This window comes from Macrobrachium rosenbergii, chromosome 37, assembly GCF_040412425.1.
Source record: "Macrobrachium rosenbergii isolate ZJJX-2024 chromosome 37, ASM4041242v1, whole genome shotgun sequence".
Classification (NCBI taxonomy): Eukaryota; Metazoa; Arthropoda; class Malacostraca; order Decapoda; family Palaemonidae; genus Macrobrachium; species Macrobrachium rosenbergii.
The window spans coordinates 33000247-33072335 of NC_089777.1; the positions used below are offsets into that span (position 1 = coordinate 33000247).

Sequence of the window (72089 nt, forward strand, 5' to 3'; positions counted from 1 at the left end):
CTTAAGCAATAAAAAAAACATTCATTTTGACAGGCTAGTTCTTACATCAAATTATAACATTTAATGCACATTTATGCTTTATGGCCATGTAATAAGAGAGGAGGTAGAACCAATCAAGAGCGCTAAGAACATGCCAGTGATGGGGGGGAGGAGCGTGGGGCGTCAACGGATCAGATGGATGGATGTGGTGCGGAGGGATATGGGTGAGGTGGGACTGGGGGAGGAGGATGCAAAGAATAGAAATACATGGAGAAAGTTGACTCAAGGAATAGAAATAGATGGAGAAAGTTGACTCAAGGAATAGAAATAGATGGAGAAAGTTGACTCAAGGAATAGAAATAGATGGAGAAAGTTGACTCAAGGAATAGAAATAGATGGAGAAAGTTGACTCAAGGAATAGAAATAGATGGAGAAAGTTGACTCAAGTTAGATGGAGAAAGTTGACTCAAGGAATAGAAATAGATGGAGAAAGTTGACTCAAGGAATAGAAATAGATGGAGAAAGTTGACTCAAGGAATAGAAATAGATGGAGAAAGTTGACTCAAGGAATAGAAATAGACGGAGAAAGTTGACTCGAGCGGCCGACCCTGCTATACGGTGGGATTAATAAGGTCGAAAGAAGAAGAAGAAGAAAAAAGAAGAAGAAGAAGAAGAAGAAGAAGAAGAAGAAGAAGAAGAAGAAGAAGAAGAAGAAGAAGCATATTTATGCTTGATGAAAAATCACCTGATGACAACTATTTCCATCGAATGAAAACATACGGGTGATTTTAAAGAAACTAATCAAATATCCATAAATAAATATTTATTCGTAATCCTGTGCCACTGAAGACACCAAATTTAAGGAGAGCAAAATTCCCAATACAAGTTGATGTAATACTTAATAATAGTTTATTTTAACATATGTATCGGAAGAGTTCCAACCCCGGCAAAGTTATGCAATGAAGAAAAAGGTTCTAAGAAAAAAAAAAAAGAAACTACTGTGCCATACTATTAGTGAACATGACGTCGAAGAAAAGAAAATCAGATATTTATATGAGAGAGAAAGTATCTATACAAAAAATTCAAAATAACTTACGTGGTACGCTGATAATAAATTAATACATGAAATAAAAACTAGAAAAGGCAACAGCTGTCTTCGATATATTCTACAATTTGCACATGTACTAGACGCAATATAAATATAAAGGTACCGTTCATACACATATACAAATTCCGCATGGAAACATTCGAACACAGTACTCGGCCACACATACAGAGTACTGTATACTATGGTAAACAGCATTCAGTTCTTTATGTAGTGTGCTGAAATTGTATGTCCAATGTAACAGTAAAACAATACACACACACACACACATATATATATATATAAAACAATACACACACACATTGTATATATATATATATAATTATAATATATTTATTTATTATTTAAAAGCCATTTATAAATATATTACACATACATATTGTAAACATATAGATATGCATAATTGTAATTAATTTATTTCTTATTTAAAATATATATTTTAAACAGATTGCAATGGAACTGAAACAAGGATATATATATATATATATATATATATATATATATATATATATATATATATATATATATATATATATATATATATATATATATATATATATATATATATATATATATATATATATATATATATATATATATATATCTATATATCACTTTCAGAGGCAGCAATAATTGCAAGCTGTTTGAAGTGACTGTCAAACAAGACACAATCAAAAGACAGGCGTGTTTGTATGCATGCGTGTATACCCTGTATATATGAAAGATAAGGAAGTTATGTCTAAAAAAAAAAAAACTCATAATCAATTTCTTGACCTTACAGGGGGAAAAATTCTCCCTTTTTTTCCCAGAAAATTCTAGATTTTAGAACGTCTGAATTCCGTATACCAAAAAAACTCATATGAATAGATGAGTGTGCATGCTCATGTACGTATTCTTTGTAGGTATGCCTTGTATGAATACATGTGTATGTATGAGAGAGACTCACAGGAATTCACTCGGTAAATTCACTCAGCGCCTTACATTCTGCGAAGAGCCTGCGAAGACGCAGGTCACTGGGAGAGGGAAGTCGAAGATGAAAGGGCGTGGCTGTGGATCTTGCGGGTGGAAGGCGATCAACGGGCGGGGCTGCAGGAGTGGGCGGCATCCTTTCACGCGGGCTAGTGGGCTATGGGAGAAAATAATAATAATAATAATAATAATAATAATAATAATAATAATAATAATAATAATAAGAAGAAGAAGAAGAAGAACAAGAAGAAGAAGAATTTAAAATAAATAAATACTCGAAGGAATCTTCATTAAGTTCCATCTGGATGTTTGAAGAATGTGGTGATAATCTTTTACTATATTCAAAATATTTATATAAACATATATTTTAAACATACAATATATACTGTATATATATATATACATACATATATATATATATATATATATATATATATATATATATATATATATATATATATATATATATATATATATATATATAATATATTATATATATATATATATATATATACTATACTGAGAGAAAGAGAGAGTATCAATCAAATCAGTACAGAACAAAAATCGAAAAGATTTTACTATGACGTTCTCGTCATAATAAAAGTCATTCTATATCCTTTGAGATATTTTCTTAAATTAGCGACTTCCTTTAGTTAGGAAGGCAACGACCGAAAGTCATGAGAGAGAGAGAGAGAGAGAGAGAGAGAGAGAGAGAGAGAGAGAGAGAGAGAGAGAGAGAGCATTGTATGATTGAGTTACTGATTCCTACATCTTATTACTAGAAAAAAAATTCTATACACAAGTCACGGGGACAGAGAAACTCTTGTAATTTTGCCGGGAGAGGTCACACCGAGTTACCAATATTGGAAGCAACTAAGTGGGACTTGAACTTCTCCACAAACATTATCTGCTCCGTGCAAAGTCTGTAGGTAAAATGCTAAGATATGCCTCGAAGCGTCTCGCGTAGGATCATATTCGGGACTGGGCATGCCGAAGCATCGCAATAAGCCCTTACGTAAGTGAAGACAACTGATGAAGATGTAATGCCATCGCTAAGTAAGTCAAGCGCGGGAGTTTCTGTACTAAGAGAATTAAACCTACATCTTTCAGGGTTTATAGCCGAAATATGTCAAAGGGCTACCAATAACAAGAAGGATTTATCAGTCTGGTGTTTTCATATCGTTTTGGAGCAAGCAGAAAATGGCCTTTGTCTCAAATGAACACAAAACTCGCAACTGAAAAGCTGAATCATTTAAACTATTAAATCCGACCATCTCTGTTTAGTACTAAGACTCCTTAAACTACTAAGACTGTCTTGTATTTTTGCAATGAAGGGAAAAATTTTTGAAACTGGGCGGTAAGATTTGGCAACGAAAGTGAATTAAATTGTTAAACAAATAAGCAAGAACTAACTCATAAACCCAGGTACTAAAGATTTCAGGGAAAAGTTGTCAAGATTATCAGAATTCAGGACTCTTGGTTGAATTTGCTAAATACTACAAGAGAGAGAGAGAGAGAGAGAGAGAGAGAGAGAGAGAGAGAGAGAGAGAGAGAGAGGACAAAAATCTTACAATCTAACATTTTGAACAATAAAGACACCATTATTAAAACTTCAAAATACAACAGGTTGGCTGAATCACAAAAGAGACTTTCAGTACAGAAATGCTTGACAATGTTGAAAACATGGGCTTTAAAAGCAGAAAAAACAGAAGAAAATAAAGTAAAAAAGGAAAGCTATGACTTTCACAAATAAAATTTACAACTGTTGGTATGAAATCAGGATGTCTGATGTTCTGAAAATGCGAACGAGCATTTGCCTGATATATGAAATAAGTAAGCATCTTTGATATAGTGTTTGCATCTAGAGACACTGGATCCTCAATAAATTCTCGACTTACGAAGAAATGCATACGACACTTCAAAAGCAAGTTAGCTAATACGGAAGGGATATAAAGAAAAAAGAAAAATTACAGGAGAAAAAAGCCATGAATATTTCTTTGATTTATCTAAAGGCAAAAGGAAAATGAAGGATCAAAATTAAGAACTTCCTGGCAGGTTTCCAAATCACTGAATGTTTCTTTGCAAACTTCATTCCCGAAAGTAAAAGGATCAACTCACTTTTTCCTCTTCTTTTATGTTCTTTCAAGTCTGTGACAGACACTGACCTTTGAATGCCATGCCAGCCAAACTTCGTTCAATTTTCTAAATTTTGAATTTTGATAAACACCCTAATTGCTCGTACAATACAGAAAGTCATCACCTTGATAATAAAAAACTCAGTTTTCCATACAGCAAATACCATTTACAGATAAGTAAATAAATGTTTGATTTTAAATCACGGAAAAGGTAAAAACGTGATGATTATACGAACAAAGTTACAGCCACGAAGGAAAAGCGAAACAACTGAGGTGCTAAGTACTTTCGTCTTATTACCAAGACGTGGTCTTGGTAATAAGACGAAAGTACTTAGCACCTCAATTGTTTCTCTTGGTAATAAGACGAAAGTACTTGGCATCTCAACTGTTTCACTCTTCCTTCGTGGCTGTAACTTTTTAAGTACATAAATAACTAAATAAATAAAAATAAAAATAAATAATTAAATATAGATATATAAGTAAATAAATATAATAAAAATCTCGTTGTCCAATACATGTTATTCTTTGAAGCGCACCGCATCATGTAAATTACTTCCGCGAATGTTGAAAGCCGGTGAAATGCAACGGAGGCTATTTGAAAATTGCACGATTAGTTTGACGTCAGGTAAAAATTTTTAATAATTGGTAATGACTGACAAGTCAAAACAACTCGGCAGGTCGATGCAGTCGGGAGCTCATTCTGATGACATTAATTTTGAAGGATTGTATTACTAACACTATTCTTTTACTAACACTATTCTTCTTGCATTTTAATACTTTTTTTCATCTATTTATTAATTTTTTTCCTTTTTGATAGGTGGGATCTCTTCTTTTTGTATTTCACTTTACTTCCTCGTAATTCTTCCTAATGAACGCCATATTCTTTGGAAACTTGAATTTCAGGTCAATGGCCCCTGTTGGCTTGTTCCATAGGAAAGGGTTTCATCTGCTGAATAATAATAATAATAATAATAATAATAATAATAATAATAATAATACTGTAGCCCGTTAGAAGCCTGGTGTGGACCTCTGGACTTTTCCCAAGAAAGAGAGATGCACAAGCTAGGTGCTGTTCAAGTGTTTATTTGTAAATTCTTTTATTTTTATTTTTATTTACTTATCTATTTGTTAGTTTTTCATTTATAGTTTATTCAAATCACAATTTCTTTGTTCAGTTTCCTTTTTTCATGCATGCTATTATTACCTATAATAATAAAATCCGAGTGAATCTTTCTTGTTTGTCCGCCCCGGGTTTGGGGCGGGGTAGGTAGGGGATCGGGAGGGTAGGGGAGACATGGCGCGTCCACCCTTCTCCTGCAGACCTGTTTGTCCACCCCGGGGGGAGGCGGGGTAGGTAGGGGATCAGGAGGTTAGGGGAGACATGACACATCCACCCTCCTCCAGCAAACCTGTTTGTCCACCCAAGGCGGAGGTGAGGTAAGTAGGGGATCGGGAGGGTAGGGGAGACATGACGGCCAGCACCGCGTTCCAGGGCAGTGTAGCGTGCGCTATCCAGCTCGTAACAATAATAATGGACAAAGAGTCTAATTTTATGGAAGTTTTACTGCACGGATGATCCATCCATGATGCAGTAGTTAAGGTATGAATATGGTAGTGACCGTTGTGTTGGTGTTTCTCAGGAGCCACCAACAGTTAGGGGAAACGCTTTATTGTTGACTAAGAACAATAATTATTATAAGATTTTATTCTGCCTCGAAAGAAACTCGAAATTACCGCATCTAAGCTGAATGACAGATAATTCTAATCTTTCCCCTATCACATTTCTTTCCTGCCAGTGTGAAAGGCGAAGTTATAAGCGTCATGAGAAGGAGCACATCGATATGACTTCTTTTTTCCTCCAACTAAATTACTCTCATTTCGCTTCCGATATTCCTGAATGTTTTGCCAATATTTCACCTTCTTAATGATCACCCGAAAAATACGTGAAACAAGTTTAAATAACAAAACCGAGGGAGAACAGTTACATAATGAGAGAGAGAGAGAGAGAGAGAGAGAGAGAGAGAGAGAGAGAGAGAGAGAGAGAGAGAGAGAGAAAATGAAGCTTCAGGGATAAATTAAGAAAACCAACGTTATAAAGGATAAATACTGAATAAACACGTACAACCAATAGATTGATACACAGAGTTGGCGATGCTTTTGTCTAAGTGATGTCCGTAAAGATATTAGTTCATTATTATCTGCTGGAACCCAGCAACACCTGGATTTTAATTAATAAGGGCTTACAAACATGTTCCATTTTTTATTTATGTCAATTCCAATATTTAATCATGTGAGAGAGAGAGAGAGAGAGAGAGAGAGAGAGAGAGAGAGAGAGAGAGAGAGAGAGAGAGAGATGTCCCGGACTTACAAACTGCCCATATTTTTGCTTTATGTCAAATCTAATGTTTGATTATGAGAGAGAGAGAGAGAGAGAGAGAGAGAGAGAGTTCCGGGCTTGTAAACACAGTCCATTTTTTCTTTATGTCAAATGTAATATTTAACCATCAGAGAGAGAGAGAGAGAGAGAGAGAGAGAGAGAGAGAGAGAGAGAGAGAGAGAGAGATAAAGAGAGTCCATTTTCTTTTGCTTACAATCACGGGTCATTTTTCACTACTTTATTTCAAATTCAAATCCAGTATTTGCTTATGTGTATATATGTATGTACATATATATGTGTGTGTGAGAGAGAGAGAGAGAGAGAGAGAGAGAGAGAGAGAGAGAGAGAGAGAGAGAGATTTCCGAAAGCGACTAAAGCAGAGTTTTACATCCTTCGATGAGTACCAGCACGAAGCAAGCGCCTGAGAGACAATAAATCTGATGAATTAGCGGAGCCATTCCAAGTCACGACCATTAACTCCACACCATCCTCTTTAACTCTCGATGATAGTACAGCTCTTCTCTCCGACAGAAACAGGATGCGACATTCTCTTTAACCTTCGACGAAAGAGCTTTTTTTTTTTGACCCACAAAACTTCCTCCATAGAAGTAAGGTAACGCATGAGTGCAACTGTTTAATGCAATTGCGTCTTTCGCCAGAACGCACTTGCTGCGAACGTGTTCTCTTTCACTCTCTTTCTCCCTCTCTGGGATATATATATAGATATATATTATATACATACATACATACATATATATATATATATATATATATATATATATATATATATATAATATATATATATATATATATATATATATATATATATATATATATATATATATATATATATATATATATATTCAATATATAATCTTATATTCTCTCTCTCTCTCTCTCTCTCTCTCTCTCTCTCTCTCTCTCTCTCTGGCTTTCTCTTTCATCATAATGGCTTTCTACCATTTGGCATCTTACCAGTTAAGTCATTGGTTCTTTGCCAAGTTCCATAAGAACGTGTGCACAAAAGACATAACAGTAATAAGGATATTAATAAAAACAAAAATATTTTATGACAACCGAACTGAAGCGTACTGTAAAACTATGAATCACGAAAAAACACTGACAAATTCAGTAATGATTACGTCATAATATAATGTCAAACGGAGAAAATTCAATTATTAAAAAATACATGAACGCTTAACGATAAATATTCATTATCAACAGCGATTATGCCATGCGTTAAATGTACAGTATTTTACCTTTTGTCTGCAGTTTAAGAAATAAGCAAAAGAACTTTGAACAGTAATGGGCTATATTGTTAGTATTATCATCACAGTACTAACAAGACAACAGTACTAACAATATAGTCAGTACCATTATCATTATCAACATCCACACCTTGAACATCCAGCTCCACTAAAATTCAAACATCTCGACTCGTAACATCCAAAATTTGAGACTCAACATCTAACCCCTTGCAAAACCACGATTCGAGAATCGACAAAAAATAAAAACGAAAGAAATAGATTTTCCCTGCGCGAGAGTAACCTACCTGCAGGTGGTGACAGTGATGGGCTGGGCGAAGGGAGGTGTCTGCATAATGACGAACCAACTGCCTAGGACATCGATTGCCCAGCTGAGTTCTACTGTCCGTTCCTCGCTCTCGCAATCGAAACTGAAAAGCCAGAGAATTTTTATGGTAATTACGAAAGCTTTCATAATTATTTTTTCTACTTCTGCTGCTTCTATCATTCTTGTTGATATCATTATTTACAGACTGACTCAGTTCCTCGTTGGACGGGTCGGTATAGTTCTCGGCCAGCACTTTGCTGGGCCCGCGTTCGAGTCTCCAGCCGGCCAATGAAGAATTAGAGGAATTTATTTCTGGTGACAGAAAATCATTTCTCGCTATAATGTGGTTCGGATTCCACAATAAGCTGTAGGTCCCGTTGCTAGGTAACCAGTTGGTTCTTAGCCACGTAAAATAAGTCTAATCATTCGGGCCAGCCCTAGGAGAGCTGTTAATCAGCTCAGCGGTCTGGTTAAACTACGGTATACTTAACTTACAGACTGAATCATGATATTTTGATATTCCGAAAAAGAGGAAAATCAACACTTTATTGAACCTTGTAAAGATCTCACAAGGAAGGATTATACAGAACATGTATTTTTGGCAGAAACAGGGCTGAACTATGCGTATTTTATTCAGCGCTGCTGAAAACGCCAGACGCCTGCCAGCTTAATTTTGCAAAAGCCGAAATACGGAATACGTTAAGTATACCTTAGTTTTACCAGACCACTGAGCTGATTAACAGCTCTCCTAGGGGTGGCCCGAAGGATTAGACTTATTTTACGTGGCTAAGAACCAACTTGTTACCTAGCAACGGGACCTACAGCTTATTGTGGGTTCCGAACCACATTACAGCGAGAAATGAATTTCTATCACCAGAAATAAATTCCTCTTATTCTTCATTGGCCGGTCGGAGATTCGAACTCGCGGCCAGCGGAGTGCTAGCTAAGAACGGAACCCACTCGCCCAACGAGGAACTCGAAATACGGAATAAGAGACGGTGGCGCCACCTTGCAGCAGAGAGAGAAAGCGGATCTAGATGAGGGCTCTCACTAATAAAAAAAAGATTTCCCTCTAATTCGCTTTTGTCAAGAAGGGAAACTAAAGAAGAAACACTCTGAATACGTTATCTGTATCTCCAGAAGGGGATGGGAACAGACAGTTTAAGGTCAAAGTATAACTGAGACGAAGCAAAGAATTCACAGCAGCGAAAGAAAAAGCTGGCTTCATTGTAGATTAATCAGTTTAGAGTATGTGATCTCCCCGAGGCAAGTTTGTGATCTGAATATCAAAGATGTTTAAAGAGGAGAGGCTGAGTTCAGTTCCATCAAATAAAAATAAAATTTGATAGAAGAATACACAAAGGCAGGTAAAAACTGTTCTGGAAACAATTAACTTGAATAAACCATGGAATCTTCATTTAGATATATTCATTAGATTAGAGTTGATCGATGGAGAAATGCCATTTAGGATTAAGTACGAATAATGACACTGGCCATAAGGCGAGGGGAATTAGGTACACAACGATGAATCGCCACCAAAAACATGAAAACGGTACATTCAGAGCGAAGGTCAAAGATGAGAGTAAACTTGTGAGAAGACAGAATCATCTCTTTCTATAAGTTTGAAAGAGTCCAGAGGTCCATATCAGGCCGCTTCTCTCCTTTAATATCATAATACAACCAAGGGCAACCTTTTGGCAATGGCCAGTGCTGGCACAAAGCCTGCTGATACTGAACTAACCAACCGTCAGAACAATTAAGGACGCCTTTAGAAACTGAAACAGTTGAAGATATACTGTACCATCAAAAGAAGCCAACACAGAGTTTAAATAAAATGCCAAAGATGACTCTTGAAAGGTAAAGGAAATACATTATCAAAGAGTTTAAACGTCAGAGCATCCTAACAGTCTCTGAAATGTTCCGGAGTTATTTGGAGTAATGACAAAAGACTCTCCAAGGTCCTTCAGAAAAGACAATAAATCAAAGGTAAGGCACTTAAATAGTTTTCTAGTGGTTCTTAACTGGTGAAAGAAGAAAACTAGACTGTACGAATTTTATACAGTGAGAGATGAGTTTCTGAAATACTTTAGCAACTTGTGACATTAAAGTAAAAGGATTGTTGTTTGATGGATGACAGCAATCGTCTCTTTTTGAAAGTGCAGGGACATAAATTAGTAATCAAACAACATCACAGCTAACGAACCACTGCGGCTGCAGATCTATTTGTGGATTGTGTATCAGGTATTAAAATTCTATTATTTTGATGATAAGTGAAACCAATCACAATCCTTGAAAATTTATAATCAATTTTTTACTCTTCTGCTAAGAAGTACTCCCGGTGAATTCCAGCCACAGAGTACACCAGAGGCTCCTGGAAATTAGTTATCGATAGAAAATGCCTCAGCTCTTTAAATACGTAAGTGAACTCTAATCAGACGTTTGTAGTATATAAGAATAAATTACGTTTAACCTAATGTAATTTTTTTATACAAAAACATGAACGTTTTAAATCTAGTGCTTGAGTGAATTAAAATGAATACAGAATTTAGGACAAAGGCCAAGCACTGGGACCTATGAGGTCATTCAGCGCTGAAACGGAAATTGACAGTAAGGTTCGAAAGGTGTAACAGGAAGAAAATCGCAGTTGCACTATGAATCAACTGCTAGGAGAGGGTGGAAAGTAAGATGGAAGAAAGAGAATATGAAAGGAGGTACAGTAAAATTAAAAGGAACGAAAGGGGTTGCAGCTTGGGGCCGAAGGCACGCTGCAAAGAACCTTAAGTAACGCCCACAGTGCACCGCATGAAGTTACTGACGGCGCTACCCCACTACGGGGTCTAGCATTCGAGGAGAGTAGGTATTACAGCAATAATCTGCAATACTCTTTTGTTGAACGTGTAAGAGCAAGTGTTTATAAGAAATCTGCATATTGTGTGTGCTGCTCCTTGCTGCCATTCCTAGAAGTAACAACGATGTGTTCAATTTCATTTTATCTTATCAGTAATTAATTATGAGACCCACCTCGTGTCGATAGATGGCAACTGATCCTGTGCTTCAGAGATGTCTGCCGATGGAGCAGGCAACGTCTTCAAGGCGTTCTTAATCTCCTCTATTTCACTACTGTACGTCAGAACTAAAGATTCCGCGAGTTCACTGGAAAGAAATCACGATTCAGCAATTAGTACGCGTCTTCTTAATATCCTAAATCCTCACGAAATTTCTAAAAGGTTTTGATAATTTTAAAGTTTAGTTTACTAAGTACTCAGAGAGTCCTTACTGGAAATCTTTACCTTGATGAAACTAGCGCAAAATTTCCCATTACCTTGGGTAATCCTGGGGCATCAGGCAGAAGGATCTGTTGGTGGGCACGGTCGCACATGGGGGTGCCTCCTTTAGGTAGGCAGGCAATTTTTCAAGCATCTCCGGAGTGATTTGCAAACTGCCTTGAGAACCTGCAAACCCATTTGGACCCGGAGAAGAAAACAAAAAATTTAATACATTTAAAATCTGGAACTGGATTGATTGACTATATGAAAACTACAAAAGTCATTAGAATCAGTGTAACAGTATTTCCTCATCATCCGGAAAGCACTCGAAATCATGAATGCTTTAAAGCTTAAATCAAATCGAGAAATGTTCGCGTCAACAAACCTTGGGATCCAGACACTGGAAGGCCGTCCCCACCGACCAACTGCGGGACTGGAAGGTTCTTGTTTCCTGACGCATCCTTCACAAGGAATGGATTTGGTGAGTTGTGGAAAGGCGATAGCTGCCGAAAGAAAGTGAATTTGTTTATACATATATATTTTTGAATGTGGTTTTCAAATATCTTACTACAGTCAGCATATTTCATTTTGAAACAGCATTTGCCTTCGTCAAAGGGACTAATGTTAAGAAAATAAAAAATAAAAAAATATAGACGTAATGTTTTGGAGAATTTTTATTTCGCACGAGTCAGTTCCTGATATTTATTCGGTTTAATTCTTCGCTTTTATTACGCCGACTTTGCTATTTTCGGCTTTTATGAAGTTCATTTTTCAAATCAAGTTCATTGCACACTAAGCCGTAACTGGCTACAATAATGAGAGTCACTGGCAAAAAGCGAGAATCTACATTACCAAGATACTGAGCTACCCATCATTGGGAAGAACATCACATTCATACCATGGAAGATTGAGCGTCTCGTAAAAAAAACATCTGAATGGGATTCACTTGACTCAGTCACCGGACTAATTAACTCTAATGTGTTTACAGTTTTTGCTGGAGTGCTCATTAAAGATGCTACAACTGTATCAAAAGAACAGCGGGAATCATTTCGTTAGATATGCATAAACAACTACGGGTTCACGTTTAATGGGAAATGTTATCAACAGATTTTTGGGATGGCCATTGGGAATCTATTGTGGACGCTATATCAGGATCCTGTTAAAAAAAAAAAACTCTTTAAATCCTGTATAACAAACACCGTGTTATTCAGGGTCACAGACGTTAATAATATTCCGTGCGTCATCCCGGCTAACCTTGATAAGATTCACAACAAAAATGGAGAATATGAAAACATGATTATTTTCATCAATTCCTCGAGACGACTATCCATTTGAACAAGTTCTAAAGAAAGTTGACCCGTGATTTTTTGTTTTCCTTATTATTCGTAAACCGGTTTTCAAGTAAGAAAAATTTATATGCAGATATTTTCAGTTTCTATTGTCTCGGTAGTGAATTTGATAGCATTAAAGAGAGGAGATTTGTGTTATTTTTTCCACACCAGAGGTAAATGCCTTGAAGTAAGTTCAAACAGTTTTTTGACGAGGTCATCAGTCGAATGGAGACCAAATCAGATTTTAGTCTTCATTATTTTTCTATCTTCGATACCATTCACATTATGCTAAATATTTTCGATGGAAAGATAGACATTTCATGTTTTAAAAAACAGCGAAAAACCGATGGATTAGAACTGCCTAACAAGTTACCTGTAGAGTGATTTATGAATCACCTTATTTTCCTAAACAGAAACTGATATTGCAATAAAATGAGAAATGCAAAAATATTCTGCACAAGCGCAGAATACACAACTGACTCAGCCTTTCATAACTGTAAAAGACTTTTACCCTAAACCAGCTTCGTCAAACAAACAACTGAGACCTCTTTTGATGAATGCAAAAGAATTTTGCCATAAAACAGATTTATAAAATACCTTGTATTGTCTGTCCTTTGTCAATATTCCCAGTAGAACGACTGCACATACATCCGACGATGCTCGCTAAATTTTATGAATGAACCTGGGGTCAGCATGACTCTTTGTTTACGTTCTTTGGGCCTTACTATCATATCAAAAGGACCAATACAAGTTATGGCGTTGCAAGTGTCTGCACTCAGCGTGATATATATATATATATATATATATATATATATATATATATATATATATATATATATATATATATATATATATATATATACATATATACATATATACATATACATACATACATACATACATACATACATACATACACACACATATATATATACATACACACATATATATATATATATATATATATATATATATATATATATATAATAATAAACAGTATTATAGAAAAATGGAAATAAAATTAATATCATAAAAGATGCGTCTGATGAATTCTCTACAGATTACGAGACAACAAGGAATGTATCAGTAGAAAAGGCCTGAAAAATAAGAAAGAAATGTCGTGCAAAGACGCAGGTACACATTGATAACGAAAACGGACATTAATCTTCATGATCCTCTAAAGAAAACGGAGTACAGTAATCTTGCGCCATGCAAGTCTCGCGCCACCTGGGGCATTAGGTGGGTTGACCCAGCTTCCAAGGACATTCTCCCCACTGCCATCTTTAAAAAGAAATCTAACGTCGTGTTTCTCCTCTAAAATAATCATTCAATGGACTATACCCTGAGTTAGATGCTGAGTGCAGACGCACATACGCCCAAATGCTTATATGAATCAAATGCGTCCATTCCTCCACCCGCCACAATCGCTTAACTGAGCCTCATAGCATTGGTCCTGACCACACTTACTCTCAACTTTCTCCTCTTGCAAACACTTCCAAACGCTTTCATTATTTCACTACATGGCGAAGTTTTTTTTTTCACCATCCCCAATTAATATTGCATCATCTGCAAACATCAGGCTTTCCACACTCTGGCCCTATAGATAATTAAACAGTCCTGGAGATATAACACCCTCTTGACTCAAGAACTTACTTATCTTATGCATATACCCACAAACGCTTCATGAATATCATGAAATCTTTACACACATACACACGTGTACACTTTCACTCACACACAACATATATAAATTATATATATATATATATATATATATATATATATATATATATATATATATATATCTGTGTGTGTGTGTGTGTGTGTGTGTGTGTGTGTGTGTGTGTGTCCACGTACACACATATATATATACATGTATATATTACTAACAGGACCTCATTAAAACTGGATGCTATCTAACGGAGATATTTATTCAGGGAATAAATATCCAGTTTTAATGACGTCCTGTTAGTAATTGTATTGATGCACAGAACAATTGTGTAAGTGATAAAGTATATAATATCTACTCCTTGTGAAATAACGCAAGAACCCCAACCCTGAATAGCTGTATTTATATTTTAAGCAGAAGTCTCTGCGTAGTTACGAGATCGTAATCGGCGCAGGCTCGTGAACTGGAGATTAATTTAGCAACGTTGGAACGGGGTTAGCAATGGCGAAATAGAGTTGCGACATTAGCCACACTTTTAAAGTAATCTTATGATACAAATCTAGACATATTTGAAGAAAAATATTACCGCAACATTAATATATAATGTGTTCTGTACTTTTTAAATTTAGCAATGCTGATGGCGCCATTATTTCCTGTTTTATGATTCTGCAAGATGCTGAATTCATAGTCACACATACGTAAGCAATCCTCACGGTTGAGCTTTAATTCTTCATTATTAAAGTGAAAAACACTCTCATTCATATAACCAAGTTCGGTGGTACTTTGGCTTGTTATCTAGGCGTCACCAACTTCGAGGTGCTAGTACTAAACATGGAGGAAGCTTCTTGGAACGCCGTGTTTAGTACTAGATACCGTTAATTGATATAATGTGTCGACCACACAATATAAAAATGGGTGCATATAATACTTTGATCCCCGAGGGCCTAGTACTAAACACGGCGTCTCAAGGAGCTTCCGCCACGTTTAGTGCTAGTACCTCGGAGTAGATGACGCGTAGATAAGCCAAATTAGCATCATCAAATTCTCTTTTCAAATACATCAGTTATTCATTATCCATCCTTCCTGTACAGTCTGGCATTCATCTCATGTCCGTACCCAGTTAATCCTAATCATTCATGAGAGGAAAAACAAGGCTGCTCTGTGCCGGATATCGCTGTCCAAGAGCCAGATGAGTTGCCGAATCTGCATTCGAAAATGAAAGAAGTTATCTGCTGCCAACCCCCTTCTTTTGTTCCAGCAAACCCCATTGTTTTCAACGACAAAATTTGAGGGAAAATCGTAACTACGTCGAAGTTAAAGCATATTGATATATGTATGTCTCTGTTTTATTCACAAACACATTCAAATGTAATGGCAAGATGCTACATTTGATAACAGGAGGGCCAGAGTTCCAGTAATCAAATAGTAGCAGTGGGATAACAGAATGTTTTAGTAAACCTAATGTGTAGATTATATTATATATATATATATATATATATATATATATATATATATATATATATATATATATATATATATATATATATATATATATATATATATATATATATATATATATATATATATATATATATATGTGTGTGTGTGTGTGTGTATAATTTTGGACCATTTATCTTTTTCTTTTTTATTAGGCTGCATAACCGGTAACAAAATTAACATAAAGCAAAACAATTCCAAGTCTTTACAACCGCAAATGCGTGCCCGTAAAATTGACATTTAGGCTGTACACAACTGAATCACCGTAGGTTGGGATAAAAACTGTTCTGGGAATTAGAAATATAAAAGATAAAACCGTGGAGAGAAAGTGGATAACAAGTAAGAAATTTGTAGCCAGAGAAAGGTGGAGAATTAGAATAAAATGCAAAAATAAGAATAAAAAGGAAAAATGGAGAACAATTAACAGGAAAAATGTAAGGGGAACTGTAGAGAATGAGACCGATTTAGGTCACAAAGCATCAATTGTGATGTCGTCTTTAAAGGGTTCTTCCCCCAAAAGCCTCCTCCCCTCCCCTTTCATACCCCACCCTCCTTCACTGCTAACCCCCCTCCTCCTCCCCCTCCTCTCTCTCTCTCTTAATCACCCTGCTGAATAAACAAGATTCTCTTGCTTCATACTACTTGAAACAATCAACGGTTACCCCTACGCAACAGGTAAGCTTCCCCACAGGTAAGCGACACGTGTTCGGATAAACGCTTCTGAATAGCAGTGCAGACGCTGACCTCGAAACTACTTATGAGATTCTAATCAGGGTGATATTAATTCAACTCTGGAATATACTTGCTGAAATGGCCTTCGACAAGAACGATTTTACGTTCGGTTTTACGATAAGATTCGTAATGTCAGCTTTAAATTTTCTCTCTCTCTCTCTTTATGTCTTTTACGGTTTGCTGGTTGATGTATACAGGAGAGAAAGTAAAAAAAAGCTGAATTAAATGTTCTCTCTCTCTTTTACGTTTTGGTGGGTGATGTACACAGGAAAGAAATGATAAAAAAATCTGAATTAGATAACTCTCTGTTACGGTTTGGATGCTAATGTACACAGGAGAGAAACTATAAAAATCTGAATTTGATATCATCTCTCTCTCTATCTATCTGTCTATCGCCCTCTCTCTTTGAATTAGATACCGGGCGGGCTGACCTTTACTATTTCAGAGATGAGGCATATCGCCCCCGAGAGCATTGCTGGCTCCGTCACAACTCGTAAATGACGAAATTAACATTCACTGAAACACGTTTATTTATGTCCCCTGGAACTCTAATTGCGCTGGGCTTTGATAAAATCGCTTGCCCGAATACGGCGGGTAATCGCTAGTTCTGAGCGTATGTCGGTCTGTATCTATCGTTTATTTTGTAATATATAAGCGAGCACACACACACATACACACACGCACATATATACATATATGCTATATATATATATATATATATATATATATATATATATATATATATATATATATATATATATATATATATATATATATATATATACATATATATATATATATATATATATATATATATATATATATATATATATGTAGAATCTGCTGGTCACTTTTTACCTGATACATGTATAACTGTAATAGCCAAATTGCCCTCTTAACTCCTCGAATTCAGCATTGTGGCATAAAACGATATATATATATATATATATATATATATATATATATATATATATATATATATACATATACATATATACATATACATATACAGTGTGTATGTAGAGAGAGAGAGAGAGAGAGAGAGAGAGAGAGAGAGAGAGAGAGAGAGAGAGAGAGAGGTTTCCATCGTGACTTACCCACGTTGGACTGAAAGCCTAAAAAATCTTTATCGTTTTGCTGTGAGCTAATCCTGCCCCTTGGCCGTAGTTCCTTTCAAGGTAAAGTACCGTTAAAGATGGGGGAAGGAAGTGATGGCACCATTTTCTTACTTCGTACCGGTCCCTATTTTTAAAATAAAATTGCTTTCTTACTTTTTTTTTGTTCCATCTATATTTCTTTCTAATGGTTTGTATCGACTTGCAGGGATGGGCCACTCCGGCATTCGTAATGGTTATTTTTGTTGTGGTGGTAGTTTTTATTATTTATATTTTTATAATCCATGGCTTGAATACAACCTCATGGAACACACGAAAGAATATATATGAATATATATATATATATACATACATACTCATGGAACATATATATATATAATATATATATGTATGTATATATATATATATATATATATATATATATATATATATATATATATATATATATATATATATATATATATATCGATAAAAGTATGGCAGTAATCCCACCAAGTTATATACTTATACTAAACTGTATTTTTCTAACCTGTGGATGTTGCCACTAAACAGAAACTTGAATATGTTAGATGTTGATCTAAATGCATATTATAACGTCAGAGTTCACCACGAAATGATTTGAGGAAGACAAAGGGAGTGTGTCCAGATAGGCCACAGGAATTTAGCGAAAGATAATTAAGAGAAGAAGAAATTGTCACGCCTGGATAAGTAATGATGTATGTCTCGCAGTCGGTCCTAAACCATAACTATAACTAAATGCAAAGACTGGGAAATGAAAAGCTAATGAGGAAGTATTTGAATGACATAAAATGACAGATAAATGATACGAAAAGCGATAAGATGGTGGGTCACAGCTTTACGCATAAGTATTGGAGTGATAGAAAACAGATGAATGACGACGCAAGGGAAAGGAGAAGGATCGAAATGTTTCTTATTTTCGTTTACGAGCAGGACATAATCATTCGAGAAGCTTTATGGTGTTACGAAGGACATCACCAGTACGTACATTTTTCGCTTTATAGCTCCATACGCAGCGCGCGCGCGCGTCTGTATAGGAAGTTATGAAGCGGAAAATAGACTGTGGCCACCTGACTGATCGCCCGAAGTGGTCTCGCCAGCAGAGAGCTCTTGTTGAGTGTTTCCCTTTAAATATAAATCACCACTTGACCCGCGTCTCCTGCGGGAGAGAGTGGGCAAAGGCGCCATCATCGATTCGGCTTGTTTAACCCAGGAAGTGCTGTCTTCAGCGGCATTACCAGGCAATAAGTCAAATGCAATATAATATAAAATATGGGAATAAAAATACCTGAAGTATATGCAGGAAAACATAAAAAAGTATGTGTGAAATTTTAAAAATTATGAAATATTGAGGGTTTAGTTATCTAAAAAAAATTAGTTTTTAAATTTCAGAGAGAATTTAGTTTACGCACTGCAGATTATAAATAACATATGAGAGAGAGAGAGAGAGAGAGAGAGAGAGAGAGAGAGAGAGAGAGAGAGAGAGAGAGAGAGAGAGAGAGAGAGAGATATTTTAATTATTACACGCGCCAACTCAGCTTCCAAACTGTTTAATGAAATTTCGCAGTGGATAAATTTATTAACGGAAGAGTATGATCTATGTATAAGCATACACTCACACGCTCACTATCGTACACAGTCACACACGAACAAGCACAATCATTCAAGGGGAAGGAGAGAGAGAGAGAGAGAGAGAGAGAGAGAGAGAGAGAGAGAGAGAGTTTATTGTAGCCAAGGTATTCGTCGAAAATACGAGTTCATGTCAGCGACAGAAGTTCAAAGGTAAACCCTTCTATGAAATTAATTATCGTATATCCTATTTCCTTAGCTAGTGAGAGCATTGCGTTGGAGATCAGGACACCTTAATTTCGGTGGAGTAATCTAAAAGGAACAGAATAATTTTTAGTTTTCTGTAAAAGAAAACTAATGTGCCGGCTTTGCCTGTCCGTCCGCCTTTTATTCTGTCTGCACTTTTTCTGTCCGCCCTCAGATCTTAAAAACTACTGAGGACAGAGGGCTGCAAATTGGTATGTTGATCATCCACCCTCCAATCATCAAACATCCCAAATTGCAGCCCTCTAGCCTCAGTAGTTTTTTTTATTTTATTAAAGGTTAACGTTAGGCATAATCGTGCTTCTGGCAACGCTCTAGGATAGGCCACCACCGGACCGTGTTTAAAGTTTCACGGGCCGCGGCTAATAGAGCATTATACCAAGACCACCGAAAGATAGATCTGTTTTCGGTGGCCTTGTTTGTACGCTGTACCGGCTGTAAGTAAAACTCGATTGCGCCGAAGAAACTTCGCCGCATTTTTTACTTTTTTTTCTTAAACCTAACTTGGGCCTCATGACTACAAGTGACATGTTCTCTACACCGCCGATCTCTCGATCAGTGAAATAAAACAACACTGAGGTCTGGTCAGTAGCTGGATGCGTGACCATCAATGAAAGCCAGGTGACATTAGTACGTAAGCTTCCTTGAAATTTGCAACAGACCTTGGGAGTCTGACGTTAGAGGCAATGGGCCACAGCGAGGCTCGAGAGGCCAACAATAATAAAAATTAGGTTCGATAAAAGTACGATTTAACATGGAGGAAGTGACAGATTCCTCTGTTTAAAGAGGAAATGTTATAAGACTGATGGCGACACAATGGAATGTCGAAGGTTTGTTCAGAATAATATTTTCGTAAACAGACTTATTATCCGATACCAAGATGATATCTCAATTATCGTCGGCAACATTATCAGAAACAATCTTTCACTGATTTTCTTGTTTCGCTTTTGCATGGCACTGAAAGTTTTTGTAAGCATCAAAGCATCAAATATATACTTTAAAGAGGAAGGGGAGAGAGAGAGAGAGAGAGAGAGAGAGAGAGAGAGAGAGAGAGAGAGAGAGAGAGAGAGAGAGAGAGAGATTTGAAATAATCTTGTAATCTTAGATTTAAGATACCATCATCATCATTATCATTGTCTTATGTATACAATGTCATGTATATTAAAGAAAAATAAATAAAATATAGCATAAAAATGCGATTCACTCTCCAGTTTATGAGCGTCAGCATCTATAAGAATGTTGTTCGGACAATTCTTACACATCCGAAAGAAAGCATAGGAATTTTGGCTCTGGAACAAAACATCTCAGGCTTTAGGACTAGAGATGTTTTGTTTTGGAACAAAAATGTCTAGTTCTGGAACAAAACATCCCAGGTTTTAGGGCTAGAGATGTCTTGTTTTGGAACAAAAATGTCTAGTTCTGGAACAAAACATCCCAGGTTTTAGGGCTAGAGATGTCTTGTTTTGGAACAAAAATGTCTAGTTCTGGAACAAAACATCCCAGGTTTTAGGACTAGAGATATCTTGTTTTGGAACAAAAATCTCTGGTTCTGGAACAAAACATCCCAGGTTTTAGGACTACAGATGTCTTGTTTTGGAACAAAAATGTCTAGTTCTGGAACAAAACATCCCAGGTTTTAGGGCTAGAGATGTCTTGTTTTGGAACAAAAATGTCTAGTTCTGGAACAAAACATCCCAGGTTTTAGGGCTAGAGATGTCTTGTTTTGGAACAAAAATGTCTGTTCTGGAACAAAACATCCCAGGTTTTAGGACTAGAAATCTTGTTTTGGAACAAAAAATCTCTGGTTCTGGAACAAAACATCAGGTTTTAGGACTACAGATGTCTTGTTTTGGAACAAAAATGTCTCTGGAACAAAACATCCCTTTTAGGAGACTTGTTTTGGAACAAAAATGTCTAGTTCTGGAACAAAACATCCCAGGACAAAGATGTCTTGTTTTGGAACAAAATGTCTAGTTCTGGAACAAAACATCCCAGATTTTAGGACTATTTGTTTTTGGAACAAAAATTTTTCTGGAACAAAACATCCCAGGTTTTAGGACAAGATGTCTTGTTTTGGAACAAAATGATAACAAAACATCCCAGGTTTTAGGGCTAGACTTGTTTTGGAACAAAAATGTCTAGTTCTGGAACAAAACATCCCAGGTTTTAGGGCTAGAGATGTCTTGTTTTGGAACAAAAATGTCTAGTTCTGGAACAAAACAACCCAGGTTTTAGGACTAGAGATATCTTGTTTTGGAACAAAAATCTCTGGTTCTGGAACAAAACATCCCAGGTTTTAGGACTACAGATGTCTTGTTTTGGAACAAAAATCTCTGGTTCTGGGACAAAATATCTCCGCTCAGAACTAGAGATCTCTGATTCTGGGACCAAAAACCTCTGAGACAAAAAGTCTGGCTCTAACGAAACACGATCTTTGATTTTACGGCCTAGGACAAAAGATAACTGGTTTTAGAACCTATCAAGTAAAAATGCGCCGAAGTTTCTTTGGCACAATCGAGTTTTCTGTGCAGTCAGCCCATAACCAAGGCCACCGAAAATAGATCTATCTTTCGGTGGTCTCGGTATGAGAACCGCGGCCCGTGAAACTTTAACCACGGCCCGGTGGTGGCCTGTACTATATCGTTGCCAGAAGCACGATCATGGCTAACTTTAACCTTAAATAAAATAAAAACTATTGAGGCTAGAGGGCTGCAATTTGGTATGTTTGATGATTGGAGGGTGGATGATCAACATACCAACTTGCAGCCCTCTAGCCTCGGTAGATTTAAGATCTGAGGGCGGACAGGAAAAAGTGCGGACAGAAAGAGTGCCGGCAGAATAAAGTGCGGACGGACAGACAAAGCCGGCACAAGTGGTTTTCTTTTCAGAAAACTAAAATCAGATTCAAGAACCAAATTTCTCTGGTTCAAGAACAAAAGATCTCTGATTCTTTAAGAAAAAAAAAATTATTTTGGAAAAAATCTCCTAACTTAGGAAAAAAGATATCTTATATCTCATTCTGGAAAAAATCTCCGATTCCAGGGAAAAGACAAAAGGTCCCTGAACCAAAGATCTCTGATTCCGGAACAAGAGATCTCTGCTTCTAGACCACGTGACACAGAGATGAGATGAGAAGAAAGGAAATGAATTGAATACAGAATTTAGGCCAAGGGCCAAGCACTGGACCTATGAGGTCATTCAGTGCTGAAACGGAAATCGACAGTAAAAGTCTGAAAGGCGTAACAGGAGGGAAACCGGTCAGATGCACTATGAATCAATTGTTAGGAGAGGGTGGAAAGTAAGATGGAAGAAAGAGAATATAAAATGAGGTACAGTAAAAGGAACGAAAGGGGTTGCAGCTAGGGGCCGAAGGCACGCTGCAAAGAACCTTAAGTAATGCCTACAGTGCACCGCATGAGGTGCGCTGACGGCACTACCCCCCTACGGGAGAGAAGAAAGGAAGAGGAGGAGGAGGAGGAAAAAAAGGAAGGGAAGAGGCCGAGGAGGAGGATTATACCGTCGAATTATCGGGACTCGATTGTTTGTCGTCGAGGATTTCCTCTGAGAAGTCTGAGTAGAAACCGAAGGGGTCGTTCAGGTCGAACTCCACAGAGGGGGAGCCTTCTTGCCCGTCGGCAGCAAACCCGCCCTCCTCTTCCTCCTCCTCCGCCTGTGGTGGAGTCAGGAGAAAACACATTTACTGACGTACGTGTGTTATACAGATACACACACAAACACATGCATGCATACATACATAAGCACACACACATATATTATACATGTATATATATTTTATATGTATATACATACATATATACATATAAAATATATATGTATATATGTATATATATGTATACGAATAATATAATATACACATATATTTATATATATGTAAATATTATATGTATATGAATAACATATATATATATAATTTTTTTTTTCAATGTCAAAATGTCCCTTGAACTTTTCGATTTCCTCGTTCATTTCTGGACATGCTTTTCACTACAAGCCTATATCCGACTGATAAAAAAAATCGAAGAAGCTTTTGCCCTCCGTGGCAGAATTGGAAACAAAGTGCGGGTGGATCCAGCAGCGCTTGGCATAAGTCAGTCTTAAACGAAACCGTTCAATCATTCAATCAACGTTCATTAACAACGCATTTTTGTTGATAGCCAGAACAAAAAGTTGTTAATAGGATGAAGTGAGCAAGTTCTAACACCTAAGTGATGGAGATAATAAATGAGTCTTCGTTAACCATTACAAAGGCAGCACTAGAATCAGTTTGAACAAGTCCGGACTCTTCTCTCCTGTCAAGATTTTCTTAGGTCCAGAAGGGGATCAATAATACCTAATTGTTTCATGACAGCGTAAGACTGCTAATGTTTTGACCAATTTCATACTGAAGTTTTAGCAGCGCTTTTATTTCTGGTTTTACTGAGAATCTGATAGCTGCTGTGATATCTTTTCTGAAGAACAAGCTCATACCAAACTTGTGTTTGGCTGTTGGCAAGTGACAGTCAAGATTGACGCCATCTTGCCTAGGGTGAGCTGTAATGTAAACAAATGCACAGAGGTATAAAAACCACCATGACTTTGTTAGTTATAGGGAGATTTTCAAAATCTGAACGTCACTAGGTTCTACTAGCACAGTGTAAGATATATATATATATATATATATATATATATATATATATATATATATATATATATATATATATATATATATATATATATATATATATATCACGATGTACTCCACAATGAAAACGAATGAGAAACCAGAGGAAAATGGAAATAGACTTCTTAATTTGTCCCAACAGTTTCGCCCTCCATCACGCCTCTTCCGGGGAACTTTATTAACTAATCAGTTTAAGAAAAACATATATTAAGAAGTCTGCTTCCTTTTTCCTCTGGTTTCTCCCTCGTTTTCATTGTGGAGTACATCGTGATATTTTATCTTCGTGATTGAGAAGAATACAACTAAATATATATATATATATATATATATATATATATATATATATATATATATATATATATATATATATACATATATACATATGACAGAGTGGCGCAACAATGGCTAAAAGAATTAGTCAACAAATACAAGGTAGCAAGAAATTATATCGGTTGTGCACTTAACATTCACACTAGAAACTGTCACCTTTCCAATTAACTAGAAAAGGCAGAGAAAATTTTCAGTAGCACTAATTTGACAGAAAGGAATATGATAAAATCTGCTTTAGCTTGTGTTGTCTATACTCAGGATATTATATTCAACTCTACAGGTAGTTATGGTGCATTGAAATTAGAGCCAGTTGTTTTTTTTATCTTTCTAATAAACAGTGTAATCTCAGAGGCCATTGATATGTAAACCTCTCTCTCTCTCTCTCTGTATAAGCATGTATATTTGAGTGTGTAGGTAGTGGGTATATGTAGCCTATGAGTAATTGTGCCTAGGTGCGTTTATGAAATATGTACACGAATATGTGTATGGATATGTATGTTTGTATATTTTAGATGTGGGAGGGTATGAATGTACATGTATACAGTATGTTTGCTGTATGAATTTTTGTTTCATGTGTTCGTGCCTACATTATATGTATGTGTTTGTGTCATTGTCAACTGTATGGTACACATATGTATTTTATCGTAATCTGTTGCCTATATATGCTTTGTAAACTTTTTACAGCATTATTTAACCGACCTCATCAAAGTCTGGTCTAAGATGATATATTCTGGTTTAACTAATATTACAATTGCACTCATACACACACAGACACACACACATATATATACATTCTGGGGAGACAACAATCGTTGGCAGAATAAACATAACTAACGAAGAGCAACGCATTTTATTTATTACGGATTATAAAATTTCAAATACCTTAGTAACTCTTTAGGTTACTGGAAGATTTTATCGCTTTGCAAAATCATGGCATTGTCCTATCTACCCAAGAAAGTTACCCTGACGACCCCAGCATTAGGGACGTTTTTAGGACTTGGTCTGTGAAAATCTTTTGTCATATTCGTTCGTCATCATAATTATATCCAATAAAATTATTACTGTCATTTTTCATGTTTTGTAAACACTGAAATAGCTTAGAGGACATCATATTAGACTCTAGAGAATCAAAAGTTCATAAATGAAAGAGAGAAAGACAAAAGAGAGCCCAGAGATTATGAAGTGACTTTAAATACAGATCAAATAATAAAAAAATAATATAACCAACGACATGAATGCATAAACAAATAAACAATACTTTAAGTCAAACGTCACAACCCTTCAACCACTCTCAGACTCGAGAGATCCGACGTGCAAAACACCCTCCAGGAAGACTCCTCAATTTCCTCACCTTGTGGTGGGTGGCGTTCCCCTTCCTCTTCGAGAACGGAGACAGGATGTGCGTATCGTCGTTGGAGTCTGTGCCGGGTATGCGGTCGAACTCGAAGCCCTCGGTGAGGGCGGAGAGCTTCTGCAGGACGTCTTGGGTGCTGGGGACGCTCCCCAGGCTGCCGTCGTCGGAAATGAGCACTGCGCTGTCGTCGCTGTCGTCTGGTAAACTGAATGACAGAAGGTGAATTGTTTAACAGTTTTAGATCGAAGTTGTACAGGTTAAAAGGGGAAGGTGGCTAGAAGGGAATTTTAAGGACCTTTATAACGATAAATGAGAGGGAAATTTAAGGACTGTTATGATGAAAAAATGAAAATGAAATTTAAGGAATGTTATAACAAAAATGAAAGGGAAATTTAAGGACTGTTATAAAAAAATGAAAAGGGAAATTTAAGGACTGTTATAATAAACAATGAGAAAGAAATTTAAGGACGATTATAAAAAATGAAAGGGAAATTTAAACTTATAAAAAACAACGATATGGAAATTCAAGGACGGTTATAAAAATGAAAGGGAAATTTAAGGAGTTATAAAAAACAATGAAAAGGAAATTTAAGGACGTTTATGAAAAAATGAAACGGCTTATAAAAAAAGGAAAGGGGAATTTAAGAACTGTTATGATAAACAATGAAAAGCAAACTTAAGGACTGTTATAAAAACAATGAAAAGGAAATCTAAGGACGGTTAGAGCAAAAAAATTAAAAGGAAATTTAAAGACGGTTATAACAAAAAATGAAAGTGAATTTTAAGGACTGTTATAACAAAAATGAAAGGGAATTTTAAGGACTGATAAAATAAAAAATGAAAAGCAAATTTAATTACCATTACAATAAAAAAAATGTTAGACACATTTCTCATGCTCTTACTGAATCTTACTTTAAAATTTTTAACTATAACACTGGTTTACCATTTCAACCTGGTAGTATTACTGAGAGAGAGAGAGAGAGAGAGAGAGAGAGAGAGAGAGAGAGAGAGAGAGAGAGAGAGAGAGAGAGACTTCTATTTCATTACTGGAAATCTATTTAATTTCATACATGAGCCTTTCTTCTCTCCACTGGATAAGAAGATAACATCTGAAATACTTCTGCAAAAGACACAAATGATTTTCCAATATCTAGCTCTGTTGACTACCTGCTGAGCAAACCTTTTCGAATGCGATTAAGTTACGGATGTCTGGGTCGACCGAATTACCAACGGCATATTTTTCTTTTTCTCTTATCTTCATCATCTCGACAGTCCGGGTTGGTTTTCGGAAGACCTCCTTCCTGTTGGCCCCAATTCGGTTCATCAGGCGGACCCATTTTCGTGATGTTATAGTTTATTTTTTTCCTTTGACAACCAACTCCTCCGTTGTCACTTTCTAGATGGTTACGTCATTGTTTCCGTTCTCCCTTATTCGAGTATTGTTTCTCAAAGCGTTTGTCCCAGTGCGAATTTGGACAGAATCACACGAACCATACGGTAATAAATTATATTTTATCAAGCGTTTCATGCGCGGAGAACTTCTGCGATCCAGTAAACAGTCACACATTGATAAAACGAAGATGATTTCATCTTATTCTTTACAATATACAGGAAAGTCTAGTCTTAATATTAAATAAAGTATTCCTATTATAATACTTGTACAATACCTGCAAATGCTTGAACGGCATTTCTTGAAGCTATTTCTTATGTTGATGCCTGTTGTACTTATATTTTTAAAGGTTTCTTTTGTTGCAGTTATGCTAAAAGAACGACTTGCAAAATACATGTTAGCAAGTCTTTATCTCTTTTAACTAATATTTGAATGTTTGATTTTTCATAATAAGACAACAGCCATCGTAGGAGTCTCCTAATTTTACTTTCTGGTTTTTTATTTGAAAAATATAAATAAATCACGAGCTAAGCATTATTAAAGATTTCAGGGAACTTATAAAAATTTGTGATAGCCCTTATTAGCAGTTAAGATTAGTTTTATGCTCTATCAAATTTTAAATAGGATTCCTAGTTACTCGCCTCTACCCAGCTGGTCTACTTTTTCTCTTAAAAGTAATTTTTTTTATAGCGCTCAGGATATCAAGAACACCACCCACCCACAACTAATCTTTTTTAATAGCTACGGCCAATGTTACTGACAACTTAATGACCCATTTGTAGACTAGAGCCAACGAAAACGCAGAAGGAAGATGATTCTGCAGCTTACTAAAAGGAGCGACGCCTGCTAAATCCTAGGAGTACATATTTCCACCGAAATCCATCAAGACTAACTAAAAAACACGGTGAGATTGAAATGAAAACTCACTCGATGGAAGGGAACGTTCCAATGGGCCGTGAAGTTGTCGTTGGTATGAACTGTCCATTGGTGACGATGGAAGGCCTGAGTTCGAACACTGTGCTGGAAATCGTGGTGCCTGGAGTCTCCTCGACGACGAACACAGGCGTGGTTCCTATCTCAAACGTTGAAGGGGTTGTGGTTGGAATAAGGCCTATGGTGGAGGGGAAAGTGGGTCTTGTAGAGAAAGTAGGATTATTGCTGGTAGTGATAACAGGTCTTGGAGTGGTATAGGTCGTGGTTGGTGTTGTTGGGATGGGGCGAATCGTGGTTGTAAAAGTAGGTCTAGGCGTGGTTGGAATAGGACTTATTGTTGAGGGGAAAGTGGGGTTAGGAGTTGTGGGAAGGGAGTAAGTGGTTGGCGAGAACGTTTCAGAGAAGGAAACAGTTGGGAAACCCTGGACAATTGTGGTAGAAGACGGAACAGTAGGGGTAAATGTTGTGGTTGGGAATAATGGAGCGATAGATGTCAGTGGTGGGGAGATGGTTGTTGTGATGGGTGAAAAGAACTCTTGATCGCTGCCATGAGGTCGCAGTCCCACGCCTACAACCACTGTTGAAGATGTCGCTGGGGTAGTCGGAATGGCAATTGGTTTAACTGTCGAAATAAATAAATGATTACATGACTAGTACAGTTTGTTTGCTACGGCTTGGAACAGCTACAATAGGCTCTCATACACTGTCTGTAGTAGAATGCTGTTTTCTGCAACTACTATCAAGAAGGCGTCAATGTTTCTCGATTACAGCGACAGGTAAAGAGAGCACGAAAGATTCAGAGATTCCTCAGAGTTTTGCCTGATAAAACCTCCAAATCATACGTTACACTATTCCCATAGTAGAAAAGAGAATATGGAACTTAGGCCAAAGGCCAAGCTCTGGGACCTATGAGGTCACTCAGTGCTGAAGGAAAAATTGACAGTAAGTAGGTTTGAAAGGTGTAACAGGAGGAAAACCTCGCAGTTGCACTATGAAAAAATTTCTTGAGAGGGTGGAAAATCAGATGGAAGAAAGAAAATATGAACTGTTCCCATAGTATTACATAATGCAAGACCTAAAATTAAAAACCTCCATCAAAAATCATCTGTTAATCAAAGCAGTGTTTGTGAAGAACTAAAAGATTTGTACAGACACTCACACACACACACATATATATATATATATATATATATATATATATATATATATATATATATATATATATATATATATATATATATATATATATATATATATATATATATATATATATATATACATATATATATGTATGGAGGCCAGGGGTCCACTAGCTGAATTAAAGTCCCACACATTCTCAAGTGATGATGATTCTGGAAGATCTCAGTTTCACGATAATTTGTAGCCTTTTGATTTTAAGTAATAGGTCACAAAGTCCCAATGATTCTAGGGATCATAGTTCCTTACCAGTAAATCTTGAAGTCTAAGTGATTTTCTACAACAAGCCTTGAAATACAAACAAGTCTGTATTAGTAGGTCTTAGAGTCCTGATTTTTCTAAAGGTCTTGAACAAGTCTTGATACTCTAGTGCAAATACAAACAAGTCTGTATTAGTAGGTCTTAAAGTTAGGGGCCTGGCCGCCCACTGACTTCTCTAAATAATTATCAACAATTTTCTTTATTTTTAAATTCTTTGTGTTTCTTGTTGGTTAGACCTTCCCTTCAGTGCAGTACTGGAATGTTTTTCTGCTTTTGTTTTGTTTTCTACTTTATACAAAGTGATGGGGGTACATTACTGACTTAAAAATACCCAAAATGGTACTTGAAGACCCTGCTCTAGTGGTTCTCCATAGTCTTGAAGTTCAGTGGTATTCTTTCACTAAAACTGGGGTCTACTAGTCAGTCTAGAAGTCCAGAAATTCTCTACCAACATTAATATAATGATTCATTATGGTTACTGATGCCCTCATGTAACATGAAACTTACCCAGCATGTCTCACACATGTGCATGTATGCACATATGTAAAAAAAAGCAATGCAGTTTAGTATCATTAAAAACAAAATTTTTGTAGATTCTTATACGATAACAACTGATATAACTTGATATAAAGCTAATAATAAATTATTGATTACATATATGAGATAAATATATGATGTAGGACTGAGTGTACCCTAATGCAAGAGAACTCACCCCAAAAATTTTGAGAGCCATGGTATGAACTACGGTAAAGCTAAAATTTCATTTTTACATGCTTTTCATCTGTGGTCTGGCAACTAGATGGGGCACTGGAACTGACTAAACCAACAAATAATAGAAGTGCAGATATTCTGGCTGGCTCTCTACCAATAAATCTAGGAATCCCTCTGGTTCACTGTCATTATCTTGGAGTCTGAGAGGATTTCTGTCAGTATGAAGTGAAGTACTAATGATTTTCAGCAAATTAGTCTTGAATCTCACTGGCTGCTAATAGCTATTTTTTGGAATTCTCTGGTTTTCTACATGTGTCTAACTCCCAACTGGTTCTTTACCCATGAGTATTAATTACTAGTTATTTTAAATTAAAGCATTATAGTCTCTCAAAGACCCATGAAAAGAAAAGAACTCCATAAATGCAAGCAATCCTCCATCAGTAGTTCTTGTTCTACCAATATATCTTAGAAGCAGCTTAGTCATCTAAAAATAACTTTCAAATCTCATGTAGTCCTTTACCAATGACTTGGATTAATTTTCTCTACTTGACAATACAACCTTAGGTTAAGAATCTTCAAATGGTTAGGCCTTCAAACTGTCGGTGATTGTTCACATGGTCCCCACTTAACATCAATGATCTGTTTATTGTTGTTATATTTTAATGGTGTACATTTACTTTAAGATAAAAAATAAGCATTACATTTATCATCTTTACTGAACAGTCTTTTCGAAAGCAATGTTCTTAATCTAAAGAGAAATCTTGTTAAGCAAAGTTCATCCAGCTGAAAAACATTGGCTAAAAAAAGCATCTGAATTGTACCCAATTTTGAAACTAACAAGTTATCAGTTCAGAAAACTATATCCTTTTTTACGCTTATATTTCATCATATCCCTGGAAACCATAATCTTGCTTTTACTTTTTTAATCATGAAAATATGCAGAAAAAATGTAGTAAATCTTACCTGATGGGACGTCATAATGCACCGTGGAATGTGCATGGGGTTTAATGGTAGTTACATGAAGAGGTGTTAAAGGCTGATTTCGATTCGTGGTATGAAGAACTTCTTCTGCCACTGATAGTGGCCTACCAGTTGTATGGAATGGCGTATGAGATCCCTTGTCATCATATTGTGGTTGAGAAGTCGTGACATGTATGGGACCTACACCATCGATGGGCTCAGAGATAGTAAGATGTATAGGCCCAGCTAAGAAGTCAGACTCATGAACCTTAATCTCAAGGGGACTAGGAATGAAAGAGGCCTCATGGTGTTCGTGGCTTTCAAGAGGTAAGGCTGTGTGGCTGCCTGGAAGAATGATTGGAGGTAAGGTCACATGAGAATGCAAGTTGTGTCCGGAATCGTGGGTGTGAACGCGTGGCGGAAGGATGGTTGAGTGACCATGCAAAGAGTCGGGCCCTGAAATGACATTGCCTTCAGCATTCACATGATACTCTCCAAAATGACTTTTCCCGTCATGACTTGTGTCAAAGTCTGCATAAGAACTGGTAGTTGGAACAGGAAGACTGCCTATTGTTGTGAATACTGGCACAGGAGTGGTTACAAAGGCTGGAGTAATACTTGAAAAAGTTGGCGTTGTTGATACAGGGAAAGGAACTTCTTGGAGAGAGAGAGGTACCTGCAGAGATGAAGCATAACTTTAATAAAATTATAATTTGTTTCATATGATTAGTATGTCAATGTGAACAGAGAATACTGCAGCATGAAACTTCCAATTAGGGTTCTGCTGTGCCGCTATTTGAAGGTAGCTTTCGCCACTTTCACTACTCAGATTGGAAAAAGATGCTCAAATCATATGTAGACAATAGAGTAATTTAAAAAATTGATTCCTGTTTAACATGAACGGAAATACAAAGATTTTAACTTGAGGTTATTGTCACAGAGAAAAAAACTTATCTAATCTTTAGACTGACATAAGTACATAAGAGATTTGTTACACATAAGAACACTGACAGAACATGCATAACTTCAAGAAACCTTTAAGAATTTGGATTTTGATCTCCACGTTCAAGTTAACTAACTTACCTCCAGGATCTCATCTCCATCTTTATGGTGATGGTGATGATGAGGTTCACCATGATGACAATCGTGGTGTACGTGTGTATGAGGTGTTCCATAGGTATCGGAGGGTGGATCAGGCACTCCATATTCAGATGACGGGGGTTGAGGTGGTCCTTGAGAAGGCAACAATGGTCCAGGAACCCCATATTCGGGTGATGGGAGTTGAGGCAGTCCAGGAGCCCCATATTCAGGTGATGGGAGTTGAGGGAGTCCAGGAACCCCATATTCGGGTGATGGGAGTTGAGGGAGTCCAGGAACCCCATATTCAGGTGATGGGAGCTGGGGCAGTCCAGGAGCCCCATATTCAGGTGATGGGAGTTGAGGGAGTCCAGGAGCCCCATATTCAGGTGATGGGAGCTGGGGCAGTCCAGGAGCCCCATATTCAGGTGATGGGAGCTGGGGCAGTCCAGGAACCCCATATTCAGGTGATGGGAGCTGAGGCAGGCTAGGAACCCCATATTCAGGTGACAGGGTTGTAGGAAGTCCAGGAACCCCATATTCAGGTGATGGAGTTGTAGGCAGTCCTTGTGGAGGCAAAAGTGGTCCAGGCACTCCATATTCAGGTGATGGAAGTTGAGGAAGTCCAGGCACCCCATATTCAGGTGATGGGAGTTCGGGCAGTCCAGGTACCCCATATTCAGGCGATGGGGGTTTGGGCAATACAGGTATAGGCAAAACTGGCTTGGGGACCCCATACTCAGGTGAAGGCGTCCCAGGTATTCCTTGAACGGGTACAAGCAGTTCCGGTACCCCATATGTAGGTGACAGAGTTTGGGGAATTTCAGGTGCACCATATGTTGGAGATGGAGGCTGTGGTACTTCATGTATAGTTGTTGATGGTTTCGGTGGACCATACGCTGAAAGTGGTTCAGGAGGCTCAGCTATGATTACTGGGCCTCCAGTTATCACCGGAACTGATGGTGTGGTTACCACAAGCTTCAAGGGTGGAGCACCGTAATTAGATGAAGGTGTTGATAATGGCTCGAGTATTTCCACAGCAACTGGGGTCGTTAAAGGAGGATATATTGGTGCTCCATAGGAGCCTGATGGCACGCTGAGTGCTTGTGAATGAATAGGCTTGATGTTGCTCACAGAGTCGCGGTAGAGTGTGGGGAACATTATGCCTACGAATTCATTCTTGGTTCTTTGGGGCAAAACAGAATAAAAAAAAAATACAAAGTGAGATTAGTAAAAGTCTATCACAGTTTGTCAAATATATTAACACGAACAGATGAAAAACCAGACACTTTTAATCACTAATACTGTAGGATCACGAAAAGTTTCAGGGAATCTCATATACTTACGTCTGAATGGTATTTTTGAAGATGTCGTCAGGCAAATTTAGGAGATGTTCGATGTATTCTACATTTAAAGGTGGCTTCAAAATCCCCGACAGCCCAGGTATTTTAATACTAGGCGGTGGAACAGTTTTAGGTACCTTGAAAAATGTATCACGCATAAAATAAACATAAAGCAAAAACACAAAGATATTCATTTATAACAAATACTAAGAATTTAGACACAGATACATTATGATTAACAATTAGTTGAACCAGACCAAAGAGCTGCAATTTCTAGACCACCTTGATACTAGGCCTAGGAATTAGTTTTAAATGGGGTGAAATCTGGAATAAGAAAATGTTGAAGAATTTTGACAGCTAGGTAGTAAGAAGACAAAGGGAGTGGGAAGAAATGAAAAGGCAGAGAGAGACAGGCAGCAGGGGACAGAAAAGACTCTGTAAAGAACCTCAAGTAATGTTCAAAGGACACCAGGCAAGGCATGCAACGAGGGACTGGCCCCTTTTGTGGATTATGATTACCCAAAACTCAAGGTTTACAAATCCACACTGAAGTTATTAACCTTCTCTTACCTGTATGCTTATCTGAGGCAAGGCTTTCACTTGCACAGATGTCAGTGAAGATCCCACGGGGATTTTTGGTACCTTTTTGGGTATAGCGTAGTGTCCTGTACCAGCGACTTTGAAGTAAGGTCTGTGAAATGCAATAGACACAACTTTAGTTAACATCAGAGAAACACAAAAATTATATTAATGTATTAAATGGTACACAAACATTGGAATGGAAAACCTAGAAACAATGGAAAATCAAAAACACAAAAATTATATTAATATACTATGGTACTTAAATGGAAACTATAACAAAGATTTCCTATATCCCTATGACTGTCGGCATTCAAGTAAAATTTTACAAAACTTTATTCAGAAAACAGAAATTGACTCCATCAACATTGAAGATCAGCCCAGTTACAGATTATGTATTTATTACAAAGTAAGTTTGTTAGTTTGGAATGAGAATACGAAAGAAAAGATAAAATAATCTTGAAAAATGGCCTTCATGGCAAAATCGTTCCTCACTTTTCTTCTGTCGGGTGGTGACCGCACCCGCAATGTTTCCACACCTTCGGCAGTGTCAGAGCCTGCATACTCTGGCCCTCGGTGCAATTTTCTTCTTATTAATTACAAATTTTTCTTCCCATTTCATTTTCTTTCTGTCATCTTCGTTCACTTCTTCGCACAAGAATTCAGTTATGTGGAAGAAATGTGACTTCTTCAGTAAGCGCAAGAGCACCTCGTAAATTATTAAAATAATAATTATCATTAAATGCTGTTACTGCATATCATAGAGGACTAATTCTTGAGAGAAAAATTTTAGGAGAAGGAAGAGGATAAGGAGGATAGAAGAAAAGAAAGAGAGAAAGAGACGTAAGATGAGAAGAGGTAAAGGCAGGAGAGGGATAAAGAAGGAAAAGATGACAAGGAAGAAATGTAGTTGAGAAGAAGAAGAAGAAGAAGAAGAAGAAGAAGAAGAAGAAGAAGAAGAAGAAGAAGAAGAAGAAGAAGAAGAAATGATATGGAGAAACTGCTAAGAATGACGACGAGAACTTAGGAATAATAGAAAGAACAAAAATAGTTGGAAGAAAAGCATTAACTGAAAAGCAATAAGAGTAATGGAAAAGGTCTAGAGGTACTGAATGAAGAGAATTTAAGACGAAGCAAAGAAGGTAAATTGTTAGTGCATTTTTTTAGAAGAATGAGAAAGAAAAATGAGAGTGCGAGAAGGCATACTAAGAATCCCCAAAGAAAGAGATGAAGACAAGACAAGAACGGGAGTAGAGCTTCAAAAGTAAGGCAGAGGGCTCTGATCGATACTCCTGTTTACCGTCCTCTTTATAATCCTATTTTTACACTCCTTCCAGGGCTAGGCCAGACGCTATCCCCCAAAAGCCTTAATGTTCCTTTTTTTTTTTTTGTAGTCACTATCTTCCTTACAGTGAGTCTTATTTTTTCCCTTTCTCTTATCCCTAAATGTAGAAGCTGTCTCTGAAAGCCAATTTACATATGTGAGGCAATAAAGTAATCATATTTAGTCACTATCTTCCTTACAGTGAGTCTTATTTTTCCCTTTCTTTTGTCCATGAATGTAGAGGTTGTCTCTGAAAGCCAATTTACATATGTATAGCAATTAAGTAATCATATTTTTTTCTGAATTATTTCCAAGATGAGGCATGCTGCAGTCATTGTCTTAGCATCAAGACTCATTGATAAACTTGGTGACTTTGATGTTCTTGCTGTAAACTGACCCGTTCAGCATTTCAAGTTACCAGGATTTCACTCGTGACAGTACTGTAGTATTGCCTGTGTGTGGCCCCAGAGTTCAAACCCCTTTCACTGGCATACGACTTTAACGATTAAGCCCACTTCCTGAGTCTTCAGTACCCATTGCCTTGCTTTGCCAGGTCTCACGTGGGTGGAGAGGAGGCATGGGTACTGATTATACGTCAGTACGCTCTATCTCAAGGACATGTGCACAAGTTCATTGGCTTGTCCCTTGCTTCTGCCGCTCATTAGTGACCTTTAACCTTTTAACTGACCCTCCACCTATAATTTCTGGTGCTACACAGGATGAATATCAGGGTCCTTAACTTGATTTAACCTTTACTTGTAATATGATGATTAGCCTTGAATAAAAGACGGCATATAATGCAACTCTTGTTATTTCCTGTGACTTCTAACCTTTGCATAGCTTTGATGTGTATCAGTAAGAAAATGAGGTTCAACTTACAGAGAATTTTTTTCCCCTTATTCTTAACATGAATAACTACTGTTCATTTCTTTTTTCTTTCTATTTCATGCAAATACTATCTTCAAGTTGTTATTAGAAAAATATTAGAATGTTTTCTGTCTAGTTTACCTAATATGACGCTTTTAATATAAGCCGCTTAACATGATAGTAACCCTAATGTTACCATTATTTATGGTAGCGTATGAATTACTTGGTTTCTGTTTAGTTGCATCGAATTTATTTGAATTAGCTACAAGATCTTTGACACTGAAGCCCAGTGAAATCTTCGAAGAAACAAATCAAGAACGTTTTACTTAAATGAATTAACTTTGCAGAACAAAGTCTGACATAAAGAAACGTCCCTTAATCATCAGTAGATTTTATCCCTCATGTCATATTTTAACACTGCTACTATTGCTACCACTGCCAATGATAATCATAATGATGATATTAAAAACAACATCAGTAATAAATGAAACTACCTATTGTAACATAATAAATTATGTATAAACTTACTGGAGTAGGACGAGTCTCTGCAATAAGTCCTTTTGCGCCCTAAGCAGCTGAAGATTGATATTTTCTACAAGATGAGCTCCATGTGGCTGAGTTATTTGGGGTGGTGCAACAGCTACAGCACTGCCATAATGATGAGTCCCAACATTTTGACCAAAAGTAGAAGCAGCTGATGCCGAATGATGTTTTAAGTGAGCACCTTGGTGACCTGCTATCTGGGATGCAGCTAGAGCACCCAACCCAGTCTGGACAGCACTGTTAGCTATGGCAGATCCTGTTGCAGCTTGCACTTGCCCTGCTTTCAAAGCCTGTCCTGTTGCCAATACCTGTCCTGCTTTCAATGCCTGCCCTGCTTTCAGGGCCTGCCCTGTTGCCAAAACCTGCCCTGCTTTCAATGCCTGCCCTGCTTTCAGGGCCTGTCCGGTTGCTAGGGCCTGCCCTGCAGTTAGTGCCTGCCCTGCTTTCAGGGCTTGCCCTGTTGCTAGGGCCTGCCCTGCTGTCAGTGCCTGCCCTGCTTTCAGGGCTTGTCCTGTAGCTAAGGCCTGCCCTGCTGTCAGTGCCTGCCCTGCTTTCAGGGCTTGTCCTGTTGCTAAGGCCTGCCCAGCTTTCAGGGCTTGTCCTGTTGCTAGGGCCTGCCCTTTCAGGGCTTGTCCTGTTGCTAGGACCTGCCCTGCTTTCAGGGCTTGTCCTGTTGCTAGGGCCTGCCCTGCTGTTAGTGCCTGTCCTGCTTTCAGGGCTTGTCCTGTTGCTAGGGCCTGCCCTGCTGTCAGCGCCTGTCCTGCTTTCAATGCCTGCCCTGTTGCCAGGACCTGTCCTGCTTTTAGGGCTTGCCCTGACTTAAGAGCCTGCCCTGTTGCCAAAACCTGTCCTGCTCTCAGAGCCTGTCCTGCTTTTAGGGCCTGCCCTGCTGTCAGGGTTTGTCCTGCTTTCAGGGCATAACCTGCTTTTAGAGCCTGCCCTGCATGCAGAGCTTGTCCTGTTGCTAGGGTCTGCCCAGCTTGCAGAGCTTGTCCTGCTGCCAGAGCCTGTCCTGCTTGCAGAGCTTGTCCTGTTGCTAAGGCCTGCCCTGCTGTCAGGGCTTGACCTGCTTTCAGAGCTTGTCCTGTTGCCACGGCCTGTCCTGCTTTTAGAGCCTGTCCTGTTTGCAAGGCTTGTCCTGTTGCCAGAGCCTGCCCTGTTGCCAGGACCTGTCCTGCTTTTAGAGCCTGTCCTGCTTGCAAGGCTTGTCCTGTTGCCAGAGCCTGCCCTGTTGCCAGGGCTTGCCCTGTTGCTAGAGCCTGTCCTGCTTTCAAGGCCTGTCCTGCTTTCAAGGCTTGTCCTGTTGCTATGACCTGTCCTGCTTTCAAGGCTTGCCCTGTTGCTATGACCTGTCCTGCTTTCTGGGCTTGCCCTGCTTGTAAGACCTGTAGCTGTGCTGCAAGCTGATGTTGTTTTAATTTCCTAGCATGTATGCTTCTTAAACGAGCAGCTAATGCTAACTGTTGTAGCTGATTTGCTTGGAGCACCTGGCCAGCAAGTATTTGCTGCTGAATGGCAGCTTGAGCATTTGCTGCTTGTGCTATATCAACAGAGGGAAGCACTCCATGCTGAACTGATTCTACTACTTGACCAGCAACCGGTACCACAGGTGCAATAGGCTCGACTGCAACCAAACCTGGGTACTGCACAACATCAGCATGTTCCTGATGATAATGAGGACGTCCAGGTCTCCGATCTGTATTGAGGCTAGGTCTAAATGCCACAGGGCGGTCCGGAGCGCGGGTATCCTGTATGCCCGTGAGGTCGAAATATATGGATGGATGTCGATTATTTGTTGGCCTTCGGTGGCTGGTTGGCCGTCTATTATAGTCTTTATCTTTATACTCAACAACCTTTTCATAAATGAGAATAGGTGGTTTCTCTCTTGAAGTTCCTCTCTGTCGGCTGCTTTGTCTATATCTATCTGGTGCACCCCCTCGCTGGGCTCTGTCTCTTTCTCTTTGCCTGTCTGCATGGCTTGACCCCCGTCTTCCAAGCGTCTTTGATCTTTCTCTTTCCCTTTCTCTCTCGATATCATGTGTATTCCTCGATGGCCATCTTGTTTGATAAGAGGGTCTGTTTGTATGAACGCTTCGTGGATTACTTAGAATCTCCTGTTTCTTTTGCTCAGCTTTTGCAACTTCTCTGTCAATCTCTTGTTGACGATCTTGTTCGCGCTGACGGTTCAGCTCAATACTCGACACACTAAACCGTCTTTTTGCTAGATCATCTCTCGCACCACCTACATTTTCACCATCCAAAGTTCCCTTTCGATCGAGGAACGTATTTCGGGATACATCCACCCCTCTCAGTGTTCCACCTCGTTCTTTTAGCCTAAGTACCTCTTCAGTCCTTTCTCTCTCCCTCTGGAAATCTCTCTCAATTTCGTCGTTGCTCAGTTCCTTGCCACGACTTGATGAAGGTATGCTTGCAGCTCTGCTATCTCTCTTCAGACCGTCCCCACTGTCATCAGCCCTGTCATCTAAACGAGAGGGAGTGTGCTGTCTATTGCGCAACAGACCCCGTCTATCTTCGAGGCTTTCGTGGACTCGAGCCCCGGAGGCCGGATTGTCACTTGTCACTATAACCAATGAACTGGCAATTCTTTCAGAGGCATCGGTATCGTCTATGGGACTTTGCAGATCAACTTGACAACGAGTGACTCTTGTTGTCAGTGCTAATAACAGTATGACAAGCATGATGATATATCAGGTATCTGAAAATTGATAAAAAACAGAAGGAATTAGAGGATTGTGTATATACCCAAAAATACATTACAGAAATTATACAAAGACATCTTATAGGCCTAGTCATGTTAATCTCTGGTGAAGAAAATGTGACAAAATAATTCCCTTAACGTAGGATTTTGTTTAAAAACAATAAATAAAACAATATCAGTACAGAAAACCTGTCGGAATTTGTTTTATTAGAGGTGTACAGTTAATTATAAATACAAATGTATTGTTATTAAAAATGACATATTTGATACAAAACCAATGATCTTGTAGACCAAATATTTACAAACGACATTGAAATACAGGCATTTCCCCGTTTACGATGTTTCATTTTACGATAAATCAAGTTTGCAATGGGTTTAGTAGTTCCGATGGTTTCGATGTTACGAAGCAATACCGATAAGACAATATTGAAAATGTATTCTAAATTTAGCACGCGACGGGCACAGGCAAGCAGCGTACGATGGCATCATGAACTTCATGGAGTTAAATTTATGATACAGTAATTCATATTTCATTAAAGGATATGTATGTACAGTACTGAGAGAGAGAGAGAGAGAGAGAGAGAGAGAGAGAGAGAGAGAGAGAGAGAGGTAAGTCACACTGGTAAACAAACGAATCGGCGGGAAACAGCTGTTTTGTGATTTTGAGGGATTTTATTTAACACAAAGTATGTTAGTTTACCTTTGTATACCCGTTTTACATTTATGTTCAAAAGTTGTAATAATAATTTCATTAATACATTCGTTTCGTTTAGCAACTAAAACAATTATTTTCCTAATTCTTTCCGTAGTTGCCTGAATCAGCTGTTTCTGAAAATAACTTTTTCCCCAAAGGCGGGATGATTGTTTTTTTTATACATATTACGATGATAATATATCAATATAATTATACAGTATGAATGGATTCTGTAAGTAAAATAACAGCTTCATTACCATCACCTTAAATACAGCTGTAATAGCCTATTTGACTTTGCAAATGGATGCTATGTGTGTAACACCTGGGCTAGCCCAGGTCTATAGTTCATACATAGCCTGCACATTTTTATCTCCTGCTTGTTCATACATATGGTAACAACTGATAAGGAAGTTGCTATATAAAAATACATGAATAGTCACAAAACCACGGTAGGCTGTGAGTAGTGTATGTTGGGCTACCGCATATGCTCAGATTGTACTGTATACCCTAGTGTAGGCTAGGCTAGGCTAATTTCAAGTTATGTTTTTTCAAGAAACGATGGGGTTTTGTAATGTAACCCCATTGTAAATGGGGATAAGTCGATAAAACTACTATTCTAGGCTTGTTTTGGTTTGGTTTATTATTGAGCTTTGATGCTGTAGGTTCTTGTTCATTACTGGAATTATGAAATAGATCGAAGCTTAATTTTCTGAAAAAGTAGCCAACTGTCCGAGTAGAATCTACCCCGATAAGCAGGCTACAACATGATCGCAAATGCAATGTATTAATTCAGATCAGAATTAGCATACTAAAAGATTCTAAGTAGAACTATGCAAGAGCTCACCAGGTTTTACTTTGAAAAATTTTTTCCTATACTATTTTGGTTGCTTATTAAGAATTTACCATTATTTTTTGTCGGTTGATTGTAACTAACCTCAAAAGTTGTACATTGACCATCCTGGAATGCTATCACGCATGCACAGTGTTACAGGGGAGCTTTTGGGAAAAAGTGGTTTCCTTCACGGGGGGAGTTCGGCCGACTAAGCGACACGGCCTGCTAGGTTACGGTACGTTAGGTTAGTATAGTTCCTTTTATAATAGGTTTCCTTCGCCAATCCCTTCTTAAACATATGGCTCCCTAATGACTTGCGAATGCCGGAACCGTTCCATAACAACAATAAGGCGTCCGGTCTTTCTCCCATAGTTTTCAAAACCCCGCGTTCCCAAAGGGTCCCAGCCATGTTGGGCACATAAGAGGATAATAATAATTGACCGACAATAAACATCACCATCTCCTTCATCAGCAACACTAAAAGTATGGGAAAAATCGATTTCCAAGGTAATAGTCCTTGCGGAGTCGTTGTTTAGAAATACCATATTCTATAAGAGAGAGCAACTGTTACTGTACGTCACGACCAACACTTGAAAGTTTACTGGCCACCAATGGTTTTGTAAGTAGGTCAATTTGCATCGCCTTTGATTTTCATTAATTAAGCAATAATTATTTTACCAAACTGAGTGATAGGTTTCATTATCACCCAAATGAAGTATATACTATTGCAAGAAATACCAAAATCATACCTACATTTCCGTACACATAACAGAAAAGGAACACATAAGATATAACGAAACAGACACACGAAATCATATTGGTAACTGATGAACGGCTGTGTTCGAATCGGTGCGCTTTAGTTTCGAGATAATGATTATCGCCGATTAATGTCAAATATGTGTACCAATCTGAATCAAAACGGAAAAACTTTCTCAGAGCTATGCAGACTTGTATTCTGTTTACAATATGGTAATATATTAATAAAAATAAAATTCATTATAATCGATAACACATTTGGTGAAAAGACAAGGAGACGAGGTAGCTCCGTTATATATTTTATTATTAAAACGTATTTTTTAAGAATGGAATTATAACTTAAATTATATCATTGTTTATTTAACCAACTTGTACAAATCATAAACTATTTACACATTATGAATCTAATTTTGTATGAAAGGAACCATTCTCAAGTGGTGTTCAAGCGCCAAAAACAGCCAACTGATTGAGACAACTGGAAGCGACGGTGATACTTCATGTCGAAAATAGCAGTTGTCATTTTTACGCTCAGGAATCGTCGAGTTTGAAATTAATCGTCCGTATAAAGGTAAGTTTTGTTCACCTTTAAATAAATCTTGAGAAGGCTGATTTACATTATTATACTCTCATGATCATTTATGTTATTAAAATGTCCAGCTAAGATCCGGACTCGTAATTAGGCTTTGCTTTGCTTAGAAATGCCTTAAAAATGGATCATATTGGATGTGTTAAGAATTTCCTAACAGAATTATTTCCTTTCAAAATAACAGATTCATAAGGAGCAACTTTGACCGAGAGGTTCAATATCTTTTTATCGGTTTACGCAGTTCATAACATTTGGATTACAGACACAGGCCTAACATTTGGATTATAGCAATAGGCCTATGCTGTTTTCAGCTTTTCATTATAACTACTCTTGTTAATGTTGTCAAAATTTTCCTTATGGTTCTTTCCTTTGTTCTTGTCATGGTTCATGCCTTTGGTCTGTTATAGTTCCTGTTTTTGTTAATGTTCTTGTTCATGGTTGTTACTGTTAGTGTTCTCGTCCAGGATGTTGTTGTTGTTGACGTAGTTGTTCTTATGGTTTTTGTTGTTTCAAGAAAAAATTTCAGATAACAGCGGAAACTTTTAGAATAAATAAATATAGGCCTATCATATAATGCTGGAAAGTCATATGCCTTTCGAGAGCTAACCAGTCTATAAGCTTCTATGATAGATGGCATCAGTAAAACACACACACACACGAACGCACATACATACGCGCGCGCACGCACACACACACACACGCATGAAAACAGGCAGAAGAGAGAAATAAACATCGAACGAAAGGAGTGTTTCGTTGTATTTTGAAACGAATTGAGATGGAGTCATTGAGTCGTTCCGTAGTGACAAAGAATCATTATGATATGTGAACAACTAATAAAATAAAATAAAAAAAAATTAAAAATACGCCGAAGTTTCTTCGGCGCAGTCGAGTTTTCTGTACATCGTGAAATGGTGTAAAAAAAAATAAAAAAAAAAACAGCCACGGCCCGTGAAACTCTTAGCCGCGGGCCATGAAACTTTCAGCCACGGCTCGGTAGTGGCCTGTGTTGTTGGCACCTATAGCGGTGCTAGACGCACGACCACAGCTAACTTGAACCTTAAATAAAATGAAAGCTATTCAAGGTAGAGGGCTGCAATTTGGTATGTTTGATGATTGGAGGGTGGATGATCAACATACCAATTTGCAGCCCTCTAGCCTCAGTGGTTTTTAAGATCTGAAGGCGGACAGAAGAAGTGCGGACGGACAGACAAAGCCATCTCAATAGTTTCCTTCTAGAGAAAACTAAAAAATGGGTTCATGACACTGGTTTTGCGAGCAACGGGGTCACTATTATGCCAAGACATGACACGTAGATTCGATATTCATCGAAAGCTGAACTGGGACGGAATCGTAAAGAAGGAAAGAAGCAAACAAAAATACAAATGCTACAAGGATGATGCTACTCCGTTAGATCTCGTGCTTTAAACAAGAGGGTCTTTGCGTCATTGTCGCTATCTTCGGAATCGTCGCAGTACCTTTCCTTTCGCTTTCGTTCTGAATACATTTGTAATGTCGGAAGATCTCAAAGCAGTTTGATGTATCTCTAGAATGTCTAGATGATTATCTCCGTTGTGTAGAACGGCTTAGATATCGTGTTCGCTACTACTAGTACTAAGTTCCTCGTTGAAGGGATGGATAGATCTGTCGCCTGGCACACTGTTGGCCCAGCGTTCGACTCTCCTACCGGCTAATGAAGAATTAGAGGAACTTATTTCTGGTGATAGAAATTCATTTCTTGTCATAATGTCGTTCGGATCCCACAATACTGTAGGTCCGTTGCTAGGTAACCAGTTGGTTCATAGCCACGTAAAATAAACCTAATCCTTCGGGCCAGCCCTCTGTTAATCAGCTCAGTGGTCTGGTTAAACTAAGGTATACTTAACTTAACTACTAGTACTATATGTCTGTTGCCATGGTTATTCACTGTGCGCGAACTTTATTCCATTATAGACGAAGACGGGAGCAAATATCATTATATCAGGACATCAGTAACGGAAAAAAAGATTGAAGTAAAGCCAGTACAAATAATCTTGCGTTATTTATGCTTTCTTTCATGACTACAAGGACGTAGTTGGCACAGTTACCCAAATATACTCTGAATCATTTGCGTTTGTTTTTACAAACAGCGGGAAGCTACAGTTTCATTAATTGCAGTGAAGATTATGGATATAGATACAAACTTGAACTGATACCAGAAATCCAAACAATTTTTCTTTTGACCAAAGTAACTGAAAATCATAAAAATCCATACAATAATATTGACGTAGTAATACAATAGTAACAGACATTTGTACAGACAGACAGTTCCTCGCTAGGTGAGCGGGTTCCGTTCTCAGCTACCACTCTGTTGGTCGCGAGTTCGAATCTCCGACCGGGCAATGAAGTTCAAGAGGAATGTGTTTCTGGTGATAGAAATTCATTTCCCGCTATAATGCGGTTCGGATTCCACAATAAGCTGTAGGACCCATTGCTAGGTAACCAATTGGTTCTTAGCCACGTAAAAACAAATCTAATCCTTCGGGCCAGCCCTAGGAGAGCTGTTAATCAGCTCATTGGTCTGGTTAAACTAAGATATACTTTTTTTTTTTTTTGTACAGACAGACAGATACCACCTAGGGCCCCTCTTTGACGAAGGCACTAATGAAAAAGCAGGGAAGTTGTTCAACCTGTCAAAATTACAATACGTATACAAGTGTATTATAGCATCTGGCAATTGACACCATCCAGAAATAAGTGCCACCAACAGTCGTATGTCGACATAAACTCGTTTTCAAAGCTACTGATAAAAACCAGTGCTGTGAATCTTTCACAACACAAGAGAATTCTCCTGTTTTACCATCTCTCTCTCTCTCTCTCTCTCTCTTTTCTCTCTCTCTCCAGTGGAATAGAAAGTAAAAATAATGTCGTGTCGTCACCAGGAAAATCATGTGGATATGAATCTGAAGCCCTGAAACTGCGTTCACCTTTAAGAATTACTGTCAGAATATGATTAAATTTACAGACTGCGCAGAGACTGGCTTTACTTCCGGTTTGTGGTTGCAACTTTGCCATTTGACGATATTGGCATTTTCCTCTTAGTTATTGGATTTATTACTTTTTGTTATTGTTTCTTCAACGATTTCATCAAAGACTGTACACGCGCATCCGTTCTATCTATTTATCGATCTATCTTATATATATATATATATATATATATATATATATATATATATATATATATATATGTGTGTGTATGTATATATATATATATATATATATATATATATATATAATTTATATATGTGTGTGTGTGTTAGGGAGAGAGAGGATGTGTACAAAATTAAATCAAGATATATATATGACATGACGAATTAATGTGCTTAGATAACCTTCAAATACCTAAGGGTATGACCTTCGTCTTTTGAATTTCATCTGTAATGGACGTCTTCCCCCTCCAGATACGTCATCTCTCTCTCTCTCTCTCTCTCTCTCTCTCTCTCTCTCTCTCTCTCTCTCTCTCTCTCAAGCGCGGAAACTCAGTTAAGCCTCAGGTACTTTGACCTATTTCCTTCATTCCAGATATTGCGATGTCGGCCTCACAGCAATGCCACACTGGCGAGTTTTCTGTCTACTTTATCATTTAACAGCAAACTTTACCCTCAGTAGCCTTATAGCATCAAAGTTCAATGGTAAACCGAACCAAGTAAAGCCTAAAATAACAGTTTTATCGACTTTTCCCCAGTTACGGTGGGGTATTCTTAAAAAAAATAAACCTAACTTGAAATCAGCTTAGCCTACAATAGACTATGCAGTATCTGTACATATACGTAGCCTAGCCTACTCTATACATACAGCCTACCATGATTTTGTGACCTTTAATGCATTTTTATATAGCAACTTCCTTATCAGTTGTTACCATATAGGATATAGGATAAAGTACGCTGCAAAGTTTGGCCAAGAGACACTAGAAGATTGCAATTAAGCGTTGTGCATTGGTAAGAAGATGTGCGTTGGCATTAACAGAAAAGCTTTAATTGTGTTGTTTCGATGCTATGCACTATTTTTTTTCCAATTTGGATAAAATATCTATATTGATTTATGAATATAAATTGACAGTGGTCTTTGATGCAATGTTAGACCTTATATATATATATATATATATATATATATATATATATATATATACATATATATATATATATGTATATTAATATATACATATATATATATATATATATATATATATATATATATATATATATATATATATAAATATCTAACATTGCATCAAAGACCACTGTCAACTTATATTCATAAATCATTATATATCTTATCGAAATTGGAAAAAATTAGTATATAACATTGAAACAATATATTATATTATATATATTATACATATACATATATATATATATATTTATATATACCTATATATATATATATATATATATATATATATATATATATATACATACATATATAAGGAAACCACTATACCCTGGACGCACATAGAAAAAAAAAAAGAAAGGATGTAACCTTCGCTTCCTCCTCAGAGCTTCAGTTCTTTGTAAGAACTCTATATTCTTTTTTCGGGCAACAGACGACGCAAGAGAAAGGGAGAAAGAAGTAAAAATGGTGTTATGTTCCCCACCCAGGAAATGACGCAAAGGAATTATGTTCCCTTTTTCTTTTCAGCGTGGAGGACGCGCCATTGTGTAAGGTTTGTCAATCCCTTGACCAACATATTCCTACCCAGAAAATGCTCTCTGGTATTGTACATTTGAAAAGGATTTTTGTCCACAGAGAATGACAAAAGCAGTCGTGAGATGGTTATTTTCATAGAGGGTTTAATAAATATCGTGGCTAGATGCAGATGTATGATTGTGTAAATGTGTGTGTGTGTGTATGTACGTATGTAGTCACTATTCGGTTTTCCCCCCTTTTCATGGGGTGGGGCCAAATTTCTAACCTTTTGGACTCCCGGCTACTCTCATTGGATGCGGTTTTTAGTAGCAGACCTAATCTTTTCTGGTAGCTATTTACAGCTGGGTGAACTAGTGGGCGATAGGCCAACACCAGTCCATGGACCTAGTTGATCTGAGCCAAGCGCTGTACTACTCAGTAAAGGTACCCACTCTCTCATTATATATATATGTAAATATATATGTATACAGTATATATATATATATATATATATATATATATATATTATATATATATATATATATATATATATATAATTATATGTGTGTGTGTTGTTCTTATAGACATATGATTGTGTACAGGTAAGTAGTGCATTATTTCATATGCCATTTGCACGTTAGCAAGTTACGTTTATTTATATCTAATAGATATTTAATAATTACTGACGCCAACGAGATCATTTATCGCTTATTTTTAAGTAAGCTCCATCCGTCTTATACGAAGACTCAAGCGCGTGAAAATGAGCACGACTGAATTTTTAAAGAAAGGAATGTCGAACAGAATAAAGGTAAAAGGTCAGAGACACAGGGAAAGTAAAACAATGAGGTCATTTATCTGATGTGTTAAAACTAACGACTCGGCATCTGTAGGTATCGATATCAGACTGGCCTGCCACTTCTTTCGACAACTTCATGTGACATGTCTGTCTTTTCCTGTCATCCTTCCAAATTTCTCGATCAGTCTGGCAATTGGCTCTATTCTGTCCCTTTCCAGTAATGCAAGTCAGCCGGGTGAATAAACTTGAATGAATATACAATTAATGATGAAATGAATAAAGGCGTAAATATTAAGAGTAAAGAAAGACTGGTTGAAGAATGGAAAGGCAACGCTCTGATTCGTAAATATGATAACATATAACATTGACAGATAAGAAAGTAAGAATAGAAACCTGATAATAAGATGAAGGTTGAATGGACAGTGAAAGCCTTACAGATACGATCGAGAATAATAATTATAAAAAAATGGTATACTGGCGATAGGTAAATGCCATGAGGAAAGGTTGAACGCCCAATGACCAGGTGGTCTTACCATTTGCTAAAATGCGGAAGTATAGTTAAAGGTCACTGAAGCTATGGTATTAAAGGGATTGTGAATATGAATGATGAATGGGACGCACAAATGAATGAGGTGAAAACTGTGAGGATAAATGATAGTTGATGACTGTAGCTGGGGAGTATATGGAAGAAGTTGAATTCATGTATGAAAAATGAAAAACACCACCTGTAGAAATGGATGGCATTATCATGAAATTACGTTTGTAAGAGTGAGTTTTTCTTCATTACATTAAATGCAATATTTCAGATTTACAATCTCGTTACAGGAAATTGAAAACAATTGATCTTTTGAATAGCGATAATTGTAACAAAGGAAAAGTAAGAGAATATATGGTATTGTCTTTTAGTAGAGCCGTATGTAAAACAAGATAACTGAGAAAGTACGATGAAGTTAATAAGTGAATGCATGAAAGGTGCGGAGTTCGAGGTGAAAGGAAAGTTTTTCATTCATTTTCTATTTCAGGTTTTAAGATCTGAGACTGAAAGCTTGTCGATGAATGAATATTGTTGAATGTTATTAGAAGTAATATATATATATATATATATATATATATATATATATATATATATATATATATATATATATATATATATATATATGTGTGTGTGTGTGTGTGTGTGTGTGTGTGTATATGCATGCATACATACATACATATATATAATATATATATACACACATACATATATCAACATTCCAACATGCACCTTTCTCCCCTTCCGAGGGGGTAGCACCACCATACATGTATGGCATTCGTTCTTCTCAGCATTTCTTTAGGAATGAGGTTGCCAGCCCCATGCCCTTTTCTTGACGATGGTACCTATTCACACCTGGGTCGGCTAGTGGCAATAGGTAAGGCTCGAACTACGGACCTTACGGATGTAAAACCAGTGATCTATCACTACTGGGTATGGTTCTCTAGACGATATTGATAAATTGCCCCTTCAGGCACCAGTCTCTCTATACAGTCAGGTTTCACAGTGCCACAGATATTGTTTGGAAATCACGAACTTCAAGGTTAACAAATTTGATCAGGCACTCACGATGTTTTCCTTTTCAGTGGGGAAAATATTTCTCGCTTTTTGGATTTTTAAATCATTTACCTTCTCCGTTTTTAAGAGGCGTTCTTACCAGTCAAGAAGGCATACCCATAAATCCAGTGACTGCAGATTTTTTTTGTCTTCCAATTGCGTGGTAACGCCCCTTGACCATTCTTTTTTTTTTTTTTTCTTGCTTTCTTCGGGCATGGGCTAGAAAATGGCATTAGGTCCTTCAGGATTTGCTCTTATAAAAAAAAACAGGCTATCGAGGAATGTTTAGATGCAATCAGTAAAAAGAGCATGAAATGAAGATAATGACAAAAATATGGAAAAGAAAATAAACCCTTGATGATTTCAGAGAGAGAGAGAGAAAGAGAGAGAGAGGGAGACAAAAACCAATAGAAATGGAATTTTACCTCTCGTTATTACTCCACCTTCAGACCAACAAGATTAATTGACTGATTAAATACTCTAAACTGGCGTCACATACTTGCATTCATCGACTACGTCATTGACCAGAGTCACTACGACAGGTTCCACCACATACTTCATTTCTTTGGACGTAGCCACAATTAAAACTCCTTTCAAATTAGAAGACACTCAGTTTATTATTAATAATCATTCTTGTCAGAATAATCAGTCACGTTGCATCAACTGTAGAAAAGGTACGTCGTTTCAGGTCAATCTCTTGAAATAATAATAATAATAATAATAATAATAATAATAATAATAATAATAATAATAATAATAATAACAGCCGGTCAAATTCCCTCCTTTCACACACCATTAGACAATCTCTCATATTATACTAGCGATCCTTTCAATATAGAATCTAAAGAACAAACAGTTATTATACCATTTGATTAGGATTCATTAGATAAGAGTATTTCAGGTCTCCATGGTTAAAACAAGTTAACAATGCGCCGAAGTTTCTTCGGCGCAATCGAGTTTTCTGTATAGCGTATAATGCTGTATGAAACTCTCAGCCACGGGCCATGAAACGCTCAGCCGTGACCCATAAAACTTTCAGCCACGGCCAGGTGGTGGCATGTGTTGTTGGCACCTATAGCTGTGCCAGACACACGATCATAGCTAACTTTAACCTTAAATAAAATCAAAACTGCTGAGGCTAGAGGGCTGCAATTTGGTATGTTTGATGATTGGAGGGTGGATGATCAACGTACCAATTTGCAGCCCTCTAGCCTCAGCAGTTTTTAAGATCTGAGGGCGAGCAGAAAAAGTGCAGACGATCAGACAAATAGTTTTCTGTAAAAGAGAACTATTGAGAGAGAAACAGCCATCTCAATAGTTTTCTTTTACAGAAAACTAAAAAAAAAAAAAAAAAAGCGATGGAGAAGTTAGAATGTTGAGGATTACGAGTCTGGCTGGAATTAAAGAGCACTTAAGCGTCGGCTGAGCGAGATCAACTAAGCCTAGATTGTATTACATGCTTGGGTGTGAGTCAGATTCTAACCATATCAGTACAATGTTGTCGACGGGAGACAGACAGAGAGAGATAGAGACAGAAACAGAGGGAGAGAGAGAGGGCGTAAAAAAGGCTGTGAATAATATAGATATATCAGTGAAAGTAAGGTTTAAGCCTCCGCATTAAATGCTACGTTGGGGTATTTTTACCTCTTAACCAAGCTTTCCTTTGATCATTTTATTTCGCGTTTAATACATATGTATATATATGTGTGTATATATATGTATGTATATGTCTCTACATATATATCTACACACACACACACACACACACATATATATATATATATATACAGTAATATATATATATATATATATATATATATATATATATATATATATATATATATATATATTGTGTGTGTAGTAAGTATATGACACCCAGACATTTGCGCTGCCATGCTGATCATGGTCTGGTTAACCAACCACGCTGGTATATAAAAACACCCGCTACTTTCGAAGGCGTAGACACACGCGACGCGCTAACTATAAAGCGACGTGTACCGTAGATATGCAAGGGCACGCAATTTTCCCAGACGATGATTCCATTGTGTGTTGATTAGGCTGAAATACCTTTCTTGCATGAATTGGTTTAAGTCGTCTGAAAACCGTGGGTTAAGAAAAGAATTGGTATTGAAGTGAGGGCTTAGATGACTTGATAGCTTGAGTAAACAGGTCATGGAGTTATTTTTTTTTTTATTAACGTTAACAGCATTACTCAGAAGCTTACTGGTATTTTAAGGCTGTTAGACTTGAACTTCCTTACTCAATTAACACAGGTCATTGAACTGTATTGGGTATGCTGATTTTCCTTCAGTTTTAGATGATACACACACACAGGCATATAGTACACACACACACACACACACACACACACACATATATATATATATATATATATATATATATATATATATATATATATATATATATATATATATATGTGTGTGTGTGTGTGTGTGTGTACTACGATGTGTATACATGCATATATTTATATATACATCCATATCCGTGTGTGTGTGTGTGTGTGTATAATATAATATATACAGTATAGGCTATATAATGTATGCATGTCATGTATATATATACAGTATATATACATATATATATACACATTTATACATATACACACATTTCTGCTGAGAATATCATCGTAAATAAATATATAAATAAAATAAAAGAATTAAGTAAATCTAAAACAGTAAATACAAGGAAACTTGGCACATCAGGAGCTCTCAGCTGTCGCACCGAAAACAAGGCTAGTGTCTCACGAACTCAAATTCTGGCATCTTTGAGCAACATATCCCGATACTCTCAGCGAGTGATAATTGAATATAGAAATAGTTTGGCTACAGAATAACAATGATTGCCTAGAGAACTTTGTGACACCGCCTTCTTAGCATAACAACATTATGCCGGGTTACTTTATCGGTGTGAACAAGAGTTCTTCCGATGCGTGTTGTCTCTTCTTTGATAAGGTATCTCCCTAAATACTCACGCTTCACCAGTCGGTGTCTGCTTGATATGTCTAATAGCTATGCTTGCTAACAATCACCGAATTCGGTTTCCCTCCGCAATTTAACATAGCCTCTTTTTAACGGAATCAGTTATGTTAATGTTAATTACAGAATATATATATATATATATATATATATATATATATATATATATATATATATATATATATATATATGTATATATATGTATGTATGTATATATGTGTGTATGTTTGTATATATGTAGAGGGAGGAGAGGGAGAGAGAGAGAGAGACAGACGTCACTGGACCTGCAACCTAATATCCTTGTTTCAGTCAAGGCACAAAATGGCTAAAATCAGGAAAGGAAGCAACACGGGTTGTTCATAAACAAGAAGGAAATGACAGACTTGCCGTCTTAAAAGCAGAAGCATGAAGAAATTTTCCAGAGAGCACACGTGAGAGGACGTGGCCTGACGAGTGTTACGAAGTTAGCGGAGGGAAGGAATACACATTATGAGATCAGCGGGATAGCGACTGAAAAGCTAATCTTGTGGCTGAGAGGAATAACATCGAGGCAGGAGTTAGGAACTGAATCATTGATTTAATACTCAGTACATGCGACGCGGTTCGTGATTTATTCCCACATTATTATAAATGCCGAAACCTTACGTTCCCCTTGTATATGAGATTTGAAGAGGTACAAGCTGTTGACGAATGACTTTATCCAATCCCAAGTTCATTCTGAGATCCACATACAAGTGTCGAATCCGGGTAGACTCGTATCACATTGATACACACACACACACACACACACACACACATATATATATATATATATATATATATATATATATAATGTCATGTGTGTGTGTAGAGATATAGATAAGGACACAACAAATCAAGTAGAAGCCCTTAATGAAATTAGAAATTATCTATCCCCTTGGGACGTATAGGACAGATTTATGTATCATCCAAATGAGAGACAATTCGTGATAGACTTTATTCTAAAAAAGACTCTTCTTGTCATGCAAGGCTTCCTTGCAGGATATCACTTCCTGGAGAAATGATTCATTCGCGAAGGATGTCTGGCCTGGTCGAGGACATTTTCCATCGCCTTTCCTGTCAGCTGTTGCCCTTTAAGCCATCATCCATGCTCCTCCGAGGGCGTTTTATTGCTGCTGGTCCTCGACGACGGACACTCGATCATAATGAAAATTCTGAGGCAGGGAAAGTTTTCTTTCAGTGGCGTGCTCAGTAATATGTAGCACTGGACTGTAATCTCTAATTTCATTAAGGGCTTCTACCTGATTGGCTATGTGTCCTCATCTATATATCTATATACATATATATATGAATATATATATATATATATATATATATATATATATAATTTTGAACATTGAATATGCACATGGAATGTAACGTTATGAAGATATACTTTTTTGCAGTATGAATTACTTAGGGTGTCTTAAAAATCTATACATACTAGAATGCCAAAAGTGAATAGTGTATATATTTATTTTATATATATTATATAATATATATATATATATATATATATATATATATATATATATATATATATATATATTATATACATACATACACACACACACGTATATATATACCAAAATACACACACACACACACACACACATATATATATACAGTATATGTGTGTGCTTGTGTATATTTATATAAATTATATGTACGTGTGTATGTATGTATGTATGTATATAATATATATACATATATATTATATAAATGTATAAATATATACACTATTCATTTTTGGCATTCTAGTATGTATAGACTTTTAAGACACACCCTAAGTAATTTATACGGCAAAAAAAGTTTATCATTATAACGTTACATTTCATGTGCATATTTAATGTTCAAAATTAAATTAAAAAGAGAAAAACAAATCCCTGTTATCTCCACTCTTACATTTGTATGGGACTAGAACCATTTGCATAATTGAGTTCTTGTTTTGTTGGCTTAATGATCTATCTCATCAGCTAATGGTTTTCTCTTTCCCATCCTGCTTTGACAGGTATATTACGTAAAAAGCTCTAAAAAAACAGGTTCACTTTCCCCAAAGAAATATATGAAATATGTTTTAATTATTAGTGAACACATGATTAGTTTCAAGAACTGCATTTAAAAATAATCTTCAGCACTTGTGTATGTAGAGGTACGAAGGCAAAGATATTGAAAACTAAAGGTGTTATCAGTACAAAATTTTTGGTGAATTTTCTACGAGAAACTTTATGGTCCGCCAGCATTATGCAATGAAGTATATATAGTATAAAGCCATGCTTACATTATCATTATTGAAGAAAATTTCCCAAGTCTAAAGTTAACTACACTATTGACGAAGATTTCCCTAGTCTACAGGTAACTACACTATCATTATTGAAGAAAATTTCCCTAGTCTACAGGTAACTACACTATCATTTTTTAAGAAAATTTCCCTAGTCTACAGGTTAACTACATTATCATTATTGAAGAAAATTTCCCTAGTCTACAGGTAACTACAATATCATTATTGAAGAAAATTTCCCTAGTCTAAAGTTAACTACACTATCATTAATACAGAATACCTCATAGTAAGGTGTTTTAATCTCAGTTACATCAGTACATAAATATATAATTATTCTAAATGTAACTGAGACGATAAAGATAGGTAAGAATGAAAACTGATCGTATCATTTACGGTCCTTTCACTTCTGCTTTAAAAAAAAAAAAAAAAAGAAATCTGGTAATTTCTGGTATGAGGCACAAAATGGAAAGCTGAGTCGTCTATTAGCCAAGAAAAAGGAACATTTCCTAAGAAGCCAGTTAGTTATGTTTCTGTTCAAGTCTTGCAGATGGCATCAGTTTGTGATTCTGTTACTTGGCTAATTGGGTCTTAACACTAGGAAACGAGGCTTAGATATACTGTACGTATTAAAATGGCATAATTGCTATACGTTCTAACATGACTCTATCTACAATAATTCTTGTATAAATGACAAGCGTAAATTTGGACATTATATATAAACAAAAGTAATTATCTTTAATATAAAAAAGTATTCTTCATGTTGACTGAGTTTTTTATCCTTCGTAATAATGGTCTTTCCAGTCTGAAGTACGTGAGGTTTTTGCTGAGAGGGCAACTTTTGAATTACTTTGCTTCGAATAAATGGAGCACCCATTACGTGTTAAGATATGAGTATGGGAAGTAACCTCTTGCAGATAAAATCAATCGTTTAGACTAACTACGTTAGCTTGTGACGTTTGGAAATGTGCTTTGGTGTTTATTAATGCTGAAAAACGTTCATGGGCACCTTTAATCGAGATCTTCATACCTGTTTTAACACTAGAACATATAGACATAAAGGTTTTTAGTAGATTTGTATATAAGATAAAGGCGGTTAATGTAATTAATGTATATATTGACTGAGAGAGTACGCAGGAAGAGACAATACCTGGCACATAAATTATTCTTATTCAATCACTTATATTTTAGAGAAATTGTCCGTAAAAGCTCGATTCGAACATCAAGTATTTTCCATTTTCTCCGAAATCTGTTTTCGGCAGTGGATCGATCCCTGGTAGCCTCATGGGTGAAGCCTGATTTTGTCTCAATATTTCCCTTTGCTTATAGGCAAGAATATAATCTCCCTTCACAGTTTTCCATTAAAAGTTACTAGGCTTTTGGTATGAGCCTAGTTTCATCTCTGATACTGAATGTCTCCTTTTATAATCTGCGGCGTGCTCTCATTTTTGCATTCCACGGCTTAGTGTTTTTCAAGCCAAATGCTCTGTGCTTTTGTCGTATCTTAGCCGTAGATTCCCTTACTTCCTCTGGGTTACGAAACCATAAATGTTTTATCAAGTTAATTTAACGTTAGGCTGAAGAATGTTTTTGTGTGATTCCATGTAGATTAGGAAACTTTACTGTCTAAATGGTTGGAAGGTGTCCATTAAAAAGTATACCTTCATTAAACAACTGTCATTTAATCTAATGCGTTTTTGACTAGAGGATTCAGGCGTGTCTATTTTTTTTTAATTTTTAAATGCTACATAAGATTTCACTTGCACCCATATCAGTTCAGTGGCAATATACTTGCAGTGTTAAGGATATAGACTGGCCACTTGTTGTTCATGGTCTCTTGCAATCATTGTCTTTAAGCGAATGTGTCTGCGATGTTACTAATTCTGCTAAACTCACATTTATTTAGATTATCTCCTAGATTCACGTCCTTTTATGAGCAGTTTGTCATATACATTTTTTGGGCAAACAGTCGCATGATACGATGCATTATCCAGCCCTGTGACGAAAGATGGTCTGATACTGGGAAAAAGTTTATCAGTTTTTGAACCTCGAGGTGGATCAAGCGGCGAGCCTTTAAAGATGTTAGTTAAAGAAAATAATCCCCAATTTCTTCGTAGCTCAAGCAGCTTAACTGTCTCAAAATGACCTGTCTTAGGTCGGTGGGAAAATTGATAGCGTTCCAAAAACATATAGTGCGTTTCTACGTTTATGATTTTCATTTTAATCGAAATTAATAATATAGATGATTTATAAAAATATATATTTCAACGAGAGAATATAAATGCCCGAAAACACCAAGATGAATTGATACTGGATAATGATACGTATAGAGAGAATCTCTTCCTAAATTTAGTGTGATTATCAGGAATTAACTTCGTTTGCGACCCTTCCCTTATTTTTGTCTATTATCTTCTAGACACAGTTCTGTCGATTTGAGTAAATTTAACTGTTTTGATAGTTTTGACCCGTCCATATATTATAGTCTCGTGTCTAGTGGTTAGCCAAAAGGCACTTGTTTTTTCTGTCATATGTAATCAACAACCAATGCTCTTGTAATACCTCGTAGTGTTGAGAATGATTCTGTCTGGTGGTACATAGTGTAGTTCCCTTACATTGTATTTCAACTTTCTTCTATTTTAAATAAAAAGTTAGCATTCGGCCTTGAAACAGTTACACAACATGTGGACTGTGCCACTTTCATTATCATTATTCGTTCTTTTCTTCCTAGCTAAGACATTGTTTAAATAGACCTCAACTAGGTATACCGCAATGGCTGTGAAGTAAGACGTTTTATAACGTGTTACGTAAATTTAAAACAACATTCAGCTGACATCTTTTCTACATCAGATTTGTCTTTGTTTAAACGACCGTCTCAGTCGTTTGGGTTAAGAATTCATGTCTACACTTACAGCCCTTTTATTGCCTTTAATACCTTACCACACTTCCTGGCAGCCTTTGGGTAAGGCCCCGTGCTGACATATAGCCGGATTAAATCAAACAATCTACCAACTAAGCTATATTATAGTTTGGTTTTCCTACAGTGCTCAGTACTCTGTTAATGTGGGAATGATGGATTAGGTACATTTTAAAGGAGTCTGATTTTTTTTTATCACAAATTCAAATTTTTTTTTTTATTTTTGTTGATATCTGTAACTGTGAGCCAAGCGTCTTACTGGACGACTTTGTCAGTTTGATTATAATTGTTGGTATTTGGAAAATGGGGTGAGCTCCTTAATAAATTTTAGAACAAGACTCTTCCTCATTAAATTTTCGTAATTGTTCGATGCAAACACAATGTAGAAGAGGAGAAAGAAGCCGAAAGAAAAGAGAGGGCTTCGATGTAAAGAAAGTTTCAAACCCTCCTTTTGCAAGAGAGAATATTATAGGAAAAAATATGGGAGTCAGAGGCAATCAATTGTAGATCTGATATACTTTAATTTCTTAGTAATGAGCGGCTATTTTGCCATGATTAGTGTTACGTACATACTCACATTAGGTTCCACGCATTGTGTATAATTAAATTATAGACTCCCTCTCTCTCTCTCTCGATATATACAGTATATATATACATATATATATATATATATATATATATATATATATATATATATATATATATATATATATATATATATATATGTATATATGTGTGTGTATATGGAAGTTTTTTGCAGAAGGGTTCCATCCACGATTCAACAGTTTAAGTATGAGTGGGGCAGTAGTCATGGTCCTTCCTTACTTCGGGGGTCACCTCCTGTTAGGGAAAACGGCTTAATGTTTAAAAAAAAAAAGTACTGATAAGCCGCTTCCCCAACAAAACAAAGCATGAATTACTGCCGCGTTCATTCTAAAACGGCTAAGTTAAAGATAAACCCCTGGCCAGCTTCGATCGGGAATAATAGTGATAATAATAACAGTGGTAATTGTGATATTAGTATCACAAAATCAACACGGAGAGCATCACCACAAGCACCACCAATATACGTTTAATATATATATATATATATATATATATATATATATATATATATATGTATATAATATATATATATATATATATATATATATATATGTGCATGTAATGCGTGTGCATATATTTTTAACATCAAAATGTTCCCCAAATTTTAACAAAAATGTTCCCCAAACGAGGAAAAAAAAAAAAAACAACACAAAATTCACCGCCACATTCGTATTTTACCTACAAAATTGTCGTGCTGAAAATCCCCATAACATTAGCAGCTGTACACATTTACACAAAAGGCTCATCAGCAGCACGTCATACACTTCTATCTTGCCCTCACTCTCGAGTTTCTTGGATGTTAAGGCTCTTCGTCTTCAATTCCTGTTTGACAGCATTTATCTTGCTTTTTGTGGTTCTTTCTCTTCTCCTCCGTCCTAACACTTCAGAATTCTACACTTGTCAATAACCTAGGGTCTTCCACTCTTACTATATGACCAAACCACCTCGAAACAATCTGACCTCTCCTTTCACACAAACAAAGCTTCTTAACTATTTTTTTTAAGTATCTCTACATTTCTAAGTATTCCAAGTCTTTTTGTGACATATGATACAAACAATAATTCATCCCAACGGCTTTCACATATTTCCTTTTAAATGCGTTCGACATCCACTCTACACTTCCGTGAAAGAGTTATGACTCCCAGTTTGCATGCATTCCCACCTTGGATTCCAGAGATATTACAGGTGTCTTCCAAATCTCTTGCGCACACCCTGCCACCGCCCTTGCTTCACTGTTCTTTAATTCATCTCTTCTATCATTTCAAAATGATCCAATACGTTTACTTCCGAATAGACGTATTCATCAACGCGTTCTCTTTCCGATTTCCATTCAGCAATTTATTCTTGCTCACATTTAGGCCTACTCTGAACTTCCTTCTCTTACAATCACTTTCAAACTCTTCTGCTATAGTTTTTACAGTTTCTCTTCACTTTCCCGAATGAGTACATCTAATTTTTTCTCTCTGACCTCTCGCAATCATAAAAAGAAAATTTAGTTATGAAGATAACTCGCTCTTATCACAGACCTACACTTATGCAGTCACTCTCCCCTCTACAAATTCTAATACTTGATTTCTTCTGTTACAAAAACTTTTAATCGCTGTCATGTACCTACCTTTTAAACTGTTCATCTTCATCCTCCACCATATTGCTTCCACACTGAGTGTCCCAAACGTTTTCTAGGTCCATGATTGCCACATATAGCTTTTCCCATAACGGTTGCATAACAAACAGTTGATCAACACACCATTGGCATTGTCTTAAACCACACTCCTCTTTTCCTGTCAATCCTTCATTCATCTGTTTCACTTTCTCAGTCAAAATCTTACCTATCACCTTCCGCGTTAAAATTAATCCTCAGATCTTTATTTCTTACTGTCATCTTTATCATCTTGCCTTATGCAGTTGAAGAATTATTCCTCTTGCCAATTCCAATGGAATCTTTCCCTTGTACATACATACCTTACAAAACCTGGCCAGCCACCCATTCACACTTTCACCGCCATAAAGCAGCCTCTCCCCATAACTTCATCAACTCCTTTTGCCATTCGGTTCTTCCACCTGTGAAATGCTTTTTCTTACAACCTCAACAGGCTTGTCTTATCAAGTTAAACTTAAGTCCTGGCATATATAAATTTGACCCTTATAACAGAAAAAGTTATTAATGAATATGCATGGAAACTGGTATTTAATGTTAAACATGTTTTGTATAATTTTTTTATGTGGCTTCTCTTTCCTGGGTACAAAGTGTCAGATTCTGGTTTTGGCTCATAACCGCATTTTACTAGTATACCCGGGATTACATCGTTTAAGTTAACCTTTGACGATATAATCTGGTGGTTCTTTTAGTTTCTGCCAACTTTTCGACCATTTTCTAAACTGTGCCTCAGTTACACCCAGATGAAGTGTGATTAAACACAAGATTCCCGTGGTGATCGCTAATGCTAGGAACCCCCCCCACCACAAAAACACACACAACACACACACACACACACACACACACACACACACACATATATATATATATATATATATATATATATATATATATATATATAAATATATATATATATTTCTACATGGGCATATATATATATAAAAGCACCCATGTTCATGAACATATAATATATTTATAGAACATCAAAAAACATTTATAGATAGCTCCAGAGAGAGAGAGAGAGAGAGAGAGAGAGAGAGAGAGAGAGATGTTACAGCATTGTTAACTTTCGTTGTTCTTGTGAATGAACGGAAACTCCTCCTTGATAAGATCGCAATGCCTCGCTGGCTCTCGCGTCATCCTATCCTCTTCCTCTGCTCTCAGACAGCAGCCTGGCCTTTCACTTTCTTCTCATTTGAATATTTATGACATTTTGTTATGAAATGGGAAACAAATTACATTTTCGTGTTTAGTTTTGCTCAGCACATTGGGTCATAATTACATATAAAGACAGAGAAGAAATGATGTACTAAATAACTGGCCTGCTTCAGTTGTCTCTATTCATGGTTGAGTCGTATCCTCTGTACAAGAGATTTCAGAGAAAAACAAAGTATCAGTCACTCACTGCTGGATCAAGCATGACCACTGAGCAAAAGACTTCCTGATTCGCTGTATACATCTTAAAAGATGGCTCACCAGCAGTACAGCGAACCCATCCCATTCCGCACAAATACACCTAGCCGCTCACCTTTACCTTGCAGCTCTTTCAACAACTTTTTTTTTTTATTTAGACAACATTTTTTCCCAAAATCCCTCTCCTCCTTCCCATACCTTTCGAACTAAATTAACTTCTCCATTCTCTCCACATGACCAAGTCACCTCTAACACTCCAATTCTTATATGCATAGTGACCCTATTACCACATTGTATCTCTACATTTCTCACTGATGCTGTGCTTCTAAATCCATATATATTACACAAGAAATATTACACAAAGCCAAGGAAGATATACGCTCTCCATATTCAAAGCGAGATTTTTCACCGTACATCTTGTCGTTAAGGAGGTGGCTTCACAATTTTGGGATAAGGTTGCTGTCCCATACATCTTTAACTCCTTGTTGCAGACCACCCATTCGACCAACTGAATGAGAGAATGAATGAGGGAAGAAATGAATGAACAGCTATATCGAAAATTATTGTTCATGGTATATGTGCAACTTGGTGGCAGGATCGGAACGGTTGTTATTGTCCATCTTCTAAAGTCCCAATGACCATCACATAAGATCTTAAGCACTCGCAAATAGGTAATAGATCAGGAAACCAAGCGCTGCTCTGTCCACCTGAAAGCGGAGCCATCTTCAACGGCATGATAAAGTGGGCCACTGAAACTTCTGACAGGAAAGATTTGTCATTCTCCTCTTCCTCTTTAACACATTTACAAGCCCCCCGCCCCCCCATCTCTCTCTCTCTCTTTTGTATATGGGGCCGGGGAGGGTTGCTTTAAAGGTCCTTAAGCCTTTGACTAAATTAGTCTTCCACAAGGCAGTGGAGGAGCCAAAGTTTTGCTTGCAACCAATTGTAGTTTATCTCATTCTCCCTGACAAACTACCAAGTACTCTACATGATTCAAACTTAACTGAGCCATAGTTTTGCTATAACCAATTGTATATATATCTCATTCTATGACAAACTATATATATATATATATATGATTCAAACATTAAACTGGATGGTATCTAATATATTTATTCTCCATTAGATACCATCCATTTGAATGATATATATACTAATGCACAAAACAATTGTGTATGTGATAAAGTTAATATATATATGTATATATATACATATATATATATGTATATATATACATATATATATATATATATATATATATATATATATATATATATATGTATGTTTATATACATGTGTGTGAATGCATAATATGAAGCTGCTTCCCCTATACTCTGCAAACACTTAATCTCATATAGGTTAGGGGTGTGGGATGATTGCGCGCGCCAATACACACGAGTGTTTATCCTTTTGACGTTATAATTTGATATTATTTGTGTAAAAAAATCTTTTTAAAAGGCTATGCACTCATGACTGGCTCATAGAAAAATTTCTATGTCATTGTAAATATAATTTCAAAAGAGCTAACATTTGTAAGCATCAAGCCTGGCTTGCAATTATCGGAACAGACAGACCATTTATAAAAAATATAAAATAGAAAGAATTAGCAAATAAAATGTGAATAAGATAAAATCAAAAATAGAAAAATATGGATACATATAAGGAAATTATTTCCACTAGTGAAATTATATCTACGAGGACATCAGCGAAAAGGAATTCACATTCCATTCAGTTGCTTAAATTAGCTGATTAAGCTCATTCAAACTCACTCGATTCTGTGCCAGTGTATTTCCTTTTGCTCTCCTTTTCCCACTCTTCTACGCTAGTATCCTCCTGTCATTCAGTCAGCTACTCGCTGTATCTGTCTCGTCCAATCTACTGTATTCAGGGATTTAATTATATTAAAAATGTAATACATTCGACAATGTTTTTTTATATCATCCTTGTTTATTTGTTTTCGTGTCATTCCGTCATTGTCCGCAGAGACTTTTTTAGTCTTCTGTAAAAGAAAACTATTGAGGTGGCTATTTGTCTGTCCGTCCGCACTTTTTTTCTGTCCGCCCTCAGATCTTAAAAACTACTGAGGCTAGAGGGCTGCAAATTGGTATGTTGATCATCTACCCTTCGATCATCAAACATACCAAATTGCAGCCCTCTAGCCTCAGTAGTTTTTAAAAATTTTAAGGTTAAACTTAGCCATGATCGTGCGTCTAGAGCAGCTATAGGTGCCAACAGCACAGGCACCACCGGGCCGTGGCTGAAAGTTTCATGGGCCGCGGCTAAGAGTTTCATGAGCCGTGGCTGAAAGTTTCATGGGCCGCGGCCAAGAGTTTCATGGGCCGTGGCTGAAACAGTTTCATGGGCCGCGGCTAAGAGTTCCATGGGCCGCGGCTAAGAGTTTCATGGGCCGTGGCTGAAAGTTTCATACAGCATTATACGCTGTACAGAAAACTCGATTGCGCCGAAGAAACTTCGGCTCATGTTTTACTTTTTTTTAATACTGAATTGGTGAACAAACAGAAACACAACATTCTGTTGAGAAGTCGTCTATGACGTAACGACTGACTGATTTGGTTGGATGGCGATCAAAAGTCACTAGGCCGGATGATCCAGGTACAATGGCAAGCGGCTAGGCCGGACTTTCCCACGACATTGTACAATCGTCTCAGTGTCTAGCATTTTCTGCTTCTCTCTTCATTTTGTGACCCAGTTGAGACAGGCATGTTTACGAATTCTCAAAATGAAGACACCATTATTTAGGAATGTATAAGAATACCTCTGGCGGGACACTGAAATAATCCTCTTCTGATAGTGAAAAGCCTGTAAGATACGAACATTCTTTCCGACGTTTACTCTTGTTGTTAAAAACATTTCCTTCGCACTTAAAGAATTAAACATTTTCCACAAACGTATACAGTGGTAGTAATTGATGAAATAACATAGATATATGACAGTACAAAGCACGTAGTTTCTAAATAAATCTAATCAGCTGATTAGGACTAATACATTTTTATCTGTTTATTAATTTATTAATTTCTTTTTCTTTTTAATAAGTGAGATCTCTTTCTGTATTTTCTTTACCTTCTCTTATTTCCTAATGAGCACCATATTCTTTGGAAGCCTGAATTCCAAGTCAGTGACCCCTGTGGGCTTGTTCCATATGAATAGGTGTCAGCTTCTGAATAATAATAATAATAATAATAATAATAATAATAATAATAATAATAATAATAATAATAATAATAACAATAATAATAATAGTAGATTCACAATTTCGTGAAAAACAATCTTTATAATAAAAATCCACAATTATATGGTTAATATTTTACATATTTTACATAATGATATATTTACCATATAAATGTAATTTTAATATTAACGATAATAATAAAAATAATAATAATAATAATAATAATCATCATCATCAGTATTCTGAAAATATGCTTGGTTTGCTAGTTTAGATGGAGGCGTCCCAAGATACTCCCTGTTAATTATGTTTTGCATAATTGACTGGAGGATTTGTAAACCTAATCAGCTGGTGTAATCAAATATCCAATCATCTGAGCCTATGGCTGTCCTGATTATGAACTTATTGGTTTGTTTTACAATGTACGCCATTGTTTGTTGTATGTATAGCTTTACTAATTACTTGTAATGAATATAGTTTTAGGAAATACTAAATGATGATAAAAGTTTTCTTTATTGTTGTTTGTTGTCATACGCCGTTCTATTTCTTTTCTCTTTTTTCCTGTTCTTTTATTTCATATAATGTTGTCTGTTCCGAGGACGTTTGCTATACAAGTTTATGACCGTCATGATCGTTACGTAATAATAATAATAATAATAATAATAATAATAATAATAATAATAATAATAATAATAAACTTGATATACCAGCTACATGCTAATGAAGAAGATTGCAAGTCGAATAGATAAGACTGTATACGAATCAAATGTCGTGGAAACAGCTATAATAATAATAATAATAATAATAATAATAATAATAATAATAATAATAATAACATGGTTTTAACATGACAATATATACCAATTTATAAAATGATAAGTTTTGATATCATCAAAAAGTATTTGATAATTTCCGTAAACAAATCAAAGCAAATTTCTTCCTTTTTGAGGGTTTAGAAAAACAAGGGATAAGAAGGCGTCCTACCGTTGTTGGCCAAGCCCGCGTATCCCAATTTACTCAAAGCGGAGATTACTAATCACCGGTTTATTCAACCAACATCCATTCTGTTTTTTTTTTTTTTTTAATCCCTTCTGCGTCACAATTCTGAGCTTCTTCAACAGCCTCCTTCTCCTCAATCATTTATATCAACTATTTATTCATGAATAATAAGGATAACCGTTTTACTCCAAGATTCAGTTAGAAAAAAACATGAATAATTTCCTTCACATGAAATGAAAAATAAAATTTCTTCTTAAATCTTAAGCATATGATGCCGTAAACAACAAAACGTCATCAAAATATCAGTTTCTTCCTTTTAAAGCACTTCAGCATTCGGCATCAGGATTTAGTTACCTCTGTAATGCATTCTGACCTATTTTATTTTATTAATTTCTTTTTTTTTTTACAGAAACTGATTCTTTTACAAAATGTTGATGTGCCCTTGCGTGTTTATGCCCATTCATTTGTATATGTAAATTTTGTAAATAGGGACTGACATTTATGAGAGTTTGATTACCTCAAACTGGAATAAAATTTGCATTTTCATTAATCAGCTACCGGGAATGCCTTTACAAGTGCAACGTCTCCAACGAGAGAGAGAGAGAGAGAGAGAGAGAGAGAGAGAGAGAGAGAAGAGAGAGAGAATAGAAGCAGAAAAAGAGTTCCTCCTCCTCCAGAAGAGGAGAGGAAGAAGAAGAAAAAGAGGAAGAAGAGGAAGAGGAATGAAGGTGTAGACGACCTTTGAGGCACCTAAATGATCCCCAGTGACTCAGACACGGAGGCCATTATTATGTCTTAAATACGTCACTGGCATCTCTCATCGTTCTGCTAACGGATAACATGACGCTGTCTTGTCTGTGCGTGACTGTGCACGTAAGCTGATGTACGGCTTTGTACGTGCGGGTCAATGTACGTGTGCACGAGGATGGAAGGGCTTGCATCAAGTTTGGAAGGACAGTTCACAAAACCAGCAATGTCTTGGTTCTAAATCGGAAAGTCTTCGTAGCCGGATCTCCTTGACATAAAAGAGACCAGCGCAATGTTACGTAGCCCGTTATCTTTTAGATCTTATCTCTCACAATAGCAGCTATATCTTCACCCCATTTCTTGTGTCCTTTCATTTCTGTGCTATATAACAGATTTACCACGCACAGAACAATGTAGAAAACGGATAGAAGGACGCAAATGAAAGGAGGAATATAAGCGCGGAATTTGGATGATCGCAAGTAACTCACCTGTGCTAAAACAAGAGTTAATTTAACGGGCGGGGCTGAATAACTGAAGATATGAGTTCTCAGTCATAAGAAGCAATTTCAGAGAGGGAAATGAGGCAATGAGGATGTGGCAGAACACAAAAAAAAAGTGTCGGTAAACGCAATAGTTTCAGTGTGTTAGAGAATTGTGAAACAATCGTACCTTATTACATTAAAACGTACTGTATTTGCGATACCAAGAAGGGTGTTAAAATCATTTAGAAATATCAGTGGAGCAAGGAAGCTTGGAAGGAGGATGATTGTAAAGCCATGTAAATGACAAGATAGAGGAAAATATTTTGAGGTGGTTTTTGCATATAGACAGAATTTAAATGGCAAGCGAAAAAGCTGCATTGATGAAACCCCTCATTCTTGTTGCGAGATTAAACAAGTTAAAAATGCGCCGAAGTTTCTTCGGCGCAACCGAGTTTTCTGTACAGCGTATAATGCTGTGTGAAACTCTCAGCCGCGGCCCATAAAACTTTCAGCCACTGCCCGGTGGTGGCCTGTGTTGTTGGCACCTATAGCGGTGCCAGACGCACGATCATGGCTAACTTTAACCTTAAATAAAATAAAAACAAATGAGGCTAGAGGGCTGCAATTTGGTATATATGTTTGATGTTTGGAGGGTGGATGATCAACATACCAATTTGCAGCCCTCTAGCCTCAGTAGCTTTTAAGATCTGAGGGCGGACAGACAAAGCCACCTCAGTAGTTTTCTTTTACAGAAAACTAAAACACGAATGAAATTAAGAACTGTAGTGTAACATCTTAAGAGGAGTCAAGGCAGGCATAACTGGACCTCAATATTTCAAATTGATTAGGGGCCAGACCTCAGACATTGACTCAGAGAATACGAAAAGATGTAAGTCTACATTATTATCCTTGTCAAGCACCGAGTCAAAGTGATCTCCGATGAAACAATAAAGGAATCAGCGGCATGTAATCACAGCAGGAAATGACAGGCAGACGCTGTCAAAAGGAAGAGAAACTACAACATTGTCAACAGCAGACGTAACTACGACATGCAAACACCGATAACGGGAGATTAAACTACGATTTGTAAACACTTTCCATAAGAGTCGGTTTTTTGCCGGGCAGACACCGCCAAGGAAAAACGAGTAAAAAATGCGCCTAAACAGTCGAGTTTTCTGTACATCGTATAATCAAGGCCACCGAAAATAAATCTATCTTTCGGTGGTCTCGGTATAACGCTGTATGAGCCGCGGCCCATGAATCTTTAACCACTATAACGTTGCCAGATGCACGATTATGGCTAACTTTAACCTTAAATAAAATAAAAAAAAACTACTGAAGCTCGAGGGCTGCAATTTGGTATGTTTGATGACTGGAGGGCGGATGATCAACATACCAATTTGCAGCCCTCTAGCCTCAGAAGGTTTTGAGATCTGAAGGCGGACAGAAAAAGTGCGGACGGACAGATAAAGCCGGCACAATAGTTTTCTTTTACAGTCAACGAGAGACAAAATTATAACGCATAAACAATGCCAGCACCATATGAAAGTAAAATATACATACTAAGAAGGGGAGGTAATATAAATATTATGCAAAAATTATGATTGGAGAAAAAATTACATGTGCACTTACTGGGATTCAAGTCGTTTGGGAAGTGAAGAATCGATATTAATAGATACATTTGAGAAGGCTAAAATAAAACGAATAGCTGGAATATAAATATATGTATATATGTGTGTGTGTGAGAAGGAATATTAGTTACGCCAAGCAAATGTTTACAGTTTCCACATAGCATTCTCAACTTCCGTAGCTTTCCATAATTTTTTTGATAAATTTCCTGTTTAAGAAGATCATTATCTTTGCCAGTTCTAAGCATGTAGTCTTAATCTCCATACACCCGAGAATCAAAATCTGACACTGCAATTCGCTCACCAAGATGGGTAATAAAAGTTTATATCAACTTGATACACACAGACGCCTGCTGACATCAGATGACGCACGTTAGCTGAAATGAACCTACCCTCATTGTGTTAATGAATTTAAATCATTTTGCTAATGTGCTAACGGTGAATTCCTGTGTGCACAATTAGGGGACTAATGCTAACTGTATCCAGAGGACTTACAAGGTCCTTAGGTCTTGAAGATATGCTGGGAAATAAGTATACAATTTCCATCTCTCCGAAACTCGGCTTTGAACGTTCCAGAAGATGAATGAATAGACATACAGTTAGTGAACTAATTATTAATAAACTTTAATGACTCTGGAGGGTCATGAAGTCCTAAAAATGGATCTGGCGCTAAGAATTTGTAATCCTCTGAATCATGTCTGTGGACGGTTCAAACGTCGACTTCATAATCACGTAGATTATGAACTAAAAAAATCAGGTCCTGAGACCTTCGTAAGATATAAAGAGCTTGAAAATGAACCGGGAAACGAAATATGGAATTCAATGAAACATGTCCCTGGATGCTGCAGGGAAAATTCAATGTAGAATACGAAAGTAATAAGCTTAATTTTTTTATATACACTAGTACCTAGTAACCTTGTTTCATGTTCCCTAGATAGGAAATGCTGTTACGGTACATCGCAAGTCAACGTATTTCGAGATACATACAATATTTTTTTTTAACCGAAGTTCACAAGTAAAACTGTACATAATTACCACTAAAAATAATCGTCTCCAAGCCCTTAGGATTGCAATACTTGTTATGAGGACAAAAGATGCTTTCACATCAGTTTTACATAATTTAGTATAAACTTTTTCTAGCAGGAGTTTTTTTAAAGTTCAAGGCATATTTTTTACAATCTGGTGAAGACAAATTAAGCTTCAAGAAAATCTTTATTATCCCTTTTCACCATAGATACAAAAAAGAGGATTTTTCATGGATTTCTTTTAGGCCTCTAAGAAAATATATACAAAAAACGATGATTAAGTAAGACGTTGAAAGTTTCATACTACAAATATAAATTGTGTGTTTGAAAAAGGTCATTTACTGGAATAATATTGTAGAAAATCCAATAATAACAATAAGAAGAAGAAGAAGAAGAAGATAAAGGACTCTCCTGCGCTTTTTGCATCTGTTCGTTACAAAAAATCAAACAATATCGATATGTAGTACCTTCTCGACACACACACACACACACACACACACATATATATATATATATATATATATATATATATATATATATATATATATATATATATATATATATATATATATATATATTCTTATGCATAGTTAACATCAGATATGTAATCACCCATGAGTAAAAATTATGCGTATAAAGTTTTTGCATAAAAGCCATAATGCGTAAGTATTGTTCGCTCCGAGACAAATCCGAAATTGTCTAACATTAGCAACCACGCCTAAAACTGTAAATCCCCTGTTATATATGACCATTTCAAAATTTTAAGTCAGGCAGAAGAGCCATCAGAATTGCTTTTACTTGAAAGTCTTAATATCAAACCGAGAGTCCTGTTTCTCAATCTCCTTTGTTTATTGCGTAGTTTGGGTATCTATACTTTCCATTCTCTGTTTGTTGGTTTATTTATATAAAATTTTAGTGTGTCTCTTACGTGTGTTTCGAAAGGTTGGTGTTTGTTCCCGTTAGTGTTTTTACTGTGTTTATGATTTTACTTATCGTCTTATTTGATTTTATACAGTTCTATTTCCATATTTTTGATGCATTTTTAAGTGTAATTTAGAGCAGATATTGTTATTTATTAGCTTAATATACATTCAGATCCACTAATGTTCGATAATCTTAAATATACTGTAGTTGTTCGTGAATATGTGCGGAGGGTCAAGAAACGTGGGAAATATACTGCTGTATTTGGAATGTGTTCTGCAACTGCTCCTTCTAGTATGTGAACCTAGAGTTATTTGTAAACAATGCACTTTCTGTTAAAAACCCTCTGTGCTCATATCTCCTGAAGAGAAGTCTCCATTTCACCTTGTTCATTGGAATGCTAATGTAATTATTAAATCATCACCAGACAGACAGAAAGATTTCTAAGCTGTAAAGGAGAAAAAGCTAAGATTCTGATGAAAGAGTTGGAAGAAATAATCGAAGGTAAACGTTATATGGGTTAAGAGGAAGAAGAGAATAAAGAAGTTCTCTCTAAACAGAAAATTCAAGTTAGGGTAGACGGACTCTTTAGCCCTAGCAGGCAACTCTTCTAGGAGAAGGACACTGAAATCAGGCCGGGGGTTGGAAGGAATCCTTTAGCCTTGGTAGGCAACCCTTCTGGAGAATGTTACTCTGAGTATAAACCTTGTTCTCCAACCTTGGACTGTGCCATAGCCATTGTACTATGGCCTTCCATGGTCTTGGCTTTGAGTTCCCTTGCATTTATCTTCGTTTTTTGTTCATTTTCCTCCTTTTTTTTTCGAAAAGTGTGAGGGATAGGTTGATGAGAAAACAAACGCTGCTTGGTGGATTATCAGGAAAGTGCCTTCTTTGCCAAGTCTTTTCATTCTCAGCTTTTTTTTTTAATAACTGATCTCTTCCCTCGGTATTTAATATTACCTGTTACTACTTTCTAATGAACACTATACTCTTTGAGAGCTTCAATTTCAAGTCAATGACCCATGTATGCTTGTTCCAAATGATTAGGGGGTTAACTTCTGAATAATAATAATAATAATAATAATAATAGAAACTCATGCATACAGAGAAAGAGAGGCAGCAGACCCATAGACGAACAAAGAAGACAAGTGTAAATGCTGTCAATATTATAATAGGAAGAAACTTTGAAGACAAAGAAGCCGAGAATTTGATTAGAATTATCATTCGTATTCTTTTTTTTTTTCAGTGATACACCCAAATTATTTCCTCAGAGAAGGCAGAACAGCAGTAACTACTACGTTCATTCTCCGTCTCACGAACTCAGGATAAACATCTTGAGGGGAAAACTTATATGGTCTCGAAATTGTTTCTTGCACTTAAGAAATTCATATCTTTAGTTCACTAGTTTCCCGTCTATTTCATTCTCAGTCTAGTGCTTCT

The 72089-nt window shown here is 36.7% G+C and overlaps 1 protein-coding gene across 1 annotated transcript; it reads right to left on the reverse strand.

The window, feature by feature from the left end:
* Positions 1 to 1914: 1914 nt before the first annotated feature.
* LOC136825456 (uncharacterized) lies at positions 1915 to 39862 on the reverse strand. Its single transcript, XM_067081927.1, has 12 exons — positions 37131 to 39862; positions 34403 to 34523; positions 33836 to 33969; positions 32496 to 33675; positions 31416 to 32088; positions 28278 to 28905; positions 25958 to 26165; positions 11789 to 11906; positions 11460 to 11589; positions 11159 to 11290; positions 8118 to 8240; positions 1915 to 2210 (listed from the first exon to the last, which is right to left on the reverse strand). Exons 1-12 carry the CDS (start codon positions 39842 to 39844, stop codon positions 2054 to 2056), a joined length of 6318 nt encoding a protein of 2105 aa, XP_066938028.1. The 5' UTR covers positions 39845 to 39862; the 3' UTR covers positions 1915 to 2053.
* Between the last annotated feature and the right edge of the window lie 32227 nt (positions 39863 to 72089).

Excerpts from the sequence above, each read along its gene's own strand:
- LOC136825456 (XM_067081927.1), bottom strand. The coding sequence starts at position 39,844 with ATGCTTGTCATACTGTTATTAGCACTGACAACAAGAGTCACTCGTTGT. Across the intron at positions 11,907-25,957 it reads GGAACGCCACCCACCACAAG|CTATCGCCTTTCCACAACTC; the intron begins GTGAGGAAATTG and ends TTCTTTCGGCAG. Across the intron at positions 11,590-11,788 it reads TCCAGTGTCTGGATCCCAAG|GTTCTCAAGGCAGTTTGCAA; the intron begins GTTTGTTGACGC and ends ATGGGTTTGCAG.